The sequence below is a fragment of the Chenopodium quinoa genome, unplaced genomic scaffold, assembly GCF_001683475.1.
Source record: "Chenopodium quinoa cultivar QQ74 unplaced genomic scaffold, ASM168347v1, whole genome shotgun sequence".
Taxonomy (NCBI): Eukaryota; Viridiplantae; Streptophyta; class Magnoliopsida; order Caryophyllales; family Amaranthaceae; genus Chenopodium; species Chenopodium quinoa.
This window is the reverse complement of record NW_018744626.1, coordinates 460,524-520,972: the sequence shown is the minus strand read 5'-3', so window position 1 is coordinate 520,972 and position 60,449 is coordinate 460,524. Positions and strand designations below refer to the sequence as shown.

General features: G+C 38.4%; 9 protein-coding genes across 14 annotated transcripts; 8 read left to right on the top strand and 1 right to left on the bottom strand.

Moving 5' to 3' along the window:
• The first annotated feature begins 963 nt into the window (after nt 1-963).
• Nucleotides 964-3,977, top strand: LOC110700294 (F-box protein SKIP23-like). 3 transcript variants are annotated; one of them, XM_021877815.1, is made up of 4 exons: nt 964-2,361; nt 2,864-3,129; nt 3,264-3,319; nt 3,539-3,977. In XM_021877815.1, exons 1-4 carry the CDS (start codon nt 1,193-1,195, stop codon nt 3,578-3,580), a joined length of 1,533 nt encoding a protein of 510 aa, XP_021733507.1. In that variant the 5' UTR covers nt 964-1,192; the 3' UTR covers nt 3,581-3,977. The 3 variants fall into 3 exon arrangements, with proteins under 3 accessions (XP_021733507.1, XP_021733506.1, XP_021733505.1); XM_021877814.1 differs by having other exon boundaries at nt 965-2,361; nt 2,831-3,129; XM_021877813.1 differs by having other exon boundaries at nt 966-2,361; nt 2,822-3,129.
• Nucleotides 3,978-7,651: 3,674 nt separating this feature from the next.
• Nucleotides 7,652-15,906, top strand: LOC110700292 (homeobox protein HAT3.1-like). 2 transcript variants are annotated; one of them, XM_021877812.1, is made up of 9 exons: nt 7,652-7,956; nt 8,293-9,418; nt 11,568-11,733; nt 11,847-11,970; nt 12,084-12,196; nt 12,279-12,776; nt 13,651-13,956; nt 14,749-14,838; nt 14,917-15,906. In XM_021877812.1, exons 2-9 carry the CDS (start codon nt 8,403-8,405, stop codon nt 15,283-15,285), a joined length of 2,682 nt encoding a protein of 893 aa, XP_021733504.1. In that variant the 5' UTR covers nt 7,652-7,956; nt 8,293-8,402; the 3' UTR covers nt 15,286-15,906. The 2 variants fall into 2 exon arrangements, with proteins under 2 accessions (XP_021733504.1, XP_021733503.1); XM_021877811.1 differs by having other exon boundaries at nt 8,234-9,418.
• Nucleotides 15,907-17,085: 1,179 nt separating this feature from the next.
• On the top strand, nt 17,086-20,202 carry LOC110700837. The gene is made up of 3 exons (XM_021878422.1): nt 17,086-18,329; nt 18,832-18,878; nt 18,977-20,202. Exons 1-3 carry the CDS (start codon nt 17,086-17,088, stop codon nt 20,200-20,202), a joined length of 2,517 nt encoding a protein of 838 aa, XP_021734114.1.
• Nucleotides 20,203-33,903: 13,701 nt separating this feature from the next.
• On the bottom strand, nt 33,904-37,310 carry LOC110700291. Of its 2 annotated transcripts, XM_021877810.1 has the most exons (4): nt 37,096-37,310; nt 35,949-36,038; nt 34,640-35,104; nt 33,904-34,303 (listed from the first exon to the last, which is right to left on the bottom strand). In XM_021877810.1, the coding sequence occupies exons 3-4, from the start codon at nt 35,084-35,086 to the stop codon at nt 34,151-34,153; spliced, it is 600 nt and encodes a 199-aa protein (XP_021733502.1). In that variant the 5' UTR covers nt 35,087-35,104; nt 35,949-36,038; nt 37,096-37,310; the 3' UTR covers nt 33,904-34,150. The 2 variants fall into 2 exon arrangements, with proteins under 2 accessions (XP_021733502.1, XP_021733501.1); XM_021877809.1 differs by lacking the exon at nt 35,949-36,038 and having other exon boundaries at nt 37,096-37,306.
• A 752-nt stretch (nt 37,311-38,062) lies between these two features.
• LOC110700290 (F-box protein SKIP23-like) lies at nt 38,063-41,359 on the top strand. Its single transcript, XM_021877808.1, has 5 exons — nt 38,063-39,505; nt 39,666-39,895; nt 40,178-40,232; nt 40,372-40,845; nt 40,943-41,359. The coding sequence occupies exons 1-3, from the start codon at nt 38,244-38,246 to the stop codon at nt 40,213-40,215; spliced, it is 1,530 nt and encodes a 509-aa protein (XP_021733500.1). The 5' UTR covers nt 38,063-38,243; the 3' UTR covers nt 40,216-40,232; nt 40,372-40,845; nt 40,943-41,359.
• Nucleotides 41,360-43,184: 1,825 nt separating this feature from the next.
• On the top strand, nt 43,185-46,606 carry LOC110700289 (F-box protein SKIP23-like). Of its 2 annotated transcripts, none has more exons than XM_021877806.1 (5): nt 43,185-44,500; nt 44,608-44,792; nt 45,121-45,182; nt 45,500-45,993; nt 46,132-46,606. In XM_021877806.1, exons 1-4 carry the CDS (start codon nt 43,278-43,280, stop codon nt 45,962-45,964), a joined length of 1,935 nt encoding a protein of 644 aa, XP_021733498.1. In that variant the 5' UTR covers nt 43,185-43,277; the 3' UTR covers nt 45,965-45,993; nt 46,132-46,606. The 2 variants fall into 2 exon arrangements, with proteins under 2 accessions (XP_021733498.1, XP_021733499.1); XM_021877807.1 differs by having other exon boundaries at nt 43,186-44,500; nt 45,127-45,182.
• Nucleotides 46,607-47,229: 623 nt separating this feature from the next.
• LOC110700286 (F-box protein At2g26160-like) lies at nt 47,230-49,824 on the top strand. Its single transcript, XM_021877802.1, has 2 exons — nt 47,230-48,615; nt 48,804-49,824. The coding sequence occupies exons 1-2, from the start codon at nt 47,405-47,407 to the stop codon at nt 48,835-48,837; spliced, it is 1,245 nt and encodes a 414-aa protein (XP_021733494.1). The 5' UTR covers nt 47,230-47,404; the 3' UTR covers nt 48,838-49,824.
• Nucleotides 49,825-51,438: 1,614 nt separating this feature from the next.
• On the top strand, nt 51,439-53,217 carry LOC110700287 (F-box protein SKIP23-like). Its single transcript, XM_021877803.1, has one exon. The coding sequence runs from the start codon at nt 51,555-51,557 to the stop codon at nt 52,770-52,772; it is 1,218 nt and encodes a 405-aa protein (XP_021733495.1). The 5' UTR covers nt 51,439-51,554; the 3' UTR covers nt 52,773-53,217.
• A 2,302-nt stretch (nt 53,218-55,519) lies between these two features.
• LOC110700288 lies at nt 55,520-58,230 on the top strand. Its single transcript, XM_021877805.1, has 4 exons — nt 55,520-55,557; nt 56,320-57,451; nt 57,598-57,668; nt 57,854-58,230. Exons 2-3 carry the CDS (start codon nt 56,406-56,408, stop codon nt 57,662-57,664), a joined length of 1,113 nt encoding a protein of 370 aa, XP_021733497.1. The 5' UTR covers nt 55,520-55,557; nt 56,320-56,405; the 3' UTR covers nt 57,665-57,668; nt 57,854-58,230.
• Nucleotides 58,231-60,449: the final 2,219 nt, after the last annotated feature.

Below are 60,449 nucleotides of genomic sequence, written 5' to 3'. Positions count from 1 at the left end.
CTTCACTCATAATTGAACAAAATATATGATTAATTTGAAATTGTAGGAAAAGTTGAAATTGAGGTGTTGCTCAATCTTTGTAGGAAAAGTTGAAATTGAGGTTGATTCATGAAATTCTCATCAAAATCATTACAATTTTGAGAAAGTATTGAGTAAAAGGGGTTATTGGGATCCATATCTATTTTTTTTGATTAATTTCAAAAACTAACACGATAATAACAATAATAATAATAACTATTATAAAAATAATACTAATAATAATAATAATAATAATAATATTAATAACAAAAATAATAACGAACAACAATAATAATATTAATAAGCTAAAATAATAACAATAATAATTATACTTCCAATAATAATAATATTTATTTTAATAATAATAATATTTATTTTAATAATAATAATAATAATAATACTAATATTAAAAGGATGACTAATTATGAGGGAGAAATTGAGAGAAAATGTAAATACAACAAATTTATGTGAATTTTGAAAATATGAAAATATAGGCAAAATGGGTCTCTATTTGTAGAGAATTTTTTTTCTAGCCGTTGGTATATATTTTTTTTTAATTTTATAAGCACAAAATACCCGTTACAAAATTGTTACAGTTGCAATTATCAGGAATTTCCTGATTGGTCCAACTCACCTGACAGGACGCGTGTCAGCGCCTGATTGGGCGTGCTGACGCGCCTGTCAGGGCTGCCAAAATCATTTTTTTTGCTTTTCCTACCCTCAAAACGCAGCATTTTGAGGTGAAGCAAAGCATAAGCTTCCTCAAAACGCTGCGTTTTGAGGTATGCTTAGCAAAAAAAAAAAAAAATTTAAATACAGCTTGCACGTGGGGCCCACTTCTTTTTGGTCCGTTTTTTAATTTTGCCCAAACTTTGATCAAAAACTGATTTGCCCATGGGCATTTCTAATTTAGACCATTGATGGGGAGTTATTTTTTTTTATTAAACCCCAAAAATTACCCATGGGCATTTTTCTCCCCATTGGTGAGAGTGCTCTAATGTCCTATTGAGCAATCAACTCTCTCCTTAATTCAACCGTCCTAATGTCCTATACTCCTTCCTAGCTTCCTATTTATTACTTGTACTATCTGTTTCAATTGGGAACCACTTTAGAAACCCTAGAAACACGAATTGGGGAAGAACTGAGAGAGTTAGGGTTTCCAATTCACCGCAAAATGAATCAGGAGACGCCGAGTAAGAAGGTGACAGAGGTAGATTGGTCGGAACTCCCTAAAGAATTGCTCGGAGAAATCGCCAAATGCTTTCCCGAATTCAGCGACGATTACCGGCATTTTCGAGGAGTTTGCAAAAATTGGCGTGAATCTTGCACTTCTCCATTCACCATCTTTCTTCCTGGATTTCCCCTCAAAATTCCTACTTATTTAGGTAAAACTGTTGTTTTAATTACAAGTTTCGTCTACATTCTAAGACGTCCGATTCATAAACCCAGTTCCATTGCCTGGATTATTCAAGTTGATGATTTGAAGCCTAATAAGCTTCAAGTTCGCCATCCTATTACTAATAATCGCCTCGATATTAGTAATCTTCCTGAATCCTTTAAATTGAATGATTATTCTCCCGAGCCTTATGATATGAGCTATAAACTTCGTTTTGTTGATGGTGATGATGATTTATTTGATTCTAGAATTTACAATTGGCGAAATTATCCTGTTAAGACTAAATCTATATTGTTGGAAGCCGGTGTTGTGGTAGTTTTGTCGCTCGGTCAAGGGGGGATGTTGGGGCTTATGAGGACTAATGGGGAATGGAAGTTTACGAGTTTAGGTTATAATCCTCGATTCGATGATATCGAGAAGTTTAAGGGAAATGTTTGTGCTTTAACTCGATATGGGAAAGCTTTCCTTATCAATGGTGATGATGGAAAGGTGATTGAAGTGATAAGTGAGCCGCTTGATTCGAGTGAGGTAGGTGATAGGCGCAAGCTTTTGATGGAGTATGATGATGAGCTGTACATGATTGGTCGAGGGGATACCGAGTTTAAGGTGTTTAAGTTGAATGAGGAGTTGCACAAGTGGGAGAGAGTTACTACTTTTGGAGATCAGATATTGTTTGTGTCTTATGATAAGTGTTTCTTTGTTGAAGCGGATTATCTTCCGGTTTGGGAAAGGGATTGTATACTGTTCCCTAAGCATTGCTTTCCTAATAATGCTGGAGATTACGTTGTTGATGGAGGATTGTTTCAAGGAGCAACAAGGCACCTCGAGATTGGTGTGTTCAGTATGGTTGAGAACTCTTTTCAGCCTATATCATTTTACCCGGATTTGTGTAAATTGTTTTGGCCTATTCCTTCTTGGATCTTGTCAGACGCGAGCTCCTCATCTAGGTAAAATCTCAGTATAATCTGTTAAAATTGTAAACTTAGCTCTTAAAAAAATGTGGTATAACTAGTGCATGCTTGATAATTTGCTCCATTGCTTTTTTTTTTGGTAATAAATAGTTTGGTATTGGGCTCATCATTAATCCATGTACATGTATGAGTGGCTTAATATTTTCGGAATGGTGATAAATTTGGAGTATTGTAAATCATCATTTGGGATCTAAAATGATTTTGGAAACATAGTGCTTATTAAGTGTTGCATATTTGTACTGATAAATTTACCCTGCCACATGCACATCCTTTTAGCAGCCTGCTTTGTTCAGAAAGTCTTTTGTTTAAAAAACCTTTTGTCGTTTTGATGGTCTGATGATTGAGCTTTATCATGTTCTTTTGCTATGCATGCCATAATATCATGTTCTGATTTAATCCTTTGTGTTATAGCTTGAAATATACTTTGATATCATAGTTTGTGTAGCAAAAATGCAAACATTTTGACACCTCCGGCCAGTTCGAGTGGCTCAGATGGGGATTCTGAGGAGGATGAGGGACAAAATGGTTCAGAGCCTGAGGAGGATGAGGAACAAAGTGGTTCAGAGTCTGAGGAGGATGAGGAACAACATGGTTTAGAGCCTGAGGAAAATGAGGAACAAAGTGGTTCAGAGTCTAGCTCAGAGGAAGAAAGTGATTCAGAGTCTAGCTCACAGCATGGGGAGAACGAGTCAGCAGTTGAGGAATCTTCTTCACCCTTGGACCAAATAAACACATCTCTAGAAGGTTACATATGAACATATCTATTTCACTCAGACAGGGGAGGGTTTTGGAACTTCCCTTTTCCCTCTCTTTTTACCCCTTACCTAATCATTGACAATATATTTTCTTTAGCTTATATTACTTGGATTTTGTCGCAGAGGTCTCAGGTGAGAACAATGGCACATCAGTTTCAGCAATGAATTCGCCTCACCAGGTATTTTACTAGGCATCATTATGCTGGTGGCTAGCCTGCTTTCTCCTATGAGTATCTTGCAGGAAACTAGCAAATTTTTCTTAACCTATTCATGCAATTTTCTTAAAGTAAGTGTATTAGAGGAGATGTCATTTTTTGGTCTGACTCGAAAAGGGCAATAGAGGAGATGAACTTAGGAAGTCAAATTTCTAATATTGCAATTTTGCTCTGTAATTGCAGGGACCTGTTAAGGGAGTTTCACCTTTTGGAATTGCACTTTAAAGAAAGAGCCTCTAATGCAGTAGCGGATTTAGTAGCTAAGGATGCTAGATGTAACTTGGAGGCCATGAACCAATTATGTATTTTGTATCACCCACCTCCTGTTTGTAGCGAAGCTTTTGTGACAGACTATAACTTGGGGTCTGTAAATCATAACTCTAATTTTGCTGGTGATGTCCCAGCGAATACTCTATGCTAGATGTAACTTGGAGGTCATGAACCAATTGTGTATTTTGTATCACCCACCTCCTGTTTGTTGTAGTGAAGCTTTTGCGAAAGACTGTAACTTGGCGTCTGTAAACCATAACTCTAACTTAGCTGTTGATGTCCCAGCTAATACTCCTAATGTAATTAACGCTTAATCTATGCATCCAACATCCTTTCTTGAAAAAAAAAAAAAGTATTTTAGAGAAGAATTTACTAGAAACAGATGTCAGCTTGGACTTGGTAATACCAATTTACAAGTCCAAAGTTTATTGATGCAGATTTACTTATAAGTTTAAAGGTATGTTCATTAGTCAACAAGTAACATACATGCTCAATTTCTGTGTTTATCAGCTTTTAATGCAATAAATATGGAATAACAATGGGAATGTAATTCAATGTCAAACAAAAAAAAAAAAAAAAAAACAATGGGAATGTAATTGATGGCCTTCTTACATTTTCCTTTGAATCACTTTACAAGATGATAATTATTCTTCAAGAAAATACAGGGGAGTCCTTGAAATACCAACAAGCTGAGTACCTGAACTCATCCCTAGTAGATCTCCAGACAATGCAATTCAAATTCGATTGGTTAGCTCCCTTTGTTGAAAGGGAATAGGCAATTCACAAAAGCAAGTGTCAGAAAGGTATTGTGATAAACCTTGAGACGAGAAAGTCCAAGCTCCTTGTAGAATGGCGTGAACTAGAGGAACAAATGGTTCAGCAGGAAGAGATTGTGGCTATGCTGAGTGAGCAACTTTATTTTATTCAAGTTATTTTCATCGCCTTTTCTTATGCCGTTTTACAATAGTGACTTTGGTTTGGATTTCTTTGATACTCCGTAACATGATTTCTCCTAGTGCAAAGAATTGACGTTCAATTGTATATAGTTTCTTTCTTGTTAAATCATTTTTTGTCTCTCAGCAATCCAGTTAAATCTTCACACCATTCGGCTTGATTTTAATCTTTGTTTTGTCTCATTTCTCATCATGGCAAGGAGCTCTGCAATCTCATTAGATAAACTGGTTCTAGATGTTTGCATTTGTATGTTTTTTTTTCCCTTCAGGCGGAGAAGACTCAATTTCTGTGTTTGCATTATTGCATGTGTTTGCATCAAAAGCATATAATGTATACAAATGAGGTCTTTACTATGAATTGATTTCTTATGTTTGTGTATTACTGTATATTTCAGATAAAGCGGCAGCTCAAAAAAATCACCTTGATTGTTAAAGTACATTTTGGAAGAATATGATTATGAGAAACACTCTAGCAAAGAGGGATGCTTGTCTGTAGCCCGGAAGACACCTTCTTAAATATTATTGAGTAGAATATACTTCGTGTGTGTTTTGTAGAGGGGAAAAAAATCTAATGTGTAAACTAAGTCATCTCATAACTCCTGAGTCCTGAGGTGTGTTGGGACTTGGGAGCTGTGTATAAATTTGGTCATCTCAGTACTCTTGAGGTGTGCGGGAACTTTTGGGAGTTAGGAGCCGGTCTGCCTGTGTGTAAGTTAAATGTTGTTAGTATTCGCTAGCGTTATGCTGTTATGTTATGCACTTATGCTTCTTATGATCATCGGCATTACTATTTACCAAAGCTGTTTGAGATGAGCAGCTACTTTCTTCTTCTGTTTTTGCTGGAAATGTAATGGATATCCTGTATCACTTACAGTTAGCTTAGATGATGTGCTCTGTACTGTACTCCATAGGTTGTAGTCTGCTCCTATGAGTGTGTGGATATGCAAATAATGCAATGATGCAAGCAAGTAAGCCATGACCTAAGATGGATAAATATTGAAGTATTTTTTTTTGGAGAAATACCAATATTGTACTCCTTTTTGTGACCCCTAATAATCCAAAAATACCCAAAATTTAAAGAGCCCTTCATAAGGCTTTGAGATCTCCAACATTTTATAAGTAGTAATAAACTAGTAGTAACTATTATGTACTTTGGTTTCTTCAAAAAAAAAAAAAAAAATGGAAAAAAAAGTATTATGTACTTTGGATAATTTTCTCTCAAATTAAAAGTATTGATTTATTATAGATTATGGGTATATTTGGTGAATTTTTTCTTACACATTAGAGGTATATAGTATATACAAGTATGTAGTAGTTTTACACTTTGGACTCAAGATTGGATTATTAACTTGACAAGGTTGTGCCTAAGTATAGTCCAAAAACTTTTGGACTTGAAATTTGGACTTCAGACTATTGTCCCAACTTTTTCAATCCATTAGGTTTTGGATTTTTCTCCCCTAAAGCAATGAAAGCATGTTTATTAACACTAAATGTAACATGTAATGTAATAATGATCTGCAACTCTGTTGCAGGGTGGCCTTATATTGGCCATGTTTGGTAATTGGCTTTTTAATGCCTTTTTTGTTAGCTTTTGACTTTTGGCTTTTAGCTTTTGACTTTTTTAGGTGGTCAAACAGCCAAAAAATGTGTTTGGTAATTGGCTTTTTGGTTAGCTTTTAGCTTTTGGCTTTTGGCTTTTGACTTTTTTAGGTGGTCAAACAGCCAAAAAATGTGTTTGGTAATTGGCTTTTTGGTTAGCTTTTGGCTTTTGGCTTTTGACTTTTTTAGGTGGTCAAACAACCAAAAAATGTGTTTGGTAATTGGCTTTTTAGTCAGCAAAAAAGCTGGCTTTAAGCCAAAATGAAAAGCTGCTTTGAGTAGCTTTTTTGCTTGCTTTTGGCTTGTTGGCCCACAAATTATCTAATAAACAGCCAAGAACCACCAATTAATTTACCAAACACTTTTATAAACAACCAACTTAAACAGCCAATTTCAAAAGTCATTATAAACAGTCAAACATTCCAGCTGGTCAAACAAGCCAAGCGAACCATCCAACAGCCAACCGCCAACAGCCATTTGCCAAACAAGACCGTTATCTTATTTTTATACTCTTTAGGAAAGTGATACTTTTATGAGAAAACCAAGGTCACTAAGGTCCTATTCTCAATTATTTTCAGTTCAGTTCAGTTCTAATAAGTTTAGTTCAGTTTAGCTTTTAATTTCCTTCTCTTATAAAATATTCAATTTAGTTCAGCTCTAATAAATTCAGTTCAATTCAGTTCAGTTTAGCTCTAATAAGTTCAGTTTAGTCAATGAGAACAGACCCTAAATATAAAAGTTGTACTCCAAGAACTTTTTTTTAAGATATTAAGGAAATTATTATGCATAGACAACATAGTACAAGTATTAAAAAATACTGATTAATGCATAATTTTGCTAGTTTTCTTTTCTACTTTGTATTTTTGTTGGAAGAACTAAGCATCCATGTGCTACTTTTTTTTTTATTATTTTTTTTTTATTTATAATCATGATAAGCTAAAACCTATCAGACCATACATTTCATAGGTTAACTTAGTCGAGTAGGCAGGCAAGGACTCTTGGGAGTAAGGGTGGGGAAGAATAAGGTAATTTATATTACAATTACAATTATGTGGTAATGAAAGAAACCATCTTTGACTTGCACCTTTTATAAATCAACCCAATCTAGCTTAGCAAGTTAGACATGAACCATACTAAATATAATCCTATTAGGGTTTAGGATGAATGAGTATTGACATGAACCATACCAAACCCACACATTTGGCAAGTCACAAATCATATTGATCTAGCCTAATAAGTTAGACCTATTACAAAATGAGTAATTAACAAAGTGTGAGTACTCTTACACTTTATCGTAAGAATGGTCTAAGTATAACCCTATTAAAATGATTGAGTATTGACATGAATCATACTAAACCCACACCTCTTGCAAGTTACAAGTTACTAATTATTTCGATCTACCTTAATATGTTAGACGGCTTAGACCTCTATTAAAACGAGTAAATAACATAATGCGAGTAAGAGTGCGAATGCTGGTGGGAGGTAAAAAAAAGATAAAGAGAAATTTCAACCACCCAACTTTTTTAGCACTCTCCATAATATATTTTGAACCATTGCTCTCTCCCGGAATTCGAGTTTAAGTCCTCTCAGTCACACCTCCAATCCATCTTCCCTTTTTCCCCCCTCAATTTTCGCGAACACAAACACAAAACCTAGCTCCGCTTCAGCCGACAACTCCAACGCCGTCGCTCCGCTTCTTCCGCCATTTTTTCGGTGCTCATTTTTGCTCTTTCAATCCAAAATCCATGTTTTCTTGCTGTTGTTTTACCTGGGATGAAGGTACTTTTCTCTCTCCTACCTTATCTATTCAAATAAAAGAAGTATATTTCAATTTGTTTTCTGTTGAATCTTGGGATTTTATCTTGTGGGTATGATTTTTCTGGTGTTAGAATTGATGGGTTTTTCACTATTTTGTGTTGCTCTTTGAAATGATTTTGGATTTGTTGTCTTGTAAAAAAGAAAAAGAAAAGAAAAGAAATTTAGCTATTCGTGATTTTATTTCTTGTTGAAGTAATTGCTCAAAGCCTCAAATACTTGCTGAATGAACTTGTTGCAGTTGTATGCTTGATTTATCGATCTGGGTATTGAGTTTGCTTCAAGTTTTGATTTGGGTAGGTTTCAGCGTCTGTTGGAACTTCTGGTGTAGAGCATAGGTGGAGGATTCATTCATGGCATTGGTTGATTTTTTAAGATGGAGCCTTTGTTAATTTAGTTGTTTAAGTTGCATGGCCGAGTTTACGAGCTCAGGAAAGTTTGGAAACGCGTCGATACCTAAACAAATGATTGAGGAAAATCAAGTTTTCAGTTATCAAAGTTCGGTTAATGAGCCAATTGTGGCGGAGTTGCAAATGGGAAATCAAACTGATACAATTGCCAATGAGAAACCAGTGGTAGAACTGTCTAAGAATGAGATTGGAAGTATTGGTAATCAACTAGGTGAGCCTGTGCAAATGAGCAATGTGGTTTCGGATAAAATCCCCTTAGAGGGAGTGGATGTTAGCTTAAGAGTTGAACAGGAGTCAGAAAATCAGAGGGAAGGCGGTCATGATAGTGTGAAATGTGAGCAACCAGGGTTGAAAGAAAGGGATGATTCTGAAGCAGGACCAGACAGTGTGAAAGCTGAGCAGAATGCAGAAAGTAAAGATGATACAAATGTTCTTTTTGAGATGGAAGGTGTCCAGATTTCCCTGGCTGAAGATGAAGAAAATTTGATTAGTGATATGTTAAAGAGTAGTGGTAAAACTGAGCCAAATGAATTTGATGCTTGTGACGCCGAGGTTATTCCTAATGCACAGACCTCACCTCTAGGTGTTGCTTGTGACACTGAGGTTACTCCTAATGTACATTCCACACCATCCCCTGAAAAAGCTGGTGATAAGGTACGCATTGTGGTATTAGCAGCTCCAGCCTATGATGCTAACGAAAAGCCTATACGGGGCCGAAGGTCTAAGGCTGTAGTAGCTTCAGAGAAGAAAACCCCTCGACAATTATCAGCAGCTAGTAAGAGGGACTTGCGCTCCAGGTCAAATGTGAACTCCAAAGATCCTGAACCAAGTATTATTGTGGAAACTACAAAGGGAAGCACTGGAAGGAGAGGAAGGAAAAAAGGGAAGGGAAATGACGGAAAATCTGATGATGCATTCTCAAAAATGCGAAAGCATTTGAGATACTTACTGCATAGGATTCACTATGAACAAAATTTACTTGATGCTTATTCCAGTGAAGGATGGAGGGGACAAAGGTTTGTTTATATTTTTTCTTTTTTTCATATATTGTTCTCTAGTGATCATCTCTCCTATAATATTTGGCATGGCTAGCATTTTTGTGGGTGGAATATCTGATGTCACTGTTTGTATGCAACTTACGCCAACTTACGCATGTTTTGCATTGTGAATATATCATTCTCGTTAAGACTATGAGAGCATGAAGTCATCTTAGTGACTCAGGTTATGGTAATTTAATACAGACGGGCCATGAGAAGAGTTAAAAATTGTTAAGATTCTTAGTCTTTTGATTCTGGACTTCTGGTTACTTGGAGTAGACACTGTACCAGTTATTCATTTTCCTATCAAACTTTAAATGGTTCAAAACTCTCCTCATAATCTCTTAGTTCTAGTGGACTTCCAAAACGACGGAAGTTTGAAATCTTTGAATGTTAGGCTTTGCTATTGGCTTGTTGCAAAAGCAACTACTTCTATGCTAGGCTGTTCCTGGAGGAAAAAGGTCAACCTTGAGTCATTGCTTGTCCTAACATCATGCTCCCTCCGTCACACAATACAAAGCATATTTGGGTTTTTTCATGGGATTGTAGATTCCTTAAAACTAATGATTGAAAGTACATATGTGCACGTGAGGTTAAAGAGATAAAGAGAAAGAAAACGTAGTTGGGAATTATTGAAGAAAGGGAGAGAGAAAGTGTTGGGAATTGATGTAAAAGTATAAAAAAGAAAATAAAAAAGGATGACAACTCATCAATAAAAGGGTAATATTCTCAAAACGTACTACCTTTAATAGAAATAGGCTTTCTATTTTGGTTTACCCAAAAAGGAATACAGGCGTTGTATTGTGTGACAGAGGAAGTAATATTTAGCGTAATAAGTTATATTATAGGTATCTTCATCTTTGATGCGCAAAATTGTCAAAAAACAGAAGTAACATTTCTCTAACCTGTTTAGAAACTTGCTATGATGTTTTGGAAAGGGTTTAAACATTTTGGGGAAAAAAATCATCTAAAAAATGCACATGAAACATAATTTCACTCACATACATGCTTTCCGCTCAATACTGCAATATTCATGCACGTATCTTTGGCGAAAACTAAAGATTTAATAGTAAAGTTAGTGATAGATGAGAAGGTATGCACACCTAGAACTGTAGGGCAGTGAGATGAGCTTTGGTTGGTGGTGGCAGATACTGCAATTAGTCAGTTCTGCTTGCAATGAAAGAAGTGGAGAAATAGCAATGTTACTCTGTTTTGTGGAGAATTGCAATGGCTAGGGTCCTCGAGATAGAGTAAATGAGGGAAGGGGAGTCTAGACTGGTCAACAAGACTGTGTTTATTGAATATGTATCGTTTGATCTTGTTGAATTTATTTTTCCTTCTTCAAATTTTTATCTTTGAAATACTTGTATTTTAACTGATGATCATTATAAAAATGATACGTAAATATTTTTCGCATTTCTTGCCACCCGTTTCCAATTTTTCTTTGAAATTTGAGTAAATTGGTTATATGACTTTCTGTTAATAATTTCTAGGAGAGGTGAGGTTTGACGTTGCCACATAACCAATATTGCAAGAAATGGCACTTTATATATTAGCATGCTGAGTACATTGTCCAAAATGCTGAATGAAAATTATCTTAAAAGCTTTTCCATTGAACCCTTTCCATACCGAAATCTAAAATGGAGTTGGATTAAGATCATCCGATTCAAAAAATGCTCGTTTAAAACCAGGATTGAAAATGAATTCATATGTTCTATTATAAGCCCCTACTCCAAATGATGAAACTATAGTGTCCCATCTCTGGTGGTCCAATTCTGTGCTCTGAGATCACTTAAGGAATTCAAATTTTAATTGTAAGGGATTATGCACCAATAGCAATTGTACCATTGTCACATGTGCTATGGATGATTATTCATCTTTCATGAATGGAATATCCAAAATGTTTCTTTTTATCATATGATTCTCAATAGTGTGGTTTTGTAGCAATTTGGAAATCAAATAACTGTTTGCCTTCAAAGGTGGCTGAAGAAGCCTCATTTACCTTCAAAGACTTGCAGGAAATGTAGGTTATTGGATTTGTTAGAATTTGATGCCCACACTGGTTTTACTGCATAATGTATATTGTAGCATGGATTGGCTTTGTTGATTGTCTGCTCTTATGTTACAGCGTAGAGAAGTTAAGGCCGGAGAAGGAGCTTCAGCGTGCTAAGGCTGATATAAATCGTTCAAAGTTGAAAATTAGGGATTTATTTCAACGATTTGATTCAATGCTTGCCGAAGGGAAGTTCCCAGAGACGTTATATGATGCTGATGGTCTCATTGATAGTGAGGATGTAAGAACTAAAATCTTTTGTATAAATATATTCTTGTACTTCATTTAGATTTCATTGGAGATATCTTGTTTGAAGAGTTGCTCCTGAATTTTTTCTATATTTTTCTGTAACAGATATTCTGTGCCAAGTGTGCGTCTAAAGATCTATCCCCAGGCAATGACATTATTCTTTGTGACGGTATTTGTGAACGTGGATTTCACCAGTACTGTTTAGATCCACCGCTACTAACTGAAGAAAGTAAAATCTCATTGAATCATTGATAGTACTGACTCTCAGCATTTTTATTTTATAGATATTGAATTAATCCTCAGATGATTTCTTCATGGGTTCTCTGCTGCTGTTTTGTTCAGTTCCACCTGGTGATGAGGGCTGGCTATGTCCAGCTTGTGATTGCAAACTTGACTGTGTTGATTTGCTTAATGATTCTCAAGGAACAAGACTTGCAATTGAGGACAAATGGGAGGTATTTCAAGGCCATCACCCTTTGTATTGAGTATTGGCCCTCTTTTTTTTTGCTTCATTCTAATAATGCATTGTTCCTGCAGAAAGTTTTTCCTGAAGCTGTTTCAGCTATGGTCTCCAAGGAGCTGGATGATGTTATGGGACTCCCTTCAGATGATTCCGAGGATAATGAATACAACCCAGATGGCACTGATGATGATGCCAATGCCGAAGGGAATGAATCAAGCTCTGCTACGTCTGATTCTGATGAATCTGAGGATGATGATTTCTCTTCTGTTTCGGAAGATCTAGGGCCCATACGTGGTGCCGAGCAAAATCTTGGGCTTCCTTCTGATGATTCTGAGGATGATGACTTTAATCCTGATGCAGCAAATGTTAATGAAGAAGGAGTTGAGCCTGAAAGTTCAAGTTCAGATTTTACATCTGCTTCTGAGGATCTAGGTGCAGCAATCGGTGATGATGGTACTTCGGACATCAATGAACCGTCTCTACCTTTGGATCCGGAGCAAGACTTAGGTGAATCTTCACCTATTACTAGTAAAAGATGTGTGCAGAGATTGGACTACAAGAAGCTCTATGATGTAAGTATTGCCCTCTGGAAAATGCTTTTTTCTGTTCTTTCCCTTTTCTTTCTTTTAATTTAAAATATGATTTATCTGGCTGACTTATGAGAAACCAAAACATCTAGTCGTCCAGGAAACTTGAGCAGAGATGTGTCGTTTTTTTTTTGAGGTTGGATTTTGGTAAAGTTAGTTGACTGAAGTTTTTTCAAAGTGGATACTTTACAATGAACTTACATAATTGATTTGTTTTGAATGCTTTAGTTTCAGAAGAAAATTAAGGGAGTTCATCAGTATAGTCATTCTGTCGCATACTCGCATGCAATTGGGCTGAGTTCTCTCTTATCCACCTTCAGAATCCTTAATGCTTTGTTAATCTCGAGTGGTTTTGTTTCTTTTGTTTTTGTTGTTGTTGTTGCTGTTGTTGTTTATATGCTTTGCTTATTTATATGAATTTGTGGTGTTCTGCCAGTTAATGTTTTTTTGTTTGTTTGTTTGTGCTTGTTCTGGAACATGTTTTATAACACCTGAACCATTTTGATCAGAACATTAATTCTCTTGCCCTTTTCTTTAGTTTTTTTCCTGTATCTAATTCAGGTTGTCTGTAATCAAGGTGGAAAGGTTTTTATCATCTATTCATCTGTATATGAATTTTAGGATATCTAGTATTGCATTTAAATAACAAAGGACCGAACCATGTCTCTTGTGGAATTTATAGTCTACATGAGGTTCAATTTGTTGAGTTGATTACATTGTGGATCCACGCTTGATAAATCAATAAATATTGTATTTGTAGAATGATGGTGCTCTTTATTCTTTTGGGGTGTGAAATGAATGAATGCTTCTATATCTGATGGGTGTTGATTGTCAATTTGATATGTTCTTGTTTATTAAGGAAACGTATGGAAATGCTGCTTCGGATCCAAGTGATGATGATGAAGAATGGACAGATGTGGTTGGAACAAGAAAAAGGAAAAGCAGTCAAGAAAAAGCTGTTTCAGTTTCAAATATGGGTACCTCAGCTTCGGCTGATGGCACCTGTGGCGTTGGTTCTTCTCGAAGAAGAGGTCGACCAAAGGCCAGTCGTCAAGCTGCAAATGGGTCACCAGTTCCGCTGCAAGAAAGCCCTCAGAAAAAAAGTCCTGCTGGCAGTAGTAAAAGGCGACCACCATATAATCGGCTTGGAGAAGCTGTGACTAAGGTATTATGAAATGATATTTGATTTCAGTAATTTGGGATAGCATTATACTGTCAATGGGTGAGTTGCGATGTACTTGTTGGTGATCAAACCTCAGAATTATTCTAGTTTCCTTCATGCTGAATTTGTCAAGACTGAGTTTTTCCCCTGGCAACGAATGGTTACTGTTTATGCTTGTGTGTGAGCTGTGGATTCATGAACCTTGAGAATTTGAAGTTGTTTGCCCATCCTCTCGCGAGATGTAAAAGAAGAATTTTTTGCTGCAATATTTTTTTTTTTTTGTTTATTGATTTGAGTTTTATTAGATTAATCTAGAACCAGCTTCATTAATGGTCTTGCCACTCATTTGATTAGGAGTATAGGCTGTGTATATTTGTAATATCTTTGGATTATGCTACAGTGGGGCTCAAATTGGTGGATATATGCTTCCCCTGTTCCTTAAAATTGCAACAATTTGTTTTCTTACTGACGTCTAGTTGTATACGTAGTATATGACATGTTTGCTTATTGATTCTAGTTGTATAGTGACTGAGGTATTAGAATACAACAAGATCTAGGATTTTCAAGAAAACCTCATCACATGCAGTGTTTTTCACCATGGGTCACATTTTGGGATCTGGGGAGTAGAGTACCAGGAGATAGTTAACTTAAAAATCTGGTCTACTCACTTTGATTAGTTCCTGTCATAGACCTTTGGTTATCATTTCCTAAAAATCTGGTCTACTCACTTTGATCAGTTCCTGTCATAGACCTTTGGTTATCATTTCCTGTTTTAATTCAAATTATGTTGTGCAGAGACTCTATGAATCATTTAAGGAAAATCAGTATCCTGATCGTGAAGCAAAAGAGAAGTTGGCAAATGAACTTGGACTCACAGCTTACAAGGTTGGTGGAATCTCTTCACAACTGATGAAATTTCCTACTGTATGCTTGGGCCTATTCTTAAAATGCTTTCTTGTGCAGGTGGACAAATGGTTTGGTAATGCTCGTTGGAGCTTTCATCACCATCCATCACGTTTAGAAGCAAACATGACCCGAGTTGTATCAAATAGCAGTACTCATAGTGGTGCTTGCATTGGAGGTGAGAGTGCTTTGGCTGATACTATTACTGCTGTCCCTGAGTGTGGCAGTGCAGATATCAGTGCATTAGATGTGGCCAGTGGAAAGATATCCTCACCTCCTAAGTCTGGGATGAAAGTAGAAGGCAATAAGTCAATGCTTGAAACATCAAAGGCAGAGGTTTCGAAAGAGGGTACCCAAACTGAATCACTTGAAATTGCTGAAACTTCACAAGGTAAACTGCCAAGGAAAAGAAGGAAATCTGGTGCCTGAGTAATTTCTTTGGTAAAATAATATGATCCACCGCAATTGTAGAAACCAAGTTTCCGTAGAGCTTAGCAGTCCTATTCTTCAGATTACGACTATGAAGTTTCACCCTAACTTATGACTCTTCCATTCTGATCATCTGAGAAAATTTGTTTCCAACGGCAAATTAGTTGTGAAGAGTATTATCCTGCTCATCAATGTTGCATCTCCTTTAAGGTTGTTATGAATGTCAAATCAATACAGCAGCTACTAGAGTAGGTGATATATATGCCTAATGGATATGGTGCAGCTCTTTTCTGTTTCCTGAGTAATGTAGGCAGCAAAACTGTTTTAATTTTTGAGTTCTTATCCTTTGTTAAGCATAGTCTAGTGGGTTGTATGGATGTGTAAAAATCTATGCTCCTTCAGAAGAATGAGAAGCTGTGTCCTTGAAGTTTGATTCATGAAGTAATTAGTTTAGGGCAGAATCAACTTTGTAATGCTGTAACTAAAGCAAATATTGACACACTGAGAACAAAAGTTCCTGTACTTATTCGTTACTGAGCTTCTGGAGAAAATAGACAATTGCAATTTTGGTATCCCTCATTATCATCTATAAATGAGTTTGTAAGTCTGTTCCGCAGGATACATGAATCGATTATGTGCTGTATATGTTTCAATGCAGGTGCTTTTGCTTGTGGTTCTTCAATGTGGCTTTTTACCCAACATTGTAAAAATAGCGACTAGGATTTTTGCATTTGGTGTTTCTATGTTCATTTATTTTGACAATTTATAATTTACTTTGTATTTTTATGATAAAAATACATTTATTTTATTTTATTTTATTTTATTTTTTATTTTTAATTTTTTAAGTGGACTTTCATTAACTCATTATAAAATGGATTAACGTTACACTAAAAACATTTAAAGTTGTCATTCCCTTAACATAAATTTTACTTTTAAAAAAGACTTATAAATGTATTATATTAATCATGTTAACCTTTATAGCATCTTTTCATTAGAAATTATGTATTAAAATACATAAAAATCGTTAAAGTTACTCTTACTGACTGTCTTACAATAAAATTAACATATGTCTGCATCATATTTCGTATAAGACTTACTAATCATGTTTGGTCATTGTATTAATGTTTTGCTTATCCTTGATGTTTGTACTTAAAGTAGTTATAGTCAAGTCTTAAGACAGCCTAAGAAACACCAAATGCCAAACAAAAAAACTAACCCAGTTAATGCGACAAATGGCAATCATCTCCCTCATGCGGCATGCCCACTTCAATTCAATACCAAGACCAAGACCAAGACCAGGCCCATTACCTACTTTCTCTCCTCATGCCCAATCCTAAATCCCAATGATCGACAATTGGCCAATCACAATACTCTTTTTTTACAAGTATTCATAATTTACTCCATACTTTGTATTTTCATAATATCAATTTTGACAATTTATAATACATTCCCTCGTGAAGTCGTAACAACTAACAAGGGGTTTATAAAAACATTATAATACAGAGTATATTTTTTTATTGTACGTTTTCTTATTCGTCAAAAGTCTCAAAACGTTTGCAATGATACGTATTCCGCTCAAATTATACGGAATACTCCTTAAGTCCGTATCAATTATTTTGAAACTGAGGGAGCTATCAAGTTTGTTGGTGAATTAATTCTCTATAAAACGTCACTCTTAGAATTGGCGGCAAATCATAGGAACACAATTACAAACACACAGTAACATCAATCCTCAAAAAACTCAAAACACTTCTCATTTCTGAAACCAAAACACTGAAACCAGTGCAATTTTCTCAGAAAATGAGAGAAACAGAGATTCAATTGCAAATGTTAAACTGGTGTCATCTTGCCGACGACGACGAACTCCTCTTACAAATCGTTGATCGTATCGATTGCCATTTAAACCTCTGCAAATTCCGAGCAGTTTGCCGGAGTTGGCGTTCTCCTGCTCTCGCTACATCTCGTTTCTTATTCTCTGTTCTTCCTCTTCAAATCCCAGTTCATGATCACCATTTTAGATCATTACTGGGTTGTGAAAATCGTCTTAAGTTCTTGGTTGGAAGTGTTGTTTATTTGATTCAACCCCTCAATCAGAAAAACTTTGATTCCCCGAAATTCTGGGTTCTTTGTCTTGAAGAATTGAATCCGGGTTTATTGAAGTTTCGTTACCCTCTAACTAAAATACCCATTGAAAATCTTCCCAAGAATTTCCCTAAATCGTTGAATTCGTTGCGTTTTCGGGTTTCGATTGTTGGGAAGGGTTTTAAATTCTGTTTGTCTAATGGGAATGAGGATGTTTTTGAGAGTAGATTTTTTTATCAGGGGTTTCAGAATTGGAGTGATTTTCCTACTAAAACTAAAGTGCTTTTGTTTGATGATGATATATTCGTGGAAAATTATGATTATTCATTCGTAGTTCTGATTCTTAATCTTGGGGGAATTTTGGGTGTTATGAGACTAGGGGTGTGGCATTACATGAGAAATATTCATGGTGTTTTTTTCGATGACATTGTTAAATTTAAGGGGAAGGTTTGTGCTATGGATCGTAATGGAGTAGTTTGCGTTATCGATGATCGTGTATCGAGGGTGATGAGAGTTATAACTAGGCCTGTTTGTGTTGGTGATGCTAATGGTAGGCGTAAGCTCTTGGCAGAATCACATGGGAAGTTGTACATGATTGCTCGAGATTGTTTTAGGTTTCGGGTTTTTAAGTTGAATGAAAGGCAACAAAAGTGGGATGAGGTGAATAGTTTGGAAGATAGGATTTTAATTGTGACTTTTGATGGTTGTTATTTTGTTGAAGCAAAGGATAATCCAGGATGTAGAGGGAATTGCATATTTTTTCCTAAGAACTGTTTTCCTAATTATTCTAATGGATACCACCCTGATGATGAATTGTTTAAAGGAGCTAGCAAGTACCTTGAGGTTGGTGTGTTCTATCTGAATGAGGATCGTGCCCCGCTGGTTTCATTCTACCTGGGTTTATCTGATATGTTTTGGCCACCTCCATCATGGATTTGGCCGAATTCATGCTCTTTTACATGGTACAGATTCATAGCCTTCCTTTGATTAATGATTGATTCTATTTCACTAACTAGTTTTTTCTCTTTCAATGATTTGTCCTAGAAATGTTTTCTTAGAAGGATGTTGATGTGTGATGCTCACTACTATGTTTTAAGTACAAAATTGTATCACACACATTTCAGTATTTCAAGGACTAAGCTTGTTTGATAGTTGTCGGGTGACCAATTCAAGTGTTAATACTCTGCCTTAATCTTGCTAAGATGTTAGTGTGCTTCAATTATTAAATTGTATGTGGTTAGGCACTAATTAGGCTGCTTGCACAATGCATTCTATGAACATCTCATCTAATGGTGTTATGTTGCTCCAATTTGAATGCTGTTGGTGCATGTCATCCATGATATAATCATCTCAGTCCAAGAAACAGGTTTAAAGTAGCTTGAGCAATGAGTACAGTCAATAGCTTATATGGAAAATTGCTTTCTACTTTGATTCTTTCTAATTTTCTATGCCTTTTTTTATTAGGGAGTTCGAGAAAAATGAGCAACAAGAAGACTGCCCTAACCAAAAAGGTGATTCTCAATAAGGATTAAGGAAGCTCCTTTTTTTTTGTTTATTCTCTTATTTCTGGGATGTAATCTTAACAAGTGTAGCTTTACTTTTTTTGCAGAGGTACTAGGTGAGAATTGTGATGATTTGATTCCTAGGAGAGACTGGTCGGAGCTCCCCAAAGAATTGCTCAAAGTGCTTGCTGATCACCTTGCTACTCGCTTGGATCACTGCAGATTTCGTTCAGTTTGCAAAAAATGGCATTCTTCCTGCCATCTTTCTGGATCCCTCTTATATTCTCAGTTGCCTCACCATGTTAATCCTAGCTTCATATTCGAAAAATCAAATCGTTCCATTTTTCTTGTGGCTAGACTAACCTATGTTCTGCGTCCCCTTAATCAAACAATCCCGAATTCTGCAAAACCCTGGTTAATCTCAGTTGAAGACTTGAACCCGGGAAAACTCCTAATCTGCCATCCCCTCAGTAAAATCCCATACAAGGATATGCCAGTAAATTTTCCGAAATACTTGAATCTCCTTGAGTTTCAGGTATCCAAAGTCAGTTTTGGGTTCAAATTTTGTATTTCCAATGGTGATGATAAGGTTTTCAGAGATTGTGGGATCTCAATACCTTGGTCAGACTATTCTCATCCTACTAAAGTGGTAATACTCTCTGAAAATGCAACCTCTATTGAAGATTGTATAGCAGTTGTCTTATTCCTCCATCTAGGAGGCTCATTCGCTTCAATTAATTTGAGGACTAACCAATGGAGATATATCAGCAAAACCAAACGACATTGCTTTGATGATATAGTAAAATTCAAGGGGTATATCTGTGCTGTGGACCGTGAAGGGATAGCTTACCTCATTGATGGTCATAACATGAGGATAGTTGATACTATCTCAGAGGAGCTGAGTTACCCTTATGCAAGTAAACAAAGGCGTAAGCTGTTGGTTGAATCATTTGGAGAACTCTACCTGATTGTTAGAGGCCCTTGGGATTTTAGGGTTTATAAGCTGCATGAAGGGCATCGTACGTGGTATAAGGTGAATAATATAGGAGATAGGATTCTGTTTGTAAGTTTTGACAGCTGCTTCTTTGTTCAAGCTAAAGATTTTCCAGGGTGCAGAGGAAATTGTGTTGTATTCCCTAAGAACTGTTTTCCTCTGTATTCTGGAGGATATGATCCTGATTATGAGCTATTTAAAGGAGAAAGAAATCACCTCACAATTGGTGTGTTCTACTTGGATGAGAATCGCTGTAAGCTACTATCATCTTACCCGAGCTTGTCTGAGTTATTCTGGCCACCTCCTTCTTGGTTTTGCCCTGATACATACTCCTGGTAACTATAATTCCCTTATACTCCCTTTATGTAATTAATATGTTATTTTCAACCGAAAAATTTCATGATTGTGTTGGTAAGGTTGATTTTGGAGATTTATGATTGATAATGACATTCCTTCAATCTCAAAGATGATATGATAATATTCAAATCAGATCGTGTTTTCTTGAGGGGAGATGGATGTGAGTAGTTGTGCAATTATATTTTCTTTTGATAATTGTTTGGGTCCAATTTAGTCCAATTGGGCCTAAGCACTAAATGATCCAATTAAAAGCCCAAGGTCAAGGTTCAACTCTCCAATTGTGCTAAAGTCAAAGGTCAGCCCACAAAGCAAGCCAATTGGGCTAAGGCCCAACCTCTCCATATATGATGAGGTATAAAAACTATCATATTGTCTCATTCAAAGGGGGATTCATATTCTGATTCATTCATAGATTCATATGTTCATTCATATATTCTGATATATGCCATAAAAGCCTCAAGCTACAAACTCTCTTGCATAGTGTCTTCTTCTTACACATTGTACTGACTTTAGCATCGGAGGGGCCTTCCTCGGCAACACCCCCGAGGCTAGTTTACGTGTGTTTACTGTGCAGGAAACCTTCGGCCCAACATAACTTGGACCAAATCCAGTCTTCTCCATTTCAGCGGACCTTCGGCAAGGTCCCATTGTTTTCACCCGAAACAATTTGGCGCCGTCTGTGGGGAAGACTTTCAAAAATCTTTAAGCCAAATTCCTAACCAAGATCATCTTGCAATTATCTTAGCATCAATGGCTAAGAACCGCAAGAGCAAAAGCCTCCGTCAAGGAGCGGGCGAAAAGCCTAAAACCCCTACACCATCGCCCTCGCCGGACCGGAACTCTCTTAAGGGTGCCGGCTCGGGGGGAGGATCATACAAGGAGGATTCCCTATCTCCCGTAATTCATGACTCTCAATATAGGCCGGGCCACTCTCGGTCTAGCAGGGGTCAGTCCGATCATAGGACATATTCAGTGTCCCAAAGCCAACCATCGGCTGCGCGCCCTCATTCCCACACTCGGCCGAGGACCCCTTTGACGGGGCCCAACTCGGAAGAGGTGGCAAGAGCGCTGGCAGTACTCATGGAGGCGATGAGGGCACAAAATACGCCACCACCTCGTGATCGAACTCCTCCGCATACCCGGCATCAGCGGAGGAAGTTAGACCATGATGGTGGGAAGCTTCCTTCCTTCCGGGAACTGGAAGAGTGGGAGGAGGATTCTTGGAAAAATGAAAAACAGAGGAAAAAGAACCCTCAATTTTTAAAAGGATCCTCATCCTCAAGACCAGAAGCGCATAAGAGCAGCAGCTCAGCTTCTCGGCCAGAATCTACTCACCGAGAACCTGAGACTGTTCGCAGAAGCGTCCTTGACCGACTCGGCGGCCAGAAACCGAGCGTGCGTAGTCGCCTCTCGTTCCCTGCAGCCGAGGCCCAGATTTCCCAGCCAGGGACGAAAACCACTCCTACCTCTCTAAGAGGGCGGAGCGCGGTCCCTTCGGCTAGGAACAAGGGCAAGGCCGTTATGCTACCCGCCAGTTCGCCATTCGAGCAATGGATACTGGAAGAGCACGTGCCCACGGTTAAAATACCGTCGCACATCACATATGACGGGACCTCGGATCCGAAGGATCACGTGGCCTCGTATGAGACTCATATGCATCTTTGCCCCAGATCCGAAGCGACTTGGTGCAAATATTTCCCAACCACTCTCAAGGGGGTCGCGCAAGCGTGGATCTCCAAGGGAGTAAAGCAAGGCTCCATAACAGGGTGGGATGATCTGTCCTCCAAATTTAGGAGCAAGTTTTCCACGGCAAACCGCCGAGAGAAGACTACTGCAGAACTCATGAGTCTGCAACAGGGGGAAACCGAAAGCCTCCGAGACTACCTGACCCGTTTCAGTAACGAGTCATCGAGCGTCTCCCAGCTGGACCAGGGGCTAGCCGTTTTCGCAATGCAGAATGGCCTTCAGCCAGGAAAGTTCCTAGACTTCATGGTCATGCATACCCCGCAGACTTTGGAGGAAGCTCTTAGTGCTTCGGATAAGTTCATCCGAGCCGAAGAGTGGAACAAAGCGAAAACCCAACCTCAATCCGGGGGAGGGAAACAGAGGCAAATACCCTTGTCTGAAGGCCAAGGCCATAAGGCAAAGGGAAAGTCAAAGGCCCCGGAGCAATCTTTGGCCAACGACCCAAAGAAGGAAAGATTTGCCTCATACACAGGCAGATACGAGTCCTACACTCCGCTCTCTCTTCCACGCGCCAAAATTTACAATGTGACGAAGGAGGAGCAGAGTTACCGAAAGCCGAGACCACTCCCAGAGTGGTATCAGCGAAAAAATAAAAATCAGTGGTGTGAGTTCCACGAGTTTTCGGGCCACAACACTGAGGAGTGTATCCAACTGAAGGACCAGATAGAGGACATGGTCCGGAAGGGATACTTGAAAAAATACATCGCGGATCACCGCGAGAAAAAAGAATCCGAGAGGTCAGCAAAGGACCCTCGGCAGGACCTTGATTTCCCCCGGAAAAACAGTAAAAAGCCGGAGGGGAAATTCCCTCCGATCAATGTTATCTCGGGAGGAATATACTCTCGGAGGGAGCACAAGCGCCACCTTAGAGCTTTGACTCACCAGGTGAACAACGCTGACATTCAATCTCCCCAGTCACCGGTGCCGAACATGACGTTCACAGCCGCCGACTGCCGGGGGATTACGTTCCCTCACGAGGATCCGTTGGTGATCATCGCCACGGTGGCCAACCACGACGTCAGTAAGGTCCTTGTTGACGGTGGCAGTGGAGCAAACATTCTGTTCCGAAAGGCCTACAATCAAATTAAGCTGAAGCCCAAGCACCTTACGCCGGTACCCTATCCGGTATCCGGGTTCAATGGGGCTTCAACTTATCCAGATGGGAAGGTGACACTTCCTGTCACCATCGGTTGCGATGAGGCAGCCCGGAACGTCATGATTGAATTTTTGGTCATCGACGCTCCTTCAGTGTACAACGTGATTTTGGGGAGACCCATAATTCACGAGATCCAAGGGGTCGTCTCAACTTATCATTAGCTGATGATTTACGTCTCAGACGCCGGCTTCCCCGAAAGGATACAGGGCAACCAAAAGGACGCCCGAAGGTGCAACTACCTCAAGCCATCCAGTAGTCGCCCAGATGACGACAAGGATGAGGAGGAGAAACAAAAAGAAAGAGAGCCAAGCACAAAAAAGCCGAAAGGCCTAAGTGCTTCGGCCCAAGGATCTGTGCCCAGAGAAAAAGGGCCCGAAAGGGAAAAGGCTAGCTCTTCAGCTGAGCCGCAAGACTCAGAGAGCTAGCCGAAGAACACAAAGACTGGGACACCTTCTGACATTGGCAGCAGGCCAGATTCTGAAGAGTCCAGTCCATCGGCAATGGACATGGACCAACAGACTGAAACAGTCCAGTTGGCCGAAGGAGACGGTGAGAAATGTGTAGCAATTGGGATGGACCTTGATCCGAACACCCGTTGTGAACTTATTCAGCTCCTTCGGGACAACAGAGATGTGTTTGCTTTCTCGGCAGCTGATATGCCTGGGATAAGTTCAGACCTCATCTCCCATAAGCTTAATGTTGACCCGACGTGTCGACCAGTTAAGCAAAAGAAGCGGAATTACTCCGCCAATAAGAACCGAGACATCGCAGCCGAGGTCAAAAAATTATTGGAGGCAGGATTCATTGAACCTTGCCAATATCCAGAATGGTTGGCAAATGTGGTGATGGTTCAGAAGCCCAATGGTACCTGGAGGATGTGCGTTGACTTCACGGACCTAAATAAGGCTTGTCCAAAGGATTTCTATCCCTTGCCGAGAATCGATCAGCTAGTCGATTCGACAAGTGGCCATGCCTTGCTTAGCTTCATGGACGCATTCTCGGGGTATCATCAGATCTTTATGCACCCCGACGATCGAGCCAAGACAGCATTCGTCACGAACGCTGGGGTGTACAATTACAAAATGATGCCCTTCGGATTGAAAAATGCGGGGGCAACCTATCAAAGGCTGGTGGATCAAGTTTTCGCCGATCAAAAGGGCCGAAACATGGAAGTCTATGTTGACGATTCGATCGTCAAAAGCAAAAAACTAGAGGACCATGTAAAGGACCTGGCTGAAACTTTCGCCACCTTGAGAAAGCATCAAATGAAGCTGAATCCGAAGAAGTGTGTCTTCGGCGTGAAGTCAGGGAAATTCCTGGGGTTCATGGTCAGCAAAAGGGGGATTGATGCCAATCCCTCTAAAGTCAAAGCGGCGCTCGACCTTCCTGAGCCGAAAACGAAACGGGATGTTCAGCGGCTCACCGGAAGAATGGCAGCCCTCTCGAGGTTCATTTCCAGAGCTTCGGATAAGGGGTTACCTTTCTTCAAAGCCCTAAAACTCCCGAAAACAAAAGAGCTCATTTGGGAGGAAGAGCAAAAATACGCCTTTAAACAGCTTCGGGAGCATCTGGCTCGACTCCCAACGCTGGCTAGCCCAGCTGAAGGAGAAACTTTATACCTATATGTGGCCGTTAGCCCGGCCACCATCAGCGCAGTATTGCTGAGGGAAGAGAGTAAGAGTCAGCAACCGATCTATTTCGTCAGTCATACACTGACGGATGCCGAGACCCGCTATCCTCTACTCGAGAAAGTTGCTTTCGCGGTAGTAGTAGCTGCTCGGAAGCTGAGGCCCTATTTTGATTGCCATCAGATAGTGGTCTTAACTGATCAGCCGTTGGAAAAAGTTCTCGGCAAGGTTGAAAAATCTGGTAGGCTAGCCAAGTGGGCTTTTGAGCTCACCGAATTCAGCATCAGCTACCGTCCGAGGGCTGCCATTAAGGCTCAGGCTCTAGCGGATTTCTTGGCCGAATGCTCATACCAAGAAGCGCTAGACAGTGAAAAGAAAGTCTGGACCGTGTTTACGGATGGGTCTTCCACCGAAAACGGTTCGGGGGCAGGAGTAGTGATAACTTCTCCCGAAGGCAAATCCTTTGAGTATGCACTAAAGTTTTCTTTTAAGGCCTCGAACAATGAAGCCGAGTATGAGGCAGCAATCGCCGGCCTAAAATTGTGCATCTCCTTGGAAGCCGATCATGTCTGCTTAAAAACAGACTCTCAGCTAGTTGCATATCAGATCAGTGGCAGCTACGAGGCCAAAGAGCCCTCCATGATAGCTTATCTTGCCAAGATCAAATCAGTCATTGCAGAGCTGAAAACTTTTGAGGTTCAGCTGATCCCAAGGGGTCAGAATACTCAAGCCGATGCACTCTCCAAACTTGCTAGTTCATCTTTTACCGAGCTGAACAGATCTGTATATGTAGAAGTGCGTCGAGAGAGAAGTGTCGACGAAGCACCTGAAGTGTGCTGCGCTGACCCAGAGCCTAGTTGGATGGACCCCATCCTAGCTTTCAAGCTTCGGGGAGAAACTCCTGAGGATAAAGCTTTGGCCTCCAAGAAGAAGAGAACCAGTTCTAGGTTCATTGTCTTCAGGGGGGAACTTCTGAAAAAGTCCTTCTCAGCCCCATTGCTGAAATGCGTGGGACCAACAGATGCAGAGTATATCCTACGGGAGATTCACCTCGGCATCTGTGGGAACCACATTGGGGGAAGAACCTTAGCCCACAAGGCATTGAGGGCTGGATATTACTGGCCTACCATGATCGCAGATGCTAAGGAGCTGGTTCGGAAATGCGAAAAATGTCAAAAATATGCTCCAGTTATCCATCAGCCAGCAAGGGATCTTCAGCCGATCCTTAATCCACTCTCGTTTGCCCAATGGGGACTGGATATACTGGGACCATTTCCAGAGGCTATGTACCAGAAAAATTGGCTGATAGTTGGTGTCGACTACTTCAGTAAATGGATCGAGGCCGAAGCAGCCTCGAACATTACAGAGCAAACTGTCAGAAAATTTATCTGGCAGAATATCATCACTCGCTTTGGCATCCCGAGAGTATTTGTTTTCGATCATGGGAGGCAATTTGATAACTTACCGCTGAAGCGGTATACAGATCAGTTCGGCATCAGACTGGCATATTCAGCGGTATGCCACCCGCAAAGTAACGGACAAGCCGAAGCTGCAAATAAACAAATCTTAAATGCCCTCAAGAAGAGGGTGGAAGATCAAAAGTCCAAATGGCTAGAGGAGCTCCCTGGAACCCTTTGGTCCCTTCGGACAACTGAAAAAGAGGCAACGGGCCACTCGCCTTTTGAACTGGTGTATGGTGCCGAAGCCGTCCTTCCAGTGGAAATTGGCTCTGAGAGCCTTCGAGTGCACCACTTCTCGGCTGAGAATGAGCGACTGATGAGGGAGTCTCTTAATTTCCTCGACGAAGTAAGAGACTCAGCCCGAGATAGAATGGCCGCCTATAAGCAGAAAATCAGCAAATTTTATAACCGAAGGGTCCATGCAAGGCCTCTCAAAATTGGAGACCTTGTCCTTCGGAATGCTGCTGCAGTTCAGAAAGGCCGAATCCATGGGAAACTCTCAGCTGCATGGGAAGGACCTTATGAAATTTATGATGAGCTTCAGCCAGGGACATACCGACTTCGGCAGTTGGATGGAACTGAGTTGAAAAATCACTGGAACGCTGATGTACTGAAAAAATACCATGTGTAAACCCTTCGGGGCAGAACAATCTTTGTAAGTACATTTTGAACTAATGAAAGGCCTTGGAGCCGCCATTTATATAAATGTTTGCAACTTTTTATCCTTTCAAAATTTTCTTTGTTCTATCTACTCTTTAAGGGTTTTTTATTCAGCCTCGTCTGAAACCTTCGCCTTCGGGTAACTGGGTTTCAGATTGCTGACAAAACTCGTCTTTTTAAAGAACTCTAGTCTTTCAGCTGAAGTCAAGCTTCAGTAAGACTTGTTCTCCAAAGACATGAGTCCATGGACAATTCTGGGATATTGCCTTAACTGAGCCTTGTATCCCAGAGAGCCATTATCCGAAACATTGCCTTAAGTTGGCCCTGTGTTTCGGGTATCCATTTTTCAAAGATAGACAGAAAATCAAGGATAACAGCAACAGTTGAAAATTTTTAAATCAGCCTCGTCTGAAACCTTCACCTTCGGGTAACTGGGTTTCAGATTGCTGACAAAACTCGTCTTTTTAAAGAACACTGGTCTTTCAGCTGAAGTAAAACTTCAGTAAGACTTGTTCTCCAAAGACATTAGTCCATGGACAATTCTGGGATATTGCCTTAACTGAGCCTTGTATCCCAGAAAGCTAATATCCAAAGCATTGCCTTCAGTTGGCCCTGTGTTTCGGATATCCAACTTTCAGATGAAGTCAATCTTCAGTAAGACTTGTATCCCAGAAGCATTGCCTTCAGTTGGCCCTGTGTTTCGGATACCCATTTTGAAGAAGTGAAGAAATTGCTTATTTAGCTGAAGTCATACTTCAATTTCTGGGGGGGCAAGAAGCACTATCAGTGCAAGTATGTTCGGCAGAATTGAAGAAACAGAAACAGTAAAGCATTCAAAAATAAAGCAACTGAAGAAAAGAGCATCAGATTAATAATTCATGCTCAAAAATTGAGCTACAAGTTCAATTTAACAGTATCGGCAGCCGCCCACAAGCGGAAAATAACAGCTGCCGAAATACGTACATAAGCAAAAATAAATAAAATTGCTGTACGACAAGGCAAGCTGAAGCAAAAAACAAGGCAAAAAATTCAGAAAGCGGCAAGTCTAAAGTTAAGCACATGATGAACCGCAAGATTCTGAAGATGACTGCCCGAGTTCCTATGCTTCAGCCTGAGGATCAGACTGATCAGCGTTGAGCCCCATGGTGGCCTCAGCCCCAGCAGCAGAAGAAGCGGGCTTTGCACTCTGCCGAGCCTCCCTTTCCCTCTGTTCAGCTTCCAACTCCATTCTCTCAGCTTCCTCCTCGGCTTCCTCAGCCTTAAGGATTTCAGCTTCGGCTGGAGTTGCATACTTCATATGAGGGTCTTCGGGATTCTGGACCCATTCAGCACACTTAGACCAGTCCAGCTTCGGTTCAGCATGAAGGCAGACTCTTCGGCATACTCGGAACCCGTTTCTGAAACCCATCTCATATTCTTCTTGGGTATAGACACGGACTTTGAGTAAAGCCTCAGCATCAGCCAGCTTCTTCTGGGTCTCCTCCAAGTCTTCCTTGGATTTCTTCAGCTCATCAGCGAGCTTGGAGGAGGAACCTTTCAGCTCATTCAGCTCCTGCTGAACTCGGGAAGCCTTTGTCTGAGCTTGGGCCACTTCGACTTTCTGGGTCATCAGTTGATCCTCAGCCTCATGGAGTTTAGCTCTTTGGGCTTCGGCAGCAGCAGCAGCCTCTGAGAGTTGGACATCTTTGGCATGGAGTAGCTCTTCAGCAGCCATTCGGCTGGCTTCAAGAGCCTCTAGACGTTGCTGCACTTCAGCTTGTGCAGCAGCTCCTTCCTGAATTCGGCTCTCAACAGCAGCCTTGAATTTGGAGACGTCCACTCCCATATGCTCCTGGAGGAATTTTTCCCCTTCCATCAGTGGGGGAAAAACTTCCTTCTCCATAGCGTCGCAGAAGGTTTTGAGGGCTTCAGCAGCTCTTTTCTCATACTCCTCACCCTTCTGCTGCTTCTCTTCAGCTGCTGCTTGCTTCAGCTTAGCAAGCTTTAATTCCTCTTCAGCCACCTTCTTGTCGTGCACAGCAGCGTCTACCCTATCTTGTAGGGTATCTATCAGCTCTACAGTGAGAGTCTGATTGTGCACGAACTGAAAACAGGAAGACAAAAAAAAAATAAATAAAAAAAATAAAAATATAAAGAGCTGAATTTCAGAGGAAATGAAGACAAGGAAAATTACCTGCATCATCAGCAGTTGGTTAGACCTGGCTGGGTCAGGAACTGATCTGCTGGATTCGCCCATCCCAGCAGTGGCCTTCAGCGACCAGATCCTTGCCCTGTCTACTTCGGACATGCCAGCAAAATCGCCGAAGTAGGCTGCAGCTCCTTCTCGGTTCTGACCCCATATGAGGTCCCAGATGTGGTCTGGGATTGGAATTCGGGGGGCCGAGAAACCCATTTCTCCAGAATGCAGAGTCTGGAAAGAAGGGAAGGATGACGATGGAGCTTGATTAGCTTTGGTTGTCTCAGCATCATCCTTCTCAGAGGAGTCAATTACTATGACCTCCTCTTCTTCAGGGGTGAGGACGAAAGCCTCAACCTCTCTTGCGATGTCTGCCGTGAAGCCCTCAGCACTGGACATCACGGCATCCTTATTTTCGTGCTCAGCAGCACTCTTCTTGATTTCTTCTTGGACCCCTCCCTTAGATTCGGGAGTTCTCTGATCCACCTCCATCTCAGGAGGTGGCGGAGGGGTCTTGTGAGGTGATTGGGGTGGTGGCTGGGGAACCCTCGGCGATCCGTTGCCTTCCTCGGGTTCCCTTATTGCGACGCCGATGGTCATCGGCCTCCGCTGAAAGTCATGAGGGCCGATGATGGCCATCCTTCGGCGCCTTTTCAGAAGGGGCTGCTCGTCCATATCTGAGTCTGAAGACTCTTGTATTTGGTCTTCGGGACGAACAGGAGCTTTGCCTTCTCTGTGTCTGTTACTCTCTTCAGACTGTAACAGACAGGGGGAGGAAGAATGTGAGTAAAAAAAAAAAAAAAGAAAAGAAAAAAGAAAAAGTTAAGTCTGAAAGCTCACCGAGGTCTTCAGCAAAGCCTCGTCTTCTTCAGCTGCTCTAGCTGCAGCTTCGGCTTCAGCAGCTCTGGAGGACCCTTCTCCTCCTTCGCAAGCTTCGAGTACCCGTGCAACCTCTTCGGCTGTGCGGGCAGCTTCAGCTTCTTCGTCCAGCAGCTGAAACCAAGGGTCTCTCTTCTTCCACTAAGGCTTTTGCCTCTGATACAGAGCAACAGCCTCAATTTGGAAGTGGAAGAGTCTAGATGAACTTCCCTATGCCTCGGCTCAGTGATAGACGGGGCCCGTTCAGTTACAAACTCGTTCTCGGTTGACACCAAGACGAGCGTAGTTAATGCCAACGTTGGTCTCGTCCCGCTCTGAAAAAAGGAAAGGGGAAAGGTTAGCTCAGATAGATTGGCACAGCATAAAAAAGCGAAGCGAGAGAAGAAAAAGAGATAATTAAAAAGCCTCGGCCCCAGCCGAAGAAGCTTACCATCCTTAAACTTTCGGCTGAGGCCAACAGCTGCTAGCATGTTCTCTTGGAAAACGTAATGCGTATCGGGGAGCCAAGTCTCCGGGATATGCTGCATTCGGCCACTGCCCCCCCGGTTCGGCAGCTTGCCGAAGATATGTTGCTGATCCAGGTTCGGATCCGCCCCGTTATCTGCGGGGGGACCTAGACTTCCCATTTCGGGATCAGGCTCAGCGAGGTACCGGGAGCGCTGAAGACGCAAGGGTGGCCCGGATCTGTGGGGTGCCCTAACCCAAATCCATTGACCTCTCCAGTCCTTGTCTGAAGAGTCGTTTGGCCACATGGTTAGGTATTGGGGCCGGGACTCAATCCGGTACCACCCAGAACCATGGCTTCCGTGCCCACTTTGAATATTTGGCACTAGCCGATGGAGCTTTTTGAAGCAGTGCAGGTTCGGCACGTACTTGAAGAACTTGCAGACCCATAAGTAAGTCATCACCCTTCGGATGCTGGTGGGAGTTAACTGACATAGAGAGATGTTGTAATGGATCAGCAAGTCTCGGACGAATACGTCCAAAGGGAACCTCAGCCCATACTGAAGCTGTCTTGTGTACACCCCCACATACCCCGGGGGTGGACGATGGATTCTATCGGATGCCGAGGGCATTCGGCACCAGTACCCATCAGCTTCAAAAATGCCGTAATGCCAACTCAATTTGCTCGGCAAATCGATATTGATCGGCATTCTCCACCCACCATGAGTAGGGGCGGTTCTTTATCATGGCCGAAGCAACTTCGGCATTCTCCCATTCTGAAAAACCCGGGGAGGATATCCCAAAGGACAGCGGGAACTTCATCATCCCGTCCAGAAGCGCTCGGCACCTCCGTTCTCTGAGGAGGAGCCGAGGAAAGGGGAGTCGCCCTAATCCCCTTCAGCAGGGTCAGACTCCGGCCTTTGACCATTCCAGGTCCAATCCTGTTCCTAGGATCGGGAATCGGCCTTTGCTCTTCTTGGAGCACGGGCTCTACCTCTAACTCCTCTTGCCATTGATTATTTCGAAGAGAAAAGTCGAAAGAAAAGGGAAAGGAGTTCGAATTCGAAGAAAAATAAACTGAAATCAAAGGAATTTACCTTAATTCTGAAGCGAAAGTTGCCGATTTACGAGTTCGTAGTGGCAAGTCTCAGTTTCTAAGCTTAATGCTCGGGGAATTTGCGAAGTTTTGATGCGGGTTCTTGGTTTCTCTCTCGAGAATTCTGGGTTTGTGTTGGTGAATAAGTGAGGAGAAATGACGCGCCTCTGTTTATATCTCCAGGTACGGGATACGAGGAGTCTGCGTTTTAATTTCTCTTAAGTACTCCACTAAGTAACCGTTAAACACATGATCTTGTGATTAAACTGCCCATTATCCGTCCAACTTCCACAATCATTAACGTTGTTATCTCATTAATTACGGTTTAAATTCAAATTTTTTGGATTAATTAAATCATTTACTTCTCTCCTTTTCTGAATTAAATCAAACCCAACCCGTCATCCTTCCAAATCGGGTCTGGGGGCAAGTTGTTTGGGTCCAATTTAGTCCAATTGGGCCTAAGCACTAAATGATCCAATTAAAAGCCCAAGGTCAAGGTTCAACTCTCCAATTGTGCTAAAGTCAAAGGTCAGCCCACAAAGCAAGCCAATTGGGCTAAGGCCCAACCTCTCCATATATGATGAGGTATAAAAACTATCATATTGTCTCATTCAAAGGGGGATTCATATTCTGATTCATTTATAGATTCATATGTTCATTCATATATTCTGATATATGCCATAAAAGCCTCAAGCTACAAACTCTCTTGCAAATGTTAAGTGAAAGCTCTTACTTTTCGAGACACATTGGTCTATCTCATCAAATAACATACCGAATGTAAACTCTTGGGCAGTTGTGCTAGTGATCCGCGAGATGTGGATACATAGATAGTGTAGCACCCTTCATTATGTACACTTGAGGCTATCTTTATATTATTATTCCCCCTATGCTTGATGTATTTGCCATGAGTATGTAATTAGAACACATAGGAAAGTTCTGCCCATTGGAAAAACTAACGCAAACCAATTTGTATCAGTGAAAAGGAAAATAAACCAATGGATTCCTCCAGCCAAAGTAAACCCAGCCCTGAAGATGATGAAACAGCTACAGACGGTAAATTACCTTAATCATTATCCTTAACTGAACCCAATAAAAGAGAAATACTAGTATATAAATAAATTTGGTTGTTGCCCTAACTTCTTATATTTTGTTTCAGAGTTCACATGTCAAAGTGATGATGATTTGTATCCATCCACCAGAGCTCCTCTTGAGGTACTCCATCATAGCGTTGGCTTTCAAAGTTCTTATAGTTGTACTCATGTGATAAGCTATGTTACTTGGACTCGTGTAACTGTGTCCCTCAAGTACTTCACTTTCACTTGTTAATATTTAATGTCATAATGTTCTTATGCAGATTTCTGAAAAGCCCTTCAATGAAGAAATTCCAAGGGGTGGATGTAGGGTCTGATTTGGTCCCTTATTTGCGAAAGTTATGGAAGAAAGATGATTTTGTTGATGGGAATGCTGTCCGAAGTAATGGCCTTTTGACATGGGCATTTGAGTCACTTGCAAAGATGATGATCATACTTCAAAATAACAAGGGCAAGGGGAAGTCTTCGTTGAGCGAAACCCAGGCTGAATATCTGAAGAACACCCTAATTGACCTTCAGTCTATGAAATTCAGATTAGACTGGTTGGTTCCAATAGTTGAGAAGACTACGGCTCGTTACACTAGCAAGGAGCCAGGGGATGTAGTGATGGAGCTTCAGGTAGAGAGAAACATGCTCCATAGTAAATTGCACAAGGTGGAAGAAAAGTTAAATGAGCAGGAAAAACTTATGACTCTGTCCCAATGCTCTCTTCGCCATTAGTTGCTTGGCTGAAGGACCTTCATTTGAGCTTCTTATCTTTAAATCTTGTCATTTATCTTCTAAAGTTTTTAATATCATGCTGTAATGGCTTGTTCGGATGAAATTCATGCCTCCGTAATCCTTGGCTTATTGCTCATTATGTTAGGGAACTCTGCTATAATTTATCATCTATTTTTCATTAAAAATTAACATGCAATACCCATGTTCAAATATCGAGTCTTTTGGATGATATTATCTGCGGATGATTAGTCTTCAAGACATGATCTTTCATTCTTACATAAGAATAAGAATGCTTTTGTGTTCTTGATGCTAGCTTTTGATTATACTTTGTTGATTCAAGTTCATTGTTCTCTATATGCAAAAATTTTCTATTTTTGATACAAATTCATGGCTTATTGAAATTATTTCCCATCAACCTAAATTGAGATGATGAAAGTAGTTGTGATATCTTTAACTTAATAAAGACATCCAAATGTAGTGTGTGTGCGTATGTAGGCTGGAAACAGAAGAAGAGAAAAGCAAGCAAATGCGTCATCGCCTACGTGTCCAAAAACTCCAGTCAAGCCCTTTCTTTTCTATAGTTACGAAAATTACAAAGGGAATGAAATTACACTTCTGTACAGCTCATAAGATAACAAATATTGAACCAAATGCAATTGCTGAACATAACAGACATGCCAATGCCAGTAAACTAGCAAAGTAGTCAGGATCGAAATCAGTATCTCATACAGATATTCTTGCACAGTATGACTACCTCTATCCATAACCTTGCAAAAGCTCCTTTCTAGGAAAGAAAGACAGCTACGAAACCTTACGAATTACATTCTACATTCTACTACTGTGTTAACTACTACAGATATACAAGTCAGAGTCCTTAGTCATCATTTAGATTTACCCCATAGAACCTAGATAGACGTTTTGAGGTGCCATCACATAATATAGAATCCATCATCTCAAACTTTTCATAATGCCCTTTTAGAGTCTCAGCTTGCTGCTTAGAGAGTTTCTCTTCCTCCTCTAGCTGCTTCTGTCACAGCGAATGAAACAACATCAATATATGATCATTACACACATAATGATACCTTGATAATGAATGAACTTGAAAGGAAATACAGTAATAACAGCCTAATATGTACAGCCCAATTGGCATTTGGCAGTCTGGGAAGTTACAGATGTACGGCAAGAAAATAATAGTTTTATATTGGTACGAATGTTGTTTCTAAAATAATGGTAGCAAAATCTCTTCTATTTTCTTTCAGAAGGAAGTATTGAAGAAGAAAGAAATGGTGGGGGTGTAGAAGATACCAACATAACTATCCCTTTGAAGCAAATTTTAACAGCAAAACTACTAATCTTTACAAACCTTTTGTAGGAAGGACTGTTCAGCAACATGTTTCTTTGTCAGGTTCTTGAGCTTCTGTGCCACCTCAAATTGAGGATCTTTTGGGTCTACCCAAAATACTTGTATCTTCCTACCAGGCTTAGGCGGACAATCATCAAACATTTCTGGCTCTGCATGACGACCCCTCACTGGTCTAGGCATTCCTGACATCATGAATGGATAAGAAGACAGCACCTCAATAATTGATTTTGCTTGCTTTTCATTCTCCAACTCCACAAGGGCACACTTCCCGCTGTAGTTTGGCTCAATGTAGTTCGGGATGAAATGAATGTTGGTCACAGTACCATATTGCTCAAATGCAGTTTTGATGACTGCATCAGTTACCTGAGGTGAGATATTGTCAAGATACATTGTCCGCTTCACTTTCTCCATGAAGGCAGCATATTTTTGCTCATCTTCACTTCCCATAGCCAAAAAAACCTGAAACTGCCAGTAAAATAAGAAGAAAAAAAAAGAGTTATGACTTCATCAGAATATCAAACTACTGATTGCAATGACAGTCTAGATGAATATTGGAGATTAGAACATTACAACCACCTCCAGGCACCCACTTTAAAATATTACACAAATAAAATTCACAAGTTAAGTCTCTCCTTGGGACAAGAATGATGAATTTCTGCTTTAAGCCATCACTTGGAAGTTAGTCCAACTATTAAGCTTCATATGGCAAATGGTATAAATGCTTCACTTGGTATCCTAATTCCTCCTTGTAATTACAGCCGAACATCATCTTTAAGTCCAAAAGCCGAAAATAATACTTAAGTTAGATCTATGATTGAATGCTATTTATCAATTAAAAATGTGGCCATATATCTGATCCCATGCCATCAGGATTCACTCATCCTGTCCAATAACTAAATTATGAAATAGAGGAACAGACCAGCATGGAGTTATTCCTATTGAGCTAGTGATTTTGGCATATTTTACTAAGACTGGCCTATAAACTTCTCTCTGAACTGGAGTCTAAGCTCTAAAATTGATAGAGGAAAAGCATTAAAAGATTTAAAACCCAAAAATAAAGAAATATTCATAGGAGTAAAACATAAAATTCTGAAAATTGATGCTTCTTCCTTCAAAAAATAAAAAAAAGCAAACGCAACAAACAATATAACAGTTGCCTAATAAAGCACACAAGCAGCGGCTTGTAATTTTGAAACAACTTATCAACATTATACTTCAAACAAACTTCTATGGCATGCTATAAGATATATTGACAAATAATAGGTCAGGATTCCTGAAAAATATATAAAATTATAAACGAATAACTGACATTGTGAAATGAAGAGGAAGGGGAGAGAGAACCGGCAAGGCCTGTTTAAGTGATCAAAGGTGAGAAATGGTGGAATGACAATCCAAATATCTGGTGAAGAACAGCAGGTTGTGAGACTAAAGAGGTGAATCATATAATAGTCTAGAATGAAAATTTAACAACTTTGCCAATTCACAACAGACAATTAAAGATGAACCACCAGACATGACTATTAAACATTAAACCACTCATAATGAGGTTCAGATACTACAAGGATTATGGTTTGCATATAGCTTCACAAGGATTCTTTAGGCTTCTTGAGTAGTGTCCAACATGGCAACAATTATACTCCATATAGAAGGCGGTAAAAAGGTTTTAAGGCAATTCTTTACAAGTTACCTAATAAATTAGGACTTAGGAGGTTCTCAGAAACAGGAAAGCAAGTAAGTAAGTGATAGCATTACCCCCATTCAATCTCTCACCTTCACCTCATATGCTCAAAATCCCACTGAATCTCTTACACCCAAAGTGCAGCAACCCTTTGTTATGTAAAATCAATTGTATATAATCTTGGCAAAACAACATATACGCCAAGCAACATCATGAAATTCTTGAAATGTACAGAATTGAAAATCCATATAAACTTGAGACACTTCATGCAATTATACAAAATCTAAATTGGACATACTACATTTGAAAGAGAAAGAAAATTCTAATTTTGAATTTTGATGCCAATAAATCCACAATGTATACTACTATGATGAATTTTAGAACTGTATATAGCGAAACAAAAGAGGGAAAACATGATGATTTCTACCAGACATTTCATCAAACAGGTTATGGGCATTATCAAATTACTGCTTAACAAAAAAAAAAAAAAAAAAAATGAACAGAGTACACCACTATTCAATTTCAATTTTCAGGGTTTGCAGACAATGGTTAAAAATTCATCTTAGACAACTAATCATTTCCAATTCTAGGGTTTACAGTCAAGATTAGTGGGATACTAAAATTCTTCCATAATTTCAACACAATCAAACATAAATCAATCAATTTTGATGTTAAAAATTGATGGAATTTTGGGGGTTTTGACGATTCAATTCACAACTTAAGCAATCCAATAAATTTACAAGAATCAAAAGGAGAAAAGAAAAGGGGAAACACATACTTGTAATGCGAATTGGGAAAGTTGATCGGTTTCCTCTTGGCTCTGCTCACTCAGTTGTAAAAAAGGCAACGATAATTCGAACTGATAAAATGACTTTACTTAATTTGGGGGCTATTTATAAGTGTTGTGAATGGGTAAAGCGAATAGAAACACAGAAGTCGTCTCGCTTTCAAAGAGGAGAGGAGAATTTTCTAGGGCTCGCAATTCGGGTGGGATTTCGATTTCGAGTTATGATTAGAAACTGTCAAAAATAGTGAAAAAGTTAATATTAATACGAAATATGAAATTTGGGTTAAATTCCGGTTCTTTGGATTCGGTTTAGGTCGGTTCGAGTTTCTAACAGTAACTTCGGTCGAGTTTAGGTCGTGTTATCGAGTCGGGTCAGAAATTGCCAACCCTAAAAAATTTGTTGATTTCAGCCCGAAATGGGTAGAACTGACCATGGACGGGCCAATAGTTACCGTTGTTGGTTGGATTTGGCACGAGAGGCATGTCTGTGGGATTTGAGTCGTGTATGTAAAACTAATTACTTTATACTCCCTCCGTCCCTTAATTAGATTCTTACTTCTAGCCTTTATCCCTCACATAATAGAGAAAAGTAGGTATGTAATCAAAGGACGGATGGAGTACTAGTGTAGTACATATTAATGTCTTGTTAATTATATTACTCAAAAGTATTTCATTTTAAACAAGACGTAATATATAGTAAATATAATTGGTTATGTCTTGTTAATTATATCTGTCAAAGCATTGCATTTTAAACAGAATGAGGTAATACGGAGTAATATATTGATATGTACATGGTAGTAGAGTACTCTATAGTAAATATTATTGGTTCATATAATATCTTGGCCCAGGCTCTTAAAAGGCCTAAGCCAGTATCAGGGCCCAAAATAAAATTGAAAGCGGAAAACCCATAAAACATTAAAACCAACTGTAGGATATAATTTTGGCGGGAACAATCATGTCCATTAGGCGGGCACCAAAAAGCCAAAAACTAGCATATATTCCTCTAGCAAAAATTCTCGACTCAAGCACTCAACTTTCACTCATATTTTACATTTTTACTTGCTTGTTGTCCAAAAACCCCAAATTCCAAATTTACAATCATAAAATAAAATTCAATCATCAAAACATTTTCTCCTAAAATGAAAACTCACCGTCGCCGGGAACTATCCTGGTCGGAATTACCACCGGAGTTACTCCCCGCCATCGCAAACCGCCTCGAAATCCGAACCGACATCCTCCATTTCCGGCGAGTTTGCAAGACATGGCGATCTTCAGCTCCTCTCTCTCTCCTCGACTCAAAACCCATCTTAACCCATCTTCTCCCTCACAAACTTCCAGAAGATTCTGATAAAAATCACACTAAGGTTTTAGTGGCAAACACTGTTTTCCTCATAAAATCTGATGCTCATCCAAATCTCCCGCCTTGGTTGTTCACTGGTGAAGAGTTGTTCCCCGGTTCGTTCTCCGTAAGACGGCCTCTTTCTCGTAATATCGCCGAGTCTTACGAATTGCCTGACGATTTTCCGTATGAATTGGATTTGTCTAAATTTCGTGAGTTGGAGTTAGGTATGTTTTACAATTATAATTATTTGGATGATAATACTGTAGTTTCTGATTTCAATGTTCCGGTTTTGGTACCTTATACAAAGATGCCAAAGAAGCCGTCATTTCCGGATGAAAATAAGGTTGTTCTGTTTGTGAATCCGAATTGCGAAACTGGCTGTTGTAGCATCGATGATTGTATGGTTGTGGAATTGTCCAAAGAGGTAGCCCTAACAGTGAAGAGTCTTAGAAATGGGGAGAAACGAAAAGTGTATTTTATGGGAAAGAGGAAGTTTGATGATATTGTTTGTTTTAAAGGGAAGATTTATGCTGTTGATAGGAAAGGTAGGGTGTGTTCGATGGATTATAATTCGCTTAAGATGTCGAGTGTTGCTGAGGATCCGCTTTGTGAGGGTTCGGGGAGTGAGAACAAGAAACGATTAGTCGTTTCGAGTGATGATGAATTGTACTTAGTGTATAGATGGTCTAAGAAAGGAAAGGCGGCGTTTAAGGTGTTTAGGCTTAATGAGAAGGAGGAGAAGTGGGATATGGTTGATGGTATTGGTAGTTATAGGATGTTGTTTGTGACTCTTGACGGTTGTTTTTTCGCCGCAGTTAAGGATTTTCCGGGGTGGAAGGGCAATTGTATTGTGTTCCCTTGGGGTAGCTTTCCTCTATATTCGGGTAAGATGACTCTTGACAGTAAGATATTCATGTCACCTTACTTGGATGAGATTTTTATTGCTGTTTATCACTTTGAGGGTGGTGATTGTAAGCTTGTGTTTGATTGTCCGGGCTATGCCGACTTCTTATGGCCACCCCCGTCATGGCTATGGACCGATGTGGGTTTGGACACAAGGTGAGACTAGCCTAGACTTTTGTAAAAGCTCATTGAAAAAAACGTATGTTTTCTGTTTTTATATATTTGAGGTTGTTATTGAAAATGCTAACTTTTTCAAAAAAAAAAAAAAGAAAAGAAAATGCTAACTTTGAAATGATTGTATGTGTTATTTCTTAAGTGGAATGGATTCTGAAGGAGGTGAACAAAGAGGAGATAAAGAAGGTGTTAAAGAAAAGGTCGAAGGAGAAGGACAAGGAGGAGCTGAAGAACAAGAGGATAATAATAAGTTACAAAGTGATTCTTCTTGTCACATTGTTCCTGAGCCCATCCATGAGGAAGTGAATCCCCCCAATGGCGCGCAAGTTTCCAAGGGCATACAAATTGATCAAGAGCGCATAGTTCTTGAAGGTAATCAACCTTATGCCGCGCACTTCTTGTTGAAAACTGATCAATATAGAACAAGAGGAGGAATTTGTTAGTGAACATTTAAGATCATATGACTTGTGGGTTTGCCAATTGATGAAAAGTTAACACATCATATAGAGCTTCCTGCACTTTTCCTTTCATTTGTACTTTTGTAGCTATGTTTATATACTTGAACTTCTTGCTCCTTTTCTATTATTTGTAGTTACATTTATACTTCGTATGTTATACTAATTTCTCAAACTAATTCCTTCAATTTGATTTCAGAGTTTAAGGATAAAAAAGTGGTGATTCAGCTCCTGTAGTGAACTCTCCTCTTAAGGTACTGTGTGTTGGTTGGCCCCTCTTTCTTAGTTAGGTTCGTTGTAAAAGACCTGCATATAACAATACTCTATCTATATTATAAATCGCGATTCTTTTGTTTCCTGGCCTCTGCCTCAATTGTTATATATTCTTTGCAGATTGCTGAAAAAGATGGCTCACAAGCAAAATTCCTTGGAGTAGATGTGAGCTCTCAGTTGATTCCGATTTTGCAGAAGATATGGGATAAGTATGGAAACATTATAGAAGGGCATGTTGTGAACAGTGGAAGTCTTCTTACTTGGGCCTTAGAATCTCTAGCTAAGATGATTATTTTTCTTGAGAACAATGAAGGAAGGTCATTAGATGACTCCCAAGCTAATTATCTCAATTCAGTCCTCCTTGATCTTCAACTAATGCACTTTAAATTAGATTGGCTTATGCCCTCAGTAGAGAAGGTTTTGGCACCTCACAAAAACAAGGTTTGTATGGATCTTGAAAAGACAAATCCCGAGTTCCAAACAGAGTTTTATTGGATGGAAGAGGTATTGCCTGAACAGACAAAGCTTGTTTCAGAGAGCCAAGTGGTCTCAGCTGAAGAACCATGCCCAGTCCTCGACCTCCTCAGCTTCATAGTATAATTTCACTAACTTGTGCTAATTCTGTATGTGATTTCATATATGGTAAATATATTTCTTGCTAAGTTCTCATGCTTCTGTGTTTTTTTTCAAGGACAAGCAATAGCTGTCAGGAATTAGAATGCTCAAGCTGAGGAATCGAGGAATCAACTACACTTTTGGAGATGCATCATCAATTTATGCTTATGGAAGAAAGTTTTTTGTTCATCACTGTAAAGTAATGGTTATGTAAACCAAACTTTTAGTTGTGGTAATGATGCTCAGGTCTTTAGGATTCGAAAATAGCCACTCGTAGTTGCAGGATTAATAGGACCTCTGTAGGGAGAAGTCTTTTGATACAAATTGAATGGTCTAGTTCTATCCTCTTTTGTGAACTGATTGTTATGTAATATAGATTGATGGTATCTCGACCCTTCTGTATCTTTATTCAGACAAATTTATCTCTATATTTTCTGGCTTGTGCATCATTCTTCCTGCTATACAGTCAATTAGTGATACTGTAGTATATTACAGGTTTTGCCTTCTGTTATATGTTCAATTGAGGAGCTTTTGATAATGTAATCTGGTACATTTCTAAGTGATTGGTTGGCATTGAGTAAGCACCAAATTGTCTTGCAAATTGAAATTGCCTCTTGAACCAGTCAAGCTGTTAGTATCAATCATTGATTAATCAACATTGTACAATGTCATTTTGTTTAAAAACATCACATTAGTTGTGCAGACCTCATTCTGATGTTTGTTTCAAGAAATTGGTCATTTATTAACTTGTAAAGCATGGATGCTATCAGTTTCTTCACCAAATTTGGTATGAAGGCATTTTCTAGAAAAGTGAAGTATCATAGTAGGCATATGCCAAAGAGGTTAGTTAAGTTGGTTTCAAATTTTCAAGTCTAATACTTTTAAGTCCAACTGTCACGACTATGTTCAGGGCTTCAGGCGGCTTTCGAGCCACCTTTGTAACAGCAATGTTGTAAGCAGCATTGCAGCAAGCTAAGTTTAATATTAGTGGTAGGTTTGCTTCTTTCATTGGAGATTAATTAAGATGTCTATTCATCTATTGGCTAGTGTAGACTGTAGGTTGAGTTTAGTTTGGTTTGGTATTAAGATTAAAAGACATAATAGCTACTCCGTAATTAACATGTGATAGATTAATCAAAAGGTATTTTTTTTTGTAATTGGGAGTCTCAAACTAGAAGATATCAAGATAGATACCCTAAGAAAAATACTCGGGCTCCAACAATTAAATTTTTTTCTTCTTAGAATTAAGGGTCTGTTCACATTTACTTAATTTTAGTTCAGTTCAGCTCTAATCAGTTCAGTTCAGCTCTTAATTTTCCTCTCTCATAAAATATTTATTTCAGCTCAATTTAGTTCAGTTCAGTTCAGCTCCAATCAGTTCAGTTCAGTAAATGTGAACATGCCCTAAAAGCCAACGGAAGTTTTGATTTTAAACAATACTTGTGCAACGTATGTGTTTCTTGGATAGTGAGGTGATCACATTTATAGTTTTTCACTCAATTAGATCTTGGGATGCTTGAGTCAGTCAAGTATGGACACATACAGTAACAAAAGTACAAAACATATACGAGAGTTAAATCTAAATTATAACAAATCATTTTTACTTTTAAATTGTGCACTTTTTTTTTTTGAAAGAAAAATTGTAGACTCATTAATATGATTATATGATCAATTGGTCCATAATATATATATATTTTCCCATTTTATGATTTATGCCTAATTAAATCACGGATTAATGTCCATAATGTGAGACAATAGTTTTGGCAATGAAATGTTTTTATTAGACCTCAACACGTGTCGTTCTTGATGCCTCTTTTTGTATAATTTAGTTTGACTTATAATTTTTTTACCAATACTTAAATAAACCCAATATTTTTGCATTAGTATGATATTTCTTTTTTAATATTTCTTACTAGTATACTCTAATACAAGAATGACGCAATACAAAGTAATTGCAAAATATTAATGGACAACAATAATGGTACGTATGTGTAGAGGTGTCAATTAAAATACTGAGTCAGATTAGATAAGGTTAGATCAGATCTATTTCATAATTGAGTTTATACGAGTCAAAATCTAAACCGGATTCTTTTCAAATCAAATTGGATGGATTGATAGGGTCATTTTTAACACATACTATAGGTCTGTTCACATTTAGTGGATGAGTTGAACTGAACTGAATAGAATAGAACAAAAATGAATATTTTATAAGAGAAGAAATTTAAAATCTGAGCTAAATTAAACTGAACTGATTGGAGTTAAAATGAACTGATATGAAATTAAGTGGGAGTGAAGAGGCATATGTCATAGAGTAAGTTTTGAGATTAATACGAAGGGTAGAAAACATAGAGGTTAAAACAATCTCCTCCGTAATTTCGTATTGAAGAACCCTATAATTGCTGACAGTCAATATGACAAGCAACCGTCGCCGGCGAGTATCATGGTCGGGATTACCGCCGGAACTGTTAACAGCCGTCGCAGATCGCCTAGAAACCCGAGCAGACATCCTCCATTTCCGGCGAGCTTGCAAGACATGGCGAGCTTCAGCCCCCCTCTCTCTCCTCACCCCAAAAAACATCTTATCCCCTATATTCCCACACTCAATCGATATTAATCGTACCAAATTTCTAGTCGCAAATTCCGTATTTCTTGTTCGATCAGCCATTAATCCCAAGCTTCAACCTTGGCTAGTCTCCGTTGAGGAGTCAAACCCAGGTATATTATCCGTTAGATCACCCCTTTCTCGTCTCATTGCTGAAAGATTACCTGAAAAATTTCCCCAAAACTTGGATTTGTCTCAATTTCATGTTTCGGAATTGGCTAGATTTCATACTTATAAACTAGTTGATAAGAATTCCACTGATAATAATAATGATGAATCTGATGATGTTGTTAGGTATTATAATCATCCAACAAATGATTTCCCTTTAGATAACAGGGTGGTTTTGTTTGTGAGCCCGGATTGCACTAAAGATGATTACACTGTTGTTGAGTTGTCTGATCTTATACGTTTAATTGTGATAAGATTCAAGAATGGAGCAACTCGTCATGTAAATTCCTGGGGGCGGAAGCTCGATGATGTAATTTGTTTCAAAGGGAAGATATACGGTGTCGATCGAAAGGGTAGGGTGTGTTCGATGGACTATAAGTCGTTGAAGATGTTGAAAATTGTGGAGGAACCATTGTGTGAGGGTTCAGGAAGTGACAACAAGAAACGTTTGGTTGTATCTTGTGATGAATTGTATCTAGTTTATACTGTATGGGGTTTTAAGAATATATATCCGACTACATTTAAGGTTTTAAAGTTGAATGAGGAGGAAAAGAAATGGGATAAGCTTGATCAAGGTATAGGTAATGATAGAATATTGTTTGTTACCTTTGATGGTTGCTTCTTTGCCCTAGCCAAGGATTTTCCGCAGTGGAAAGGCAATTGTATTGTATCTCGGAAGGAATGTTTTCCCCTGTATTCTAACAGTCGGTTTTTCAATATTGCAATGTTGAAGGGGGTAATGGGTATTGTTGTTTATCACTTTGAGGGTGGTGATTTTCGCTATCTACTTGAGTATCCGAGCTATTCTGAGGTCTTATGGCCACCCCCATCATGGCTTTGGACAGATGCAAGTCTGCTCACATGGTAGGATTGGAACATGTGTATACTTAAGTATTTTCCTGGTAATAAATTAGAGATCAGATTTTCATAATAAATGCTAACTGTTTGTTGGTCTGTGATAATTTCTTTAGTGTAACCGATTCTGGTTCCGAAGGAGGAGGAGATGGAGCAGAAGATGGAGTAAAGCTGCAAAGTGGTTCTTCTATTAAAATTACTCCAGATCTCATCCCTAAGGAGGAGATAGATGAGATATCCCCCAACTATGTGCAGGTTGCTGAGCATGTGCAACATGTTCAGCAACATGTAGCTCATGAAGGTAATAAAGCTTACCCCGTGGACTTCATGTTGATAACTGAATTTAGTAGTTTAACTTTAAAGAACAGGAGGAGAATGACCAACATATAAGATCATATTGACTATTGTGTTTAACTAAGAGAATAGAGCAAACTCGAGAAATCAAGAGACTTGCTTCTATCTCACACAGTTAATAAAAGTTTTAATCAAAAGTGGACTTTACCTTAGCTTTTTGTCCATTTATTTTAGCTAGTAAAGATTATACCCTTACATTTCTTAGCTCCTTTCCTTTTTCCCAACTACATTCTTTTCCTATGTTATATCATTTTCTTAAACTAAATCCTTTTTAGTTTCAGGTTTCAACAATCAGAACAATGTTGATTCAGCTCCAGCTATGCACTCTCCTCTTAAGGTAACTTTGTTGGAGACATTTTCATGGTGGTTATATCTGCTGAAATCGTGGCTGTATATCTATTATGAACACAAATTGGTGTGCAGTGAGCGATTTAATGTCTGCTCTGGTCTAAGACTTGAGTTCTGAGACCTGCTAACATTGATCTGAATTCACTTCAAAATTCCCATGTATTGTAGAATTTCTGCTGTGTCCTTATCCTGCTGCTCTAATAAAAAGCTACTAAATAAATCAATGACCTACAAATTGTAATTGTTGTATTTCATTTCCATTGAAGGGCAGAGGCATTATTTAAGTTTCTTTATGTTCTTGTACAGATATTTGAAAAGGATGTCTCACAATCGAAATTCTTAGGAGTTGATGTGAGCTCTCATTCGGTCCCAATATTAAAGAAGATATGGGCTAAGTATGGAAATATAACAGAAGGGCATGTAGTGACTAGTGATTGCCTCCTTTCTTGGGCATTAGAATCCCTTGCAAAGATAATAATTATCCTTCCAAGCAGTTCAGGGAGTTCCTTAGATGACTCTCAAGCTAAATATTTGGAGTCGACACTGCCTGACCTTCAATTGATGCAATTTAAATTGGATTGGCTAGTTCCCTTGGTTAAAAATGCTTTGTTTCTTCACAAAAACAAGGATATCATGGAGCTTCAGATGAAAAAATCCAAGCTCCAAACAGAATTGCGTGAGGTGGAAAAAAAATTGGCTGAAATGGGAAAGCTTGTTCCAGAGTGCCAATTGGCCTCAGCTTCATCATATTTGAAAGATGTGCTTTGCTGAAGGACCACGTTCAATCAGCTTCATCTGCTGTATGTTAACATTTTAATAACTTTTGTTCAATATTATATTTTATAGAACCAATATATACTTATATAGTTCTTTCTGGATTTTATATTGATTATACACTTATACTCCTGAGATGACATCTTGTGTTTTTCTTATTGTAGTTTGATTCTTATAAATGTTGGCAGAGGTTGTTCGATAGATTGGCTGCTTTTGCTTTTTTTGTTGGTGACTGTATATATGGTATGCACGGTGTATCTATTTGCTATGCTCTTATGCTTCAAATGTAATTTGGTTTATCGAAAGCAGTAGCTGTCAAAAATCTGGATTTTCAAGCTGATATCGGTTATGCTCTTGGAGACATGTTCACCAAATCATCAGGTTTTACTTATGGATGAAAAAGTTTTAGTTTAAGTATACCCCCCTACATTAGTGGTCGCAAACCATGTACATATAGGTGTTTAGGATGAAAGTTTTTTTTGACCATCTACTTGCAGGGAAAAAAAAGTTGTTTAATATAAATCCTGCTTGTCTTGTAATCATCCTTATGTAACCATGAGTTTGTAATGCATATATAAGCATATTTATTACGTATCCTAGTGTTTGATATCGAAGCTTAAATTTTTGCTCTATGCCAGGCACGAGGAATGTTTCTATTTTATCAGTAGATAATTCTGCAATTTGACTTATAAGTTATAGTCTGATCAAATATTTGACCTGCTATAACAAGGAAATTCACAATCCATGTATTAGCAGCAGAGTAAATTATCAGGCAATGTTACAGGTTGTAGTGAACATGAAATTGAGTGCTACACTGCTATTCACAAACATTTACTTGCTGTTGGCGAGGCTTAAGAATGCAATGGTTTAAGGAACAATGCTAGCAGCAGGGCAGAAAGTTGTTAATTTATGTTCTACTCCATATAATATTTATTCTTCCTCCCTTCCCCTCCCTGCCCTTCATAAATTTGTACAGTATCTGTTTTTTATTGTAGTTGCATTTTAAATCCTACCTCCGTTACATAAAATTTGCAACGATTTGACATAAAGTAGAGAGGAAAAATAAAAATCATCATTTACGCACACTTTATCGACCTTAAAATCATCATATAGTCATATACGCACACTTAATTGCCCTTTTGATGGAAAAACGTTTCGAGAATGAGCAAAGATAAATTTATGATAATTGTGATTATAAATATTTTTGCAATATTTTCGCTTAATTTAGTAATTAGTTAATTAGTTAGTTTATGAAGATTATAAACTTCCTATAAATAATATTTTATCATTTTATATGAGATGGGTAAATACAACGACAAACCCTAAAAATTACTCCACAATCAAATTACAAATTACAACAACAAAATCCCAGAAATTAATTAAATTCTTTGTTCCACATCTATAACAACCAAAAATTTCTACAAAAATATTCAAAAAATGCAACATTGTTCAATTAATTGGGCGAATCTTCCCCCAGAATTACTATCAAAAATTTCCAGTCACTTGAAATCCAGATATGATCACCTCAAATTCCGGGCAGTTTGCAAACAATGGCGTTCTTCTACCCCCTTTTCCGGTCACCTTTTGGATTCCAAATTACCCCTTCAAATCCCATCTCATTCCGCCATTTTCAAGCAATCAAATTCCCCAATTTTGCTAGTAAGAACTGCCACTGTTCTCCTTCAACCTCTTGATCACACCTCATCAATGGCGAATCCATGGTTAATCTCTGTTGAAGAGCTAAACCCAGGTAAGCTTCGTCCCCGTTTTCCCCTTACTAAAACCACCATTAATGATTTACCCTCAAGTTTCCCAGAAAAGTTGGATTTGTTGAATTGTCGGGTTTCGGTTTTGGGTCAAGGGCTTAAGCTCTGTTTTGATAAATGGGATGAAAAAGTGTTTGATTTTTATGGGTTTCGTGGTTATGCTATTAAAGTGGTTTTACTCTCTGATTGTGATGCAAAGAATGTTATTAATCATGTTGATGTTGTATTTGCACTTACTAATTTTGGGAATTTGATTCTTTTTGAACTAGAAAGTGGAGAATTAAGGAGTATAAGTTATGGATTAAGTGATAAGTTTAATTTTAGTGACATTGTAAGTTTAAAGGGGCAGGTTTGTGCTATTGATGGAGGAGGAATTGCTTATCTTATTGATGGTTGTGGATCAAGCGTGAAAATGGTCACATCTTGCACATTCTCTATGGTTTTTAATTCGTTCAGTACTAAGCTTAAGCTTTTGGTTGAATCGTTTGGGGATCTGTATATGATTCATGGGTCGTGTGATGAATATTTCGAGGTGTATAAGCTTGATTTTGAGCTGCGTGTGTGGGATAAGGTTGATAGTTTGGGAGACCAGATACTATTAGTGACCTTTGATAATTGCTACTTTGTTGATGCTGAAAGGTTGCCTGGGTTTCGAGGAAATTGCATTGTGTTCCCTAAGGACCGTTTCCATGCCTATAATACTGAATGGTATTATCCTGATGATATATTGTTTCAGAGAGAGAATAGGCGCCCTGAGATTAATGTGGCCTATTTGGATGAGGGTATCTTTAGGGATTGTCTTTTATTATCTAACTCGGGCTTGTTGGTTTACTTTTGGCCACCTCCGTCTTGGGCTAGACCACGTTCGCTCTCTAAAGATAGGTAAAAAATTCCTCCACCCTGTCCTGCAATACATAATCAAACATGTTACTTGTAAATTTTGTCCAGAAAATGGTATACATTGCTTTTGGCTTGCATGCTGTCTGCTCATTGTTTCAAGCATTATTTTCCATTGTGCTCTTTTTGATATGTTAACTGAAACTAATCTATGCTGCCTCTTCTATTATCAGAATCCTAGCTGGATACAAGCAGGTCAAAGAATGAGCCCCTTGTAGACTTCAATATGCTCCTTTCCCTTTGCATGAGGCACAGATCATGACGATTGTCCATGGGAGGTAACAAAGCATACATACTATATATAGCTGCTTGACCAATATGCATTAATCGGCGACTATAATTATCCTTCTCCTAAGCTAAAAGCCTCTGATTTTTTTCAAGATGGCCATGCTAAAACACTAAAGCTTCTGCTCCAGCTACTAATTCTTTGCTTCAGTTTTAAGTTGCACTTTAAGGAACATATGTCTATCTTGCTTTAGTGTCTCAGGTCCTAAGTCCAACTCTGGTGGTTGTAATTTTAATGTTGGGGACCTTTGTTTGTACTAAGGTAATGAGTTAGTATATATATGTCTTGTAACTGGCATTTAGTACTTCTAACTAGTGATCATCTCTTTGTGGAATATTAATGTTAATGATAGAAGATATTACAGTATTTAGCATTTTGAGCTGCAGGCAGAAAGTACCTGCTACATACAAGTGTTACAAAAATCTGCTGGCTCCTATTTGTTTTGGATTATTTTTTTGGGTGTTGTGAACAGACCATTATGGCCTTATGGGATATATTTTTATGGTATAATCAGTCATTCAGTCAACCTTTGCTTTATTGTCTTCTGGTTGAAATGATTGTTCTTTATTCGAGATTATTGTCCTGGTTTTTTGCATAACTTTTCCTTTCTACATATGAGCAAGTGATTGTATCACATTTTGTGTTTTCCTTTCTAATTTCGGAGTTTATCTGTGATTCTCATTGCACACTTTATACTTCTACTTTTTGGGAGCTTGACAGTCATTTATGGTATAATTTATCAGTCAATCTGTCATATACAGTTATGTAAGTATATAACTAGGATGTATATACTTCATATATAGATAACTAGAATGCTTCTTTTTTCTGTGTAGGTTGTCTGAGTAGATAAGATATTTCTTTGTTAGGTTCTTTGGCATATTTTAAGAGTCAGGATCTACAATCTCAGTATATCAGCTACACTATGAGATGCATAGAAATAATGAAAATGTTTTGGGATAGAAATAATGAAAATGTTTATATATTTTTCTTGGTTTAAGAAATTCAGTAGCGTTTAAGAATCAGGATTTTGAAGCATATACGGAGTATCACTGCCAAATAAAATATACAGAGTATCGGCTGTATTTTATACTTGTAAGATGCATCATCAGTTTATACTAATGAAAGGAGTAATTTTTAATTTGATACTTGTACTTGCAGAATATGATCACTACTTGACAAAACCTATGGTTTAATACACTACTGGTCTTGGTTCACCTTTTAGGCAGTGGCCGTTGCTTAGAATCAAGTAAATACATGCATAATTAACAGGAATAACATTGAAGCTTAGAATGTAAACCAGGCTTTCTGTTTTACACTTGGCATGAAAAATCTATCAAAATAATTGTTAGAATTCTGGGCATTCTGCTATGTTATACATAAGTCAATCTTACAAAAAGCCTGATATACTCTAGACTTTGCAGTACAGCAATGGTGCATGGGCGAAATTGACAGAGTATTTTTGCTATTAAGATTTTTTTGTATCTAGGATTTTTTGTCTGGTGGTCTGGAGCTGTTATGAACAGGGTTTCCCTTTGTTAAGTTAATTGGTTGAAGAAAAAGCATCTTTGAGAAGTATCTAATGTCTACAAAGCTCTGTATGTTTAGCTAGATACTTGTTTATTCTGTTGAGAATGTTTCTGTATATTGGATTCTTGATGTTTAAGGACAGCAGTTTTTTGTTCAAACTTTGTAGTTCCAGGATTGGACAACCTCTGTTGAGAATATTCATGTTTAATTGTTTATTACTGAATCTGATGACTTTTTTTTTATTCTTTTTTTTGGCTTTGAATAATTGATCATTTTGTGTACTTTATTCTATATTTTTAACTTTCAGGCATAGGATATGCCTACTTTTCTTCAGTGGAATTAGTTTGAAATGTACTTTTAAATCTTAGAGGGTTGTTCAAAATTCATGCATACTATTGGGTGGAATGAGTATGTCCTGGGTGAGACTGTCTCACACTAATTTATTGTGAGACATTTAAGTCACGGAATAAAAGAATATTTTTCTAGTACATTGTTTAGAGACGGTCACATATTAGAGTTTATCAGGAGCCCCGTGAATGTAGGATATGAATAATTATTTGGAGTACAGATCTTACTGAATGCTCATTTGGAGTGTAATGGTAGATGATGTTGAGTGTGAAAATTAACAAATAATCCGTGTAAAGTTAATAAGATGACTAGATGCCATCATACATATTAAAATTTTAATCATCAAAATGCTTAGCCTTAAATTATCTTCATTTACTTTTTCTGTCAATAGAGACATGATGGTCTAATTTTCTGTCAAAAGTTGACAAACTGACAAAAGTGATTAATTACCTCTGTGGCATAGTTTGCACATGCATCACCACACAACACGTTGGAATTGAGAATGACCCAACACCTACTTTTAAAGTTTACACAATCACATCTAGACCGTTCATTAACAAAACATTTTCTCATGTTGCATAATTGTGTAGAGCAACTTGCACGTTATTAGTTAGTTTAATAATTTAGATTGATACTTTCATAAAGGAGTTCCAACCACCATCCTCAAATTGACAAATACAACAACAAACTTCAGGTTTTGCTACTTATTCAAGACCTCTAGAAACTTTCAATCCCTAAAATATTTCTCAAATCTCTGATTGCAATGGACCGTGAAACATGGTCTGCATTGCCGCCGGAGCTGGTACTGTCTATCGCAGAGCGGCTCGAAACAAGAACAGACATTATGCAGATCCGGACAGTCTGTCAGACATGGAGGAGTTCTGTTCCTTTATCTATGCTCTCCTCTAGAAACTTTCTGTCTCCTCTCTTTCCGTACAGAGGTATGAGCCATTCTTCAGTTTTAGTGGCAAATTCTGTTTTTCTTCTGCAATCAGATGTGGGTTGTGAGCACCGATCGTTGTTGATCTCCGTGGAGGAGCTTAACCCTGGTAAGCTCTATGTCAGAGCACCCCTTTCTCGAGTTGTTACTAGAGTGCTGCCTATTGGTTCCCCGAATAGTTTTGGTTGGTCTGATTTTCAGGAATTAGGTAGATTTTATACTCTTAGAAGGGTGGATAGGCCTGAAGATATGTTCTCTGAGAAGAGATTAACTGAATATGATAATAAGGTGGTTTTGTTTGTGGATCCAAATTGTGAAACTTGTCCAACCATTGATGATTGTACTGTCATAGAGTTGTATGATCAGGTAGATTATTTATCTGTTACAAGGCTTAAAGATGGTGAAACACAGCAAGTGTATTTCAAGGGAAGGGAATTTGATGATTTGGTGAGTTTTAGTGGAAGGGTTTATGCAGTTGATTATGAAGGTAGAGTCTGTTCAATGGATTATCAATCGTTAAATATGTCGAGTGTAAGTGAAGATCCATTGCCCGGTGGATCTAGAAGCAATTACAAGAAACGTTTTGCTGTATCATCTGGAGAACTCTATTTAATTTTAAGACGGTGTCAGATTGGTGATCATGATGCAGCCTTTAAGGTTTTTAAGTTGAATCAGGAGAAGCAGAAATGGGATAGCATTGAAGGTATAGGTGATGACAGGATACTGTTTGTGACCTTTGATGGGTGCTTCTTTGCCTTGGCTAAGGATCTTCCAGGATGGAAAGGAAATAGCATTGTATTCCGTAGAGGAAGTTTCCCTGAGTATTCTGGTATAAGAGATTTTGATTCTAAAATCTTTGAGACATGGAAGCTCCATCTTGATGTTGCTGTTTTTAATTTCGGAGATGGTGATTGTAGGCCTTTAGAAACTTGTCCAGGATATTCCTCTGTCTTCTGGTCACATCTGCCATGGTGTAAAGCAGATAATTGTTTGTGCAACAGAGGGTTGAGAATACCCTCAACTTATATGAAACAGCTCTGAAAAATATAGCTACTACATGCTTAAGCTTAATAGCTGTCTTTTCCTAGATCAGAAGAACAGAGTTCATGTAATATGCTGACTCTAAGAAGGCTTTTTCTGTGGTAAATTCTTATTCAGAAGTGATTCTGAAGAAGCAGAAGAGGAAGAAGGCGATTGAGAAGTAGATCAAACATTGTCTGCCATCAGCTACATACTTCATTATAAATAGTGTGACAGGACTGCCATTAGTTATATATTCCGGTATTGTCCCATGAGCAGGATGTTTCTGCTCATTTTTTAGGAGACATGGCAAATACTTTTTTTCTACTTACTGTAGTAATGCCGAAATTTTTATCTGCTTTAAGAAATCTGTATGTCAGCTTATAACTCTTAATGATGCATAATTACTTTAATACTGTGAATGTGTGAGAGATTTTGTTTGTGTTCTACCCTTTTTTTTTATATAGTTTGAAAACAAGCTTATTGGTAGATTATTGATGTTTAGGATAGTGATTTTGATTTAACTTCTCCAGTTGCAAAATCATGATATCTGTCAGAAAGCAAGTCCTTTCTCTGATCAGATTTAGTTCACATCAGTGACATTACTAGTTTCATTTACCCTATTTAGAAAGAGGAAATTACTTATTTGGAATAGATAATCTGCTGGGTTTATTCTTCCTGTGATTTTGACTAGTTTAATTCTAAAATTCAACTTTAAAGAGTAGAATAAAGATCTGTGCAGGATTCTGTAATGTGATGGACCTGTATATAGTCATAAGCCGGATTAAAGTTGTGACAGATGAATAATTATCAGAGGATCTTGAAATTTTAATCAAAGTTTTGACAGAGGAGTTATTATTAGAGGATCTTGCATTGTTTTTGTGTCATCTATTCAAGTAAGGCTGTTGAAGACCTGTCATTCTGTCAGTTGCTCATCACTTTCCTTCATTTTACTTCACTTTGTTAATTCTCTAACTGGCAGTTACTCATTTTCATTTCCAATTATTAAAATTGAAATCCCTTTCTTATTCTTTACTCTGTTTCGGCTCTCAGCAATCTCCACCGAAGGCTGTAGATATCAGCCGCCCATTCTGCTGGAAAACTGCCGTCAAACTGCTCCATATTTTGACCCTCAGATGCCGGGAATTACAGGAAATACTCTATCATCCAAACACTGATTTTGAGTGCTGGAAGTTGCAGAAAAAGTCGCAAATTCTTACATATCTTGTGCTCTATTATTATCTGTTCTCTGTGTTGGTATGCTGCCTGAGTTTTCACTTGTTAGGGACCGGTGCTCTGCCTATCAGCCCTTTTGATCTTTCATTACTGCCACTGCGCTGTGTAGCTGGTGCTGTTCCTTTGATTCTCTGCTATCTTTCCTCTTTGTAACAGAGAGACCTGAAGTCAAAGCTAAGACTTTGTTGAGGTACTGTTTATGTTTCGCCCAATGGGCAATGCTTCTCCTTACTCTTTTATTATCTTCCAAGACCCATATGAATATCAGATCTGCTAAATGTGTTTTTTGTATACTAATCAGTTTTTATCAAGTGTTTCAGACCTTTTGCAATAATTACTAATCTTGTTAAATCGGCTCAATGTATAATTTCAAAATGTTTTTAAATTTTTTTTTATGGACTACTATCATATTAGTTAAAGTTTTGAATTGACATACAAGTATACAAGCTAGTTGAGACGCTTAAAAAAACAGAAGAGAATCTATGAGTTGTTTAGAAAACGAAGAGTATTACTTGGGGCCTTACATTTTTTTACATCATTCTACTTGGTCTTATTGTTTGAAGTTTTTCCCTAGGTAGATTGCATTCTATTCATATGATCATATTGTTTGAAGTTTCATTCTGCTTCCAGTTCTTAGTTAAGTATGACAAATTATTGCAATTGTCGAAAAACAATTTGGTCTTATCAGCAATTCTTTGGTTTTTTTTTTTTTTTTTTTTTTTTTTTTTTTTTATTGCAACTTGTTACTAGGTTAAAAAAAATATATATATACATATTGTACGTATTGTACTAGGGCTAAGTTTGGCATCTAGAATTTGGCTATTGCTGACCAATGCAATACCGAAACCCGATTCCCAATGCTATATATGCGGAATTAATACATTATACAATTCATAAACCTTAATAAATTAATCAGAAAATTCATAAACCCTGAATCAATCCTACTACTTATAAACCCTATTAATCAAACAATTCATAAACCCTTAACCAACCATCCAAATATAGATATAAGTGATAATATTTTTCATCCCTTTTGATGGCTGGTTTTTTGCCACGACCTAGGATTTTACTGGATGGAAAGACAATTGCATTGTGTTTTTGGCTTCGAGGGTGGCGGTGATTGTAGCCCTATAGCCTCTATTCAAGCTATTCTGATGTGGTATGCCTCGCTTCCCCCTCTCTGGACTGGCCGGTACGCGTTTGTTCACAAGGTGAGTTTAGCATTAACTTTATATATACGAAGTACTTATTAAGTACAAAACTTTGTTTCTTAAAATTAAATGAGTTTGTGAAGAATAGTAACTAACTTTTAGATCATTGTGCTTTATTTGAAGGGGGAAATGAGGAATGTAAGATGATGATGATGTAGGAGAAGACGGAGAAGATGATGATTGTGGTTATGAACCCGACTATGGGCCGCTCTTGATTGATAAATCAATTGGTTAGTAACCCTTGTCAGATATATACATGTACATTTTTCTAAAAAATTACAATTTCTTATAGATCATTCTTCTCAACCTTGTGTAGTTGTGTAATGGAAAACATACTTTGCAAAGATATTTGTTCAAAGGTATTAATTAAGTTCAATCAATCTGTCTAAACAAGTAAGGTTGTAGCTTAAGAGTGATGTAAAGATGTTCCTTTATTGGATCTCAAAGGAGAAATTCCTAATCAATCAATACCATGCCAAAAAAAGTATCACCACCATCAAATTAATACAAATCTTGATGAAAAAAATTTGTATGTCAAATTCCAAAATTGATGTTAGTGAATGAATCCTAGATATACTATGTGCACAAACTATATACGACATCTTTCATTTTATTACTAATTTATCATTTATTATTGAATTATGCTTCAATTATTTATCAATAGATGTATCGTTTTGATTATTACTGTATTTATATATTAATTTTGACAATCAATGTCCCATGATACATTAGTATAAGTTGTATACAAATGATATGTTGACACGGTAGACAATTATCTTTACATATTATTGATGCACGGTTAAAAGCAATGTATATGTTGTTTAAAATTTTGAAATGATGCATCTATTGAGAAACGGAGAAAGTATTACAAGGATATGTTTTCCCATTTTGCCTTTGGATAGGATTGACACGCGTCTCTTAGAGATTTGCGCAAACCTCATATAAAAGCTCCCTTAGGATCCCTAATTCACTCATCTCTTTCATAATAAACCCTAAAATTCTGCAGCATTGCGGCGATTATTGTCCTAATTCTGCAATGAATCCGATGATGAAAAAATCCTTCCCTGATCGCCATATCTCCTGGTCTGAATTACCAAAGGAGCTCATTTCTTTGATCGCAGGACGCTTCAACACCCGTGATGACATCCACAAACTCCGAAGTATCTGCAAAACATGGCAAGCATCAGCACCTCTGTCTCTGGTCACAATGAATAGCATCTTATCTCATTTTTTACCCATCCAGTTCCCTGCTGAACCTGAATTGCCGTCTACTCCCAGAGTTCTGATGGCAAGTTCAGTTTTCCTGCTGCGATCAGCCACCAATCCTGAACTACCGCCATACTTACTGTCAGTTGAAGAGTTTTCATCTGGTAAACTCACCGTCAGATTTCCTCTTTCTGATAAGGTTAATGATATTCTGCCTAGAGGTTTTCCAAAAGCATTAGATATATCTCAATTTATTGTATCGGAATTGGGTACATTCGTTACAACGAATTTAATTGATAGCGAATCATCATTTAAGCGAACCAAGAATGGGAGGCGTCCCACCAACAATAAGGCTATATTGTTTGTGGATCCTTATTATGAAACCCCCCTTTCGATCAATGATTGTTCTGTTGTTGAAATGTCAAATTCAATTGCTCTATTTGTAACAAGACTTGGGAACATGGAAACACACAAGGTTACATTCAAGGGGAGGAAGATCGAGGATATAGTTAGCTATAAGGGTAGGATCTATGCTATGGATCGTACTGGTAAGATCTGCTACATTGATTATCACTCTTTGAAAACGATAAGTGTTGCAGAAGACTCGGTGTGTGCCGGTGCAGGACCAGAGGGCAGGAAATATTTAGCTGCAGCAACTGATGGACTGTTTTTAGTCTATCGTTGGTGGAGGAAGAATCGGCCAGGTTTTAAGATCTTCAAGCTGAACGAAGATGAAGAGAGGTGGGATTATCATCAAGGTATAGGTGATGATAGGATCCTGTTTGTCAATTGGAGTGGATGTTTCTTTGCGTCGCCTAAGGATTTCCCTGGATGGAGAGGCAACAGCATTGTATTCCCTGGAGATAGCTTTCGCCCGTATTCTGGTCAGTCCCCTGATCAGAAAATCTTCAAGACACAGAACTATGACCGTCGTCATGATGTTGCTGTTTATCACTTCGACAGTGGTGAATGTTTCCTTGCATCATCTAACCCGGTCTATTTCAACATTGTGAGGCCACTTCCAGCATGGCTCTGGGCCGTTGCAGGGTGAGATTTTTCTTAAACAACAAAGAAAATTATATTTATATGTAATTACATATGTATATATAAACTTGCAACTTTGTTTTCTTATAAAGATTAGACAAGTTAATTAAAAATGCTAACTTTGAGACTATGCATGGTTTGTGAAATAGAAATGAAGCTGAGGGAGTTCCATACTTCATCAAGCAAGAAGTTGTTGATGAGAATGAGTTTGTTTAAGAAGGTAATCAATCTTACTCCATTCACTAGTTGTTGAGAAGTCATGAAATTGAACCAGTAATAATAATTAGCAGGGTATTACACCTTTTGCCAATTGATTTTAGCTAAACCTGACTAATTTTATTGTATTTTTTTTTCCTGCTTATGATATATCAATCTCTCACATTTGAGGCATGGATTTTGTTTCAGGGTTCAATTATCAGAACTATTTTTCTCAATCCGACGAATCAGCTCAAGCCGGGAACTGAGGAAGCAGGATGACCTTGTTCGTTTTTTCAACTTAATCCGCGCAGTGGTAAAAGTTACCATCCTTTTACTAATAGCGATTATGCGGACTTGTTAAAGTGTTTTCTAGATTCTTGTAGACTTTGAAGCTGCTTCATAAGTTTAAGTTTACTGCTTAAAACTTAGCCTTTGGATGAGAAAATTTATGTGTTTGGTTTACAACTTATATGAATTGTTGGAGTTTTTTTTTTAATGATGGATGATTCAATTTGACATTTCTTTGGTAGCATTTTGATTTGGGCTGCATTAGATCATCAAGTATATCATTTTCACATTGGTATGCGATATATATTATCAGCCATAATTTGATCAAAGGCTCATGCAGCAAGTATATATATTTGCAGTATACAGATTGATTTGCTTGTGAAAATGTGTGCTACGATAATTCAGTTGTTGAGTGAGTCTCAACTAACAGTTAGACTTGGTTATTAGGGGTTAAGGTAGAAAAATAAAAAATTGTGTGACAAAACTAAATACATGTGAATTTTAAGCTATACATACATTCTTGTTATGCTTTAATATATTTTCTTCTAGCTACAGAATTATAGGGCTATCACTTTGATCTTGTATTGACCCTGTTCAAAAAAGTGTGTTTACATACACATGAGAAGTACCTTGACTTACCTACAATCGTAGGTAAATCAAAGAAGATGTATGATTTTTGCTCAATAACCTTCGCTCAAACGCTCAAAATTTGTTTAGCTCAATATTGGTGGGTTATATGAAGGGAATACATTATAGGGGGTTAGCGCAAATATAATGGTAGAGGTGTATGCAAAGTACTCACTGTACATCTATACCTCAAGCCTTGACCCATAGAATAGGGAGGCTCACTCCAATAAAAGATAGAGCTATAACTAATTAAATGAGATTATATTCTTTGGATTTTATGTTCAGAGTATATGCTCTTTTGCCACGTCATATATGTAGAGCTGTCAAAAGTTGACCGACCCAAAATACCAACTCAAACCCGATTACTAACCAATCCATCTGAACTCGAAAAAATGGTGACCCAAACCCGACCTGACGCGACTTGAAACCAACCCTAGACCCGAGTTGACCCGAGTATGTGAGACTCGAACCTGAACATGAACTGACCTGGAGATGACCCGACCCGAATGTAACCCGTAAATTATTGACCTAAACTGAACCCGACTTGAATCGAAATTGACCAAAGCCCGTTTTAACCCGTGAAAACCCGAATTTAACCCGACTTGTTACTAACCTGACCTGAATTCAACCCGACCCGTTCCTAACCCGACCCATATTTAACCCAACCTGTTACAAACCCGACCCGAAGTCAACCCGACTTGTTATTGATCTGACCCAAATTAAACCTGACTTGTTATTGAGTCGACTCGAATTTTACCAGACCTATTACTAACCCGATCCAAAAATTCAACCCGATGTGTTACTAACCCGACTCGAAATCAACACGACTTGTTATTGACTCGACCTAAATTCAACTCGAATTGTTCCTGACCCGATTTCAAATCACCTTAAATGAAATTTAGACCACCTTATTATTGTTGATTAAAGCATTTTGTATAGAGAGACCAAGTCGGTCTAGGCCAACAAAAGAAAGGAGCAACATTCTCAAATTTAAGAGTTAAATATAGTATATATTTGTTGTATGGTTAAAGGAGATAATAATCTTCCTAAATTATAAACTATAGTTCCCTAATATATTGTCATATATATTATAGTCAAACGAAATAATTAGCTTGATAAAAATGATAATTATCTATTTATAGTTAGTTGAACCCGAATATGTCCTGACTTGGAAATGACCCAACCTGCTGCAAATTATTGACTTGAACATAACCCGACTTGACTCCGAGAATGACCCGACATGGAAATGACCCAACCTGATTATAACCCGCAAATTATTGACTTGAACCGAACCCGACTTGAACCCGAGAATGATCCGACTTGAAAATGACCCGACCTATAACCCGCAAATTATTGACTTGAATAGAACCCGACTCAAATCCGAGAATGACCCGACCAGATTCTAATTTGCAAATTATTGACTTGAATCGAACTTGACTTGAACCCGAGAATTACCCTAACCCGTGAAAACCCGAATTAAACCCAACCTATTGTTCACCCGACCAAAACGTGACCCAAACCCGATAAGAAGTATGACCCGAAACCTTCATTTAGGTGGGTGAAACTATCCAATTTGTCTTTAAACTGCCAATTTACCGGTTTACAACTTGCACCAATTTCATTAACACAAGCCTACCACGAACATTTATGACAACATATAATGATCATTTATGGTTCCAAACGACATTATATGACCCTGAGATGTATCCCCTAAAATCTCATTTCTTTTCGACACCGAGTCCCAAAACCTTCGGAATTTCTAAAAATAACATGGATATTAGCCTTCAATTTTGGAATTTTTTGACTTTTTTCGCACAGATTTAAAAATTTCCGAAATGTTTACATGGTCCCTAATACCCCTCGGGAGTCCAATTGGATGGTTGGAACC

What these genes read in the sequence shown, in the direction of transcription:
- LOC110700290 (XM_021877808.1), top strand. Translation starts at nt 38,244, where the DNA reads ATGAAAACTCACCGTCGCCGGGAACTATCCTGGTCGGAATTACCACCG. An exon ending in GATGTGGGTTTGGACACAAG is followed by an intron (nt 39,506 to 39,665) that starts GTGAGACTAGCC and finishes TTATTTCTTAAG; the next exon opens with TGGAATGGATTCTGAAGGAG. An exon ending in AGAGCGCATAGTTCTTGAAG is followed by an intron (nt 39,896 to 40,177) that starts GTAATCAACCTT and finishes ATTTGATTTCAG; the next exon opens with AGTTTAAGGATAAAAAAGTG.
- LOC110700292 (XM_021877812.1), top strand. Translation starts at nt 8,403, where the DNA reads ATGGCCGAGTTTACGAGCTCAGGAAAGTTTGGAAACGCGTCGATACCT. An exon ending in ACCGCTACTAACTGAAGAAA is followed by an intron (nt 11,971 to 12,083) that starts GTAAAATCTCAT and finishes TGTTTTGTTCAG; the next exon opens with TTCCACCTGGTGATGAGGGC. An exon ending in ACTACAAGAAGCTCTATGAT is followed by an intron (nt 12,777 to 13,650) that starts GTAAGTATTGCC and finishes TTGTTTATTAAG; the next exon opens with GAAACGTATGGAAATGCTGC.
- LOC110700837 (XM_021878422.1), top strand. Translation starts at nt 17,086, where the DNA reads ATGAGAGAAACAGAGATTCAATTGCAAATGTTAAACTGGTGTCATCTT. An exon ending in AATTCATGCTCTTTTACATG is followed by an intron (nt 18,330 to 18,831) that starts GTACAGATTCAT and finishes TTTTTTTATTAG; the next exon opens with GGAGTTCGAGAAAAATGAGC. An exon ending in AGACTGCCCTAACCAAAAAG is followed by an intron (nt 18,879 to 18,976) that starts GTGATTCTCAAT and finishes CTTTTTTTGCAG; the next exon opens with AGGTACTAGGTGAGAATTGT.
- LOC110700286 (XM_021877802.1), top strand. Translation starts at nt 47,405, where the DNA reads ATGCAACATTGTTCAATTAATTGGGCGAATCTTCCCCCAGAATTACTA. An exon ending in CGTTCGCTCTCTAAAGATAG is followed by an intron (nt 48,616 to 48,803) that starts GTAAAAAATTCC and finishes TTCTATTATCAG; the next exon opens with AATCCTAGCTGGATACAAGC.
- LOC110700294 (XM_021877813.1), top strand. Translation starts at nt 1,193, where the DNA reads ATGAATCAGGAGACGCCGAGTAAGAAGGTGACAGAGGTAGATTGGTCG. An exon ending in GACGCGAGCTCCTCATCTAG is followed by an intron (nt 2,362 to 2,821) that starts GTAAAATCTCAG and finishes TTGATATCATAG; the next exon opens with TTTGTGTAGCAAAAATGCAA. An exon ending in AATAAACACATCTCTAGAAG is followed by an intron (nt 3,130 to 3,263) that starts GTTACATATGAA and finishes ATTTTGTCGCAG; the next exon opens with AGGTCTCAGGTGAGAACAAT.
- LOC110700288 (XM_021877805.1), top strand. Translation starts at nt 56,406, where the DNA reads ATGAATAGCATCTTATCTCATTTTTTACCCATCCAGTTCCCTGCTGAA. An exon ending in TGGCTCTGGGCCGTTGCAGG is followed by an intron (nt 57,452 to 57,597) that starts GTGAGATTTTTC and finishes TTTGTGAAATAG; the next exon opens with AAATGAAGCTGAGGGAGTTC.
- LOC110700287 (XM_021877803.1), top strand. Translation starts at nt 51,555, where the DNA reads ATGGACCGTGAAACATGGTCTGCATTGCCGCCGGAGCTGGTACTGTCT.
- LOC110700291 (XM_021877810.1), bottom strand. Translation starts at nt 35,086, where the DNA reads ATGGGAAGTGAAGATGAGCAAAAATATGCTGCCTTCATGGAGAAAGTG. An exon ending in AACAGTCCTTCCTACAAAAG is followed by an intron (nt 34,304 to 34,639) that starts GTTTGTAAAGAT and finishes TCGCTGTGACAG; the next exon opens with AAGCAGCTAGAGGAGGAAGA.
- LOC110700289 (XM_021877806.1), top strand. Translation starts at nt 43,278, where the DNA reads ATGACAAGCAACCGTCGCCGGCGAGTATCATGGTCGGGATTACCGCCG. An exon ending in GATGCAAGTCTGCTCACATG is followed by an intron (nt 44,501 to 44,607) that starts GTAGGATTGGAA and finishes TAATTTCTTTAG; the next exon opens with TGTAACCGATTCTGGTTCCG. An exon ending in CTATGCACTCTCCTCTTAAG is followed by an intron (nt 45,183 to 45,499) that starts GTAACTTTGTTG and finishes GTTCTTGTACAG; the next exon opens with ATATTTGAAAAGGATGTCTC.